Source organism: Pagrus major, chromosome 19, assembly GCF_040436345.1.
Source record: "Pagrus major chromosome 19, Pma_NU_1.0".
Lineage (NCBI taxonomy): Eukaryota > Metazoa > Chordata > Actinopteri > Spariformes > Sparidae > Pagrus > Pagrus major.
The window spans coordinates 20329764-20401852 of record NC_133233.1 but is presented as its reverse complement, the minus strand read 5'-3'; the positions used below and the strand labels follow the sequence as shown (position 1 = coordinate 20401852).

At 43.6% G+C, this 72089-nt stretch overlaps 3 protein-coding genes across 4 annotated transcripts; 1 reads left to right on the top strand and 2 right to left on the bottom strand.

The window, feature by feature from the left end:
• Positions 1 to 6653: 6653 nt before the first annotated feature.
• LOC141014699 (uncharacterized) lies at positions 6654 to 8679 on the bottom strand. The gene has a single exon (XM_073488591.1). It carries the CDS (start codon positions 8515 to 8517, stop codon positions 7126 to 7128), a length of 1392 nt encoding a protein of 463 aa, XP_073344692.1. The 5' UTR covers positions 8518 to 8679; the 3' UTR covers positions 6654 to 7125.
• Positions 8680 to 12592: 3913 nt separating this feature from the next.
• On the top strand, positions 12593 to 17317 carry tgif1 (TGFB-induced factor homeobox 1). Its single transcript, XM_073488729.1, has 3 exons — positions 12593 to 12908; positions 14687 to 14916; positions 15681 to 17317. The coding sequence occupies exons 1-3, from the start codon at positions 12893 to 12895 to the stop codon at positions 16329 to 16331; spliced, it is 897 nt and encodes a 298-aa protein (XP_073344830.1). The 5' UTR covers positions 12593 to 12892; the 3' UTR covers positions 16332 to 17317.
• A 3493-nt stretch (positions 17318 to 20810) lies between these two features.
• LOC141014567 (disks large-associated protein 1-like) lies at positions 20811 to 65352 on the bottom strand. Of its 2 annotated transcripts, XM_073488413.1 has the most exons (11): positions 64282 to 65346; positions 62133 to 62347; positions 56766 to 56943; positions 53591 to 53850; positions 50089 to 50117; positions 29249 to 29634; positions 29087 to 29166; positions 24532 to 24947; positions 23243 to 23334; positions 22365 to 22517; positions 20811 to 21813 (listed from the first exon to the last, which is right to left on the bottom strand). In XM_073488413.1, the coding sequence occupies exons 1-11, from the start codon at positions 65344 to 65346 to the stop codon at positions 21598 to 21600; spliced, it is 3090 nt and encodes a 1029-aa protein (XP_073344514.1). In that variant the 3' UTR covers positions 20811 to 21597. The 2 variants fall into 2 exon arrangements, with proteins under 2 accessions (XP_073344514.1, XP_073344515.1); XM_073488414.1 differs by lacking the exon at positions 50089 to 50117 and having other exon boundaries at positions 53595 to 53850; positions 64282 to 65352.
• Between the last annotated feature and the right edge of the window lie 6737 nt (positions 65353 to 72089).

Genomic DNA, 72089 nt, shown 5'->3' with positions numbered 1-72089 from the left:
CACCTCTTTATAGTCAGCACATAATCACATACAAAAGAAACGTGTCTGTATAAAGGACAGAGTGACGTTCCACAGCGATATGACAGTCGAGAAGCAGATGGCTCTCGTGCCGTGCAACGGTAGAAAATTTGGACAAACAACAAGTCTGTGTGATTAAACTGGCTCATGGACAAAGAGACACGACAGATTTGAATTAATGGAAAAAGACCTATGGAATGAACCACAGTAACAACAGCAGTTTTCAGAACTTCTTGGCAGAGAGCGAACTGTTGAGAGCTTTAAGCTGTTCCCTGTGAAGTTAGAGTGACTCAGCTGGATGTTAAAGGACTCCACCCTCTCTTCGTGATGAGAAAAGAGAAGGCAATATCTTCACTCAGCCCATCCAATCAAGACTGCATATCCCTCTCCAGAAACTCTTGATGAATTCTTCAAAATTTCACCGGAAACCTGAGATGGTGAACATCACGGCTCAGAGTGCAGCTGTCAGCATGTAAAGCAGCTCACTGAGAGACACATCACTGTTTTACTCGTTGAATGTGCAGCTCTACAGACAGCCCTTCTCAGAGTAAAAAATATATTCACCTCACTTTAAGAAGGATTAATCGCATTTTTTAAAACTAAAGGACACTTTAGAGGAATGACGATGGCAGCAAGTTCCACAACATCAGCGGTGAGAAAATTGTGAGAGCTGGCTCTTTGCAGGGAAAACATGACTCTGAGAGTCCCACAACAGCTGAGGGTGAAATGGAGAATGGGGGCATGGTGGAACAGATTATGAACAAAGAGGAAACAACTCTTCTTCACGTAACCCAGTCAGATGAGTCAATGAATCTCTGAGGAGGAAACTAAGCTGGCCATGTCTTTAAAAACAAAACAAATCTTTTGCTTTTGTGTCTCTTAGTCTTCAATCCACACTAAGGCAGCTGAACACTGTGTTTCTGAACACTATAAATGGAGATTTTCCAAAGCGATCTCCAGTTTGGCCATTTGAAAGTACTGACACACAGTACTGTTGAAAAGTTTGGTATTAACTGTTATGATGATGTTTTCCTTCTTTCCTTCAAAAATGGCCTTGTGTTTTCACCCCCCACGTCCGTATGTTGGTTTGTTACCAGGATAACACAAAAACTACTTAACAGATTTCCATGAAACTTGAATGGAGGATGAGTCTCGGCCAAGAATAGACCCAATTTTCTTTTGGTGTGGATCCGGATAAAGAGGCGGATCCAGGATTAACATTGTGGGATGGCGTTTTTCAACTTTTTAGTTAATTTCTCAAGGAATAATGCATGGATCTTGATGATAAAAATCTGCCGTATTAAGGTGGTTGGTATCTATGAGTAAGTGCAAAAGGGGATAGTTGGGGATTGGTGGAGGTATGCACTCTATGATTGCCCCAAAAAGTTTACGCCCCTAAAGAACAATAATTAAATGACTAAAACTTGAATTGAGTTAACGTTCCCACAGTGTTGGAGAATACTGTTGTAACCTTTACTTTCTCTAACTTTTTCTGTGTTGAATTTGTTTTCCAGTCCACAAAAGCAAAAGTGACCCTCGATCATTACTGAACCACAATGGTGCAGCTGTACTCTGAATAACTTGTTTTTCTTTGGGGCCTGTACAGTCAACTCTGTGGTTAGATTGAACAGGTTTAAACGGATTTGTCAGTCCATGTTCAGCTGATATTCCTTGATCCAAATCCAACAATGCTAACCCGAGACTAACCTTCTATTTCTAGTTTGAAGTTTCAAGAACAGCTTTTTTCGAAAGCAACCTGCCTGTTAATTCAAGCTTGTTAGACATTACTGTCTTGATTTCTGACATTTTTATTTAACTTTGCTCAGAGGTATCTCTCTGTCTCTTTCTCCTCTCTCAGCCGTCAGTCTTGCTGAACCATTGTACTAGAGTCGTAGTGCTTACTTTTGTTCTCCACCCTTCAAATGAAATAACATGTATCACTAAAGAGAGCTCTCTACAACGTAAAAGCATGAATGATCATTCAAAAATATATTTTGATTGCACTGAATCAAGCCTTCTGAAGAGTACTTTACAAACGTCACTCTTTCACAGGCATGTTAATACTTCATGTAGCAATAACTATGAGAATATGTGTGATTAAACACACTATTTCACACACAATCCCTCTGTAACTCAGCAATAAAAGTTTTTAATGCAGACTAAGGGGGGAACGGTTAAAGTAATAGTCTGTCACACATTTTTATCTAACTCTTACAGCACAACATCAGGCATAGGCTCTGACCTGTTTATGAATGCCTATTTGTTTAACAAAGGCTTTCTTGGGAAATGTCCCGCAGGAATGAGCTTGTTTTTCAATGCAACCAGGCGCAACAGCGAGGACTAGTTGGAAGTTAGCGTGAGCAGCGAAAGCCACCGTGGCTACGTAGACTGAAAAGAGTATCATGGCTCAAAATTCAAACTCAAAACTGAGTAGCTAGCTGTTATAGCAGCCTGAGAATGAATGGAGCGATGGATGAGCCACTGCTCTGTTGCTGCCGAGTGCTATTTGTATTTCATGTGTCTAATATTAAACGTATTAAAACTTGGCAATCTATCCCTGGCCTTGAACCAGGTGAGAGGTTGTGAGTGTGTTGGGAGATCGGAGGGAGAGAAAAAGAAGAGAGTGAAACTTGACCCCACTGTCACTTGCATCTGGACAGCGGGAGAACAGGATGGGCTGAGTCAGAAAGTGTGGTTTGCTGCTGAAGCTGCGCGTCCTGCATACAACCTGAGCCCGAGCTGCACGCATCAGCCCTTTTCACCCTGCTGCCCGCATGCATGCCACTGACTGACTGTGACAAAACACACATCAAACTGCCAGAACAGCTGCCATCATAGATACAAATATATCACACGCTCGCACATGCGCCGTCATGGAACCAGACTGCACTGTAGATGCACCCCTCTGGAGGGCTTTGCAGCAAACTGGCACTTTTCCATTGCGTGCTGCCTCACGTGTCCTGTCACTCAACCTGTCACCATGGAGATGAGCTCAGCTTCCCTGTGTCTCGTGCTTTAGTGCATACACTGCAGCACACAGCAGGCGAGGCAGGCAACTGTCGCACCTCTCATGCGATGGGAGGCACTTTACTTGTGCAGCCAAAGCACAAAAAACTCTGAACGTGTGACACTTTTAAAAGACTGTGGGATGCTGGGAAGTGGTCGCTAAATGCATCTAAAAGGTGAGCGTCACTTTAATTAGACAGAACATGGATGACAGAAAGTTAGCAGCAGCAGCAACAGCAGCACGTAAAGGGCAACTGCCACTTCAGATAAGTGTATTAAGTGGGGAGTGGATGGGATCACACCACTGATACACATGCAGGGTGCATCTCAAGCGAAGAGTCACCGCAGCAGATGACAGCAAATGACTAAAGTGTTGCCTGGAAATGGGAAGACATGAAAAAAAAAAAACAATTTTAAAAACTTACCTTAGATCAGCTGGGACTTTTCAGCTTTGTTGTATTTTACTGACAAACATTTAGGCATGTAGAGAAGTTTAATAAAGTCGAGATTTATGGAGTACAGCTGCTCGACTTAAAGGAGCACTAAGTAGTTTTGGAGATGAAGAGAAAGATCTTCACTGACTGATTTTTTTTTTTTTTTATGCCTAAACAAACTAAATAAACAAACCATAAAGGACAACACAATCTCATACTGTTTTATATTGTCTATATGTGGCAGACCCTGCCACCTTTCTAGCTGCAAACAGTATTTTCCTCTGAGAACACAGTTTATTCAGTAAGTTTGTATCATTACCTCATCAGTATTGTGAATATCAAAATTCCCTACACAGTGCCCCTTTAAGACAGCTGCGCATTTACAGTAAAGTGTGGAGTGTCATTACTCATAGTCTGGATAATAAATGAAAGAAAAACACACTCCAATGGGGATTTCTATGTGAAATTGCCTTTAACTCCTTTCTGAATCACTATAAAATTCCTGACAGCTCAAGAGCGGAAGTCTAACCCTTAACATGAGCCAGAAAACTTCACGAGTTTACCGGCGAGATGAAGGTTAGCAGAGATTACAGTTCAATAATTTTCCCTTACTGTGAAATTTAGGACTTCCTTTGTGCTCACTCGGAGGAAGGTCCGCGAACTGCACCCGGTGTCCCGACATGTCCGAACCACCGGTGTGACTGCGTCCTCGGGGTCCGCTGTTTCAAAGTATCCGGTAACTTCGAGGCAGGTGAGCGGCGTGCCCGGTGCGCTCTGGAGCGTGGGAGTCCTTCACACACAGAGACGCGCTACACGCCGGCTGGGGAGCGTCTGTCATTGACTTTCTCTCCTCTCTGCTCCCTCTGTCTGTGTGTGTGTGTGTGTGTGTGTGTGCTGACTGTGTGCCAGTACTGCGGGTGAAACAGCAGCAGCAGCAGCCCGCTCGGTCCACTCTCACCTGCCCTCTGCTCCTCTGTAGCCTTTATGGTGCGTACGAGACGCACCGGAGCGGGGAGAGGCGCTGTCTCTCCTCCCGCATTAAAAAAAGAGATATATATATAAAAAAACTTTTTTCTCACTCAGTAATGTCCACATGACCGCAGGGTTACGTCATCACTGTAAATGTTTCAGGGAAAAACGATCCATAATAACCCCATGATGATGAAGTCAGAGGTAAATAAACTGATGTCTCATGAATACGGGGGCTCATATCTTTCACTTGAATCAGGAAGCTGAGACAAAATTGGCAATGATTATCAAAAGGAGCTAATTTTTAAACAGTTTTCCCCAAATGTTCCCCATCATTCATATGACTCATCCAGAAACAGAGAGGAAACAGTTTTGCTTCAATGCAGTAGGTCCCATAATCCAGAGCTGAAGTCACTTTAAAAAGAAACACAAAATTCCTCTAATATTACAGTAACTTTGTCAGAGTTTATAAAGGGGGCTACAGTGCCACCTAATGGAAGAAAGGTGTAACGAGTCAAACTTTATAATAAGGGTACCTGAGTAGTGCTTAGCTCCTGCATACTGATGATTTAATGCATGAATGAATGCAGGATGTGGCTATCTTCAATTCATGTTGCTCACCATTAACAAATGATCAAGTCACTGTGACGTCATGTGATTAGTTCAAAACTTAAAGGGGCACTGGAGCACTTTTAATATTTACAATATTAATGAGGTAATAATTTAAATTCAGACATATTTATTTTTTCCATTACTGAATAAACAAGCTGTTCCCAGAGGAAAACACTGTTTGAAGCTGACCCACAATACAATGCCTTAATACTGTGACTTTACTGGTGGACAGCATCCTTTGGGAATGTACATATATTGACATGTATGTATATACTTTCTAAGCCCATGACAGATGTCAAACATGACAACTTTTTAATTGCTTTTATGATTTTTTTACATTACAAACTATTTTCTGAAAGGTTAAAAAAAAAACAGAGAAAGAAGTAAATAGCTAAAAAAATGAAAACATTGTCAATATTACAACATAAATAACAACAAAAAGGACATTTCTCTAAATATTTTCTAACTTAAAGAGTAAGTCCACCCAAAAACTGTCATTATCTATGCACCCTCATGCTGATGGAGAAGTTTTGTAGTCCACAAAACATTTCCGGAGCTTCACAGCAAAACAGTGTTGCAGCATCCTCTTAAAACAACTGAAGTAGATGGGGACTTGTTTTGAAATAATAAAAAACTGAAGAAAAAGAACATAAAATGGCTCCGTACAGTTCGTCCTGCATAATCCAAGTCTCCAGAATCCAACATTGATTTGAAATGAACAGGCTAATTATTTTTAGCTTAGTAGCTACAGTGACGATTTCAGCTTTTATTTAAGAAAAGAGCATAAATAATGATTTTGTCCAAATCAGATTGGCATGTCAGGGCTTCCGTAGATTGAATTACACCAGACAGACTCTATGGAGCCATTTTAAGTTTTGTTTTTTTACATTTTTAAACAAGTCCCCATTTACTTCAGTTAAGGCAGAATGCTGTTTTGTGGACTACAAAACTTCCCCTGACTTTCCATCGGTACGGGGATGAGAATGTAGAAACAGTGTTACAACATGAAAGGTGTTGCTCAGAGCGTTGAAGCTACAAGGAATCCACAACTCCCCCACAGAGCTTTGTAGCTCATTGTTGAGCTGTCTAGCCCATAACTTAACTGTTTTTGGTTCACTGTCTCCAAACTCTAAAAACCCCCACTGAACACTACCTGCTCAGCATCAAACTACAGACAGGCACAGATAGAGACTATTTAGCAGCTAAAGAATCAGATATTCCACCCAAGATGGAGCAAAAACAAGAGAGAATAATGGACTCAGAGGGCCCTCGTGATCTGTGTACCGAGACCACAATCACTTAATTTCTGCAGCGTGACCTGAAATAGAGGTTAAAGGCTCCAGTCATTGAATGTTATACACTCCTAACATCACTTTTCACTTTAGGACAGCAGGAGATGGAGGATGAGCATTGCACACATCATTTCTGCAGCCTGCTGAGCTGCAATGTCATCGAAAAAACATATCATTCTGATGGAAAAGGACACAAGAAGCAACTCATCGTGCAAATTCAACATGAAATCACTGCAAATCAGGTTTCTTCTGAACTTTATTTTGAAATGTTTTCTCAAAAAGCCAAGAAAAGAACTGGAATAATGGAAAAAGAACCCTTGAATTGTTCTCACAGACGCAAATCAAACTCTCTGGACTTGTCTGATAGGACTTCTGTGCAAAAGAGAGCAGCTATACAGATATCAAACCATGAAAAATGGCAACCCAAGTTTCTCTGTAATTGGCAACAGCCTACAAAGCACAGGAAATATAGAAAAAAAATAACTGGTCTGACAATAAAAGGCAAATAAATACTGTATATTCGAAAGCACTGCCATGTACAGTAAGTTAAAAGAGTTTAAATCATGTCAACATAACCCAAACTACCCCGAGGAACAGGCTCACACACTTTCAAACACTCTCAGAGGCCACTGCCACTAATTTGGCATCGCTGGCGTATACAAAAACCAAAGTACGTGCACTGCACTTCCTTTCTCTCACAATAGAAATCTTATAAAAAATAATTTCAAGCATGTAGAAACCGAGCAGAATCAGTGCTTCTGCGTTCAACTGTAATCAGCGTGACAGTTTTTCTTTCACGCGCATCCGTTTTGCTCAATGTACATCTTGGACAAGGAGGCCGCCATCGACTTCGCCAGCTCCTCGTCCCTTTTCCTCTGCATCTGGGAGTGTCTGCACCAGTCCTCGTACTCCGGGTTGGGGAGGCACTTGTCCAAAAGGACGTCGTAGTGACCGTTGCTGAGCCAACTCAGCCAGATGGCCGGTTTGGAGGCGTCCTCCTCGCCGAGGTAGTGCACCATGGTGGACACGGTGGGGCTCTCCAGGCTCCCTCCTGTTGTCAGGTGGATGATGACGTTCAGCATCTGGCTCATGGCGAGGAGCTCGGGGTATCCTGCCCAGGCACCGTCCTGCGCTGCGTTGATGAGGAACTCCCCCACATCCCCTTCGATGATGGGGTTGAACTCGTCCAGGTGGTCTGCGATGTGGTGCACCGTCTGCTCCCTCAGCTCCCCGTGCCTGGCCTGGTCCCCGTACGTGGCTTTGCACACGGCTCTGTACAGACAGTTCCCGTCTGGAATGATGTGGTACCTGTATTTGTGGCTCTCCTGGAGGTACTTGTTCTGCTTCTCCACTTCAGCCAGGTACCGGGTGACCTTATCGTTGACGTCCTCTCTCTGTTGGCATCTCTGTGGGGCGGACTCCTGCAGGACGCTGAGCTCAAAGGCCCGTCTCTCGTCTGATGCTGCGCTTCGACTCGGATCACTCAAATCTTCCTTGATGAGGACTTCAGGCTGAGCCGCCCTGGAGGGAACCGACTCCTCTTCATGTGACGAGGCCCATCCGTTGCATCTGAAGGGGGGATTAGTCACTGAAACTTCATCATCCTCACTCGAACGTCCAGCCATCCTCTTGTTTTCTTCTATTCTGGGTCTGCAGATGTTGTTGCTGCTGAAAAGGTGATTTCCAACCAGCTCCGAACAGTCAGGGAAAAGCTCATCCCTCCCATTTCTTAGATGATCTATCAGGTCAATCACATCTGAGTCACTACAGAGGAAACTCTCAGCATGGTGGGAGTCAGGGGAGGGAGGTTTGGTCTTGTTTTCCCTCATGATGTGGACGGGGACGGACCTCTCCACCCCATCAGGTCTGCGGATCAATATCTCAGCGGTCGATGTGAAGTAAATCGGCCTCATGGATGAAGCTTCGTAGCATGAAAACTCGTGGTTGGCAGGCATGTTTGCGGAAGAAGAAGAAGAACAAGCAGCAGCAGCAGCAGCAGCAGCCTCTCGCTCCTGATCCCCGTTGGTCGTTGAAGAAGTTGTGGTTGGGTGTGCGGATCCCGCTTTATCGGCCTCAGAGGAGCTCGCTGTCGTCCCGTTCACGCGCTCCGATCCGGTCAATAAAGTTACTGTAACTTTGCGGGACGACCTCGGGTAGTGTGTCAGCGCACTGTTGTACAGCTGCATTTTGAAAGAGTCCTTTATACTGAGCGCCGCGGCCGGGCTGTTACGGAGAGATGACAACAAGGTCTAAAAATACCCTCCATGTCAGCAACAACAGAGAAGTTGTAGGGAACGTTTCCATGGTCCTGAGCGCTGTCACCATTGACAAGAGGAGACGAGTAGACGGGCCACTTTAGACTTCTTGCGTCATTTGCTGTTGGGGTGCCTCCCTAATTTTAGACTTCAAACTGCTACAGGACACTGTTCTGCTTTAACAGCGTCACGCACACAACGAACCAGACACGGCTTCCGCTTACACGCTTTCAAAATAAAATCCGTGACGACGAAGATTACATTACAGTTAAAGGGAGGTGACAGAAGTAATCTTACTCTTGCTTTTTTTTTTTTTTTTAATTAAGTAAAGTATTAAAACCACTCTAAAATGACTATGCAAAAGTTTACTTAAAGGCTCGCTATGTAGCATTGGAGAAGACACTTCTGAAGACAAAGTTTCACTTTCTGATTATTATTTTTTTTTTATCCCTAAACAAACTAAATAAACAAACTCTCTTTGTTTTCATGGCTGGATAAATAAACTGACCTTAAAGGACAACACAATTTCAATCTGTTTTACTTTGTTTATATGTGGCGGACCCTGCCACCTTTCCAGCTTCAAACAGTATTTCCCTCCAGTTAATTCAGTTATGGAAAAGATCATTATTTCTGAGTTAGTATTATTACCTCATTCATATCATAAACATTAATATTCTGAGTTTTTTCTCCAAAACTACATAGTGTCTCTTTAAGAGAACTCAGTATATAAAGTGTGGAGTATAATTACTTATATTATGGCTATAACTGAAAGAAAAGCGATAGAAAAACACTCTCCAATAATAATTTCTATGGGAAAATTACCTTTAACTCTTTCCTAAGTCACTAGTTTTATTTTGAATGACATTGTATTTAACTTTTTTTTTAATGTTGATGTGTCTACTGGTATATTTATTTATATCACTATTATTGTTCTTGTTATATTGTTTCTTTTCTAGTAACAATAAAATAATACATATTGACAAATAATTTTCTTTTCTTTTTTTTCTTTTTATTTTTAAAAATGATTCGTAAACAGCAAAACAACCCGTGGTTATGTGCTGATAGCATCCTCGTAGGATAATTCTGGTCCCAGAACTAAGTGATAATTGCGTTAATTTTATTTTGAAGGCAACATAGCCTCATATCCGGTATCGTTCATGGTGGCTCTAGGCGGCTTCACACAGCTCTCAACTTTCATGTCCTGGCTGGAGGGTTGTGTTTGACCACAAGTCGAAAAATGTAAAGGATGTGATGCGTCACCGTTCAATCATGTCAGTAATAAGACGTAAAAATGAACCTTAAATAGTGAAAGATTGTTCTAATTTTGTCTTTAGGGGAAAAAAACATCTTTATCCACTAAAGTGTAGTGTCATTAAAGTTATTTACATAACAAACAGCCTTCAAAAAAGTCAAGTTGGACAAAGGCAGAGGTTCTTTTTAGGTTTAATAAGTATGAAAAGAACATTGGACATCACATAATAAACACAACACCTCTCTTTTATGGCCCTACCTCCTTATTACACTATAAAAAATGGGCCAAACAAACACAACAACACAACAAACACAAAAAAATGTTTATGTTTATCTGAAGTTCAGTTGTTATTTTGAATTTGGTGAAATGGTTAATCAAATACACTATTTACAACCAGTATTTCTATTGACATTTTCCAGTATGAAGCACTATTTGTGATACACAGCGCATAATGACAGAACTGGCTGATACTGAATTACTGGCAACAGCAAGCTGCTGCATGCCTAACCTGCTCGCATCTCTATTTATAACGCAATGACTGTTTCAGCCAGCAGACTCACACTAGTGGTGTTTAGTGAGAATGTGAGCGCTTAATATAGACATTACCTCTGAGGAGTCAGCTGCAACTGCAGCTGTAAAAGTACAATTATCATTAACTTTGACTGTCGATGGTGGGTTTTTTAATTTAAAGAGCATTTAGCACTTTATTAAAGTTGCGTTATGTAGTTTGGGGGAAGAGATTTTAATCAGAAGAGAAAAAGATCTTTACTGAAGTCTAAACAGACTCATTAAAACAACTCTCTTCGTTTTCATGTCTGGATAAACTGAATAAACAATCTGAACGTTAAGGGCAACACAATTTCAGACTGTTTTACTTTGTTTATATGTGGCGGACCCTGCCACCTTTCTAGCTTCAAACAGTGTTCTGGACCTTATTTTCCTCTGAGAACAGCTTGTTAAAAAACAATAATTATTTCTGAGCTTGTCTTATTACATCATTAATAATGTAAATATTCAAATTCTGAGGTTGAGTTCTTCTCCAAAACTTCATAGTGCCCCTTTAAACCCTCTCGAGGAAATTAAACTTTTGAATTTGATTTTCAAATGACTTTGTCACACATGTACTTATCTACGGAAGCCCTAAAGGGCCATGCATTCATACATTTTATTTCCTCCGTTTTCCCGTGATTACGAGTTAATTTCATTTGTTTTCTCGAGATCTTGAGTTATTATCTCGAAATAACAACTGTTTAACTACATAGCTGGTCAGCTATGTAGTTAATGAGGAGAGCCGATATAGCTGAAGCCTTGCTAACCATCTTTTTAGATTATGCACACTAATGTGTATATTATCTGTAATAGCAAGGCATAATGCTATTTCAGCCTGTGTCAGGCCTTGATTGAAAACATGTGACGTGGTGATCGATATGCTCCTGCTCCTCTGACATTGCTACACTGAATGATGTTTCCTGCAATGATTTAATATACTACACTATCGTTTCGTTATCTCGAGATCTCGAGAAAATTATCCCGTTATCTCGGGAAACCGGCAGTTGTTATTTCGAGATAATAACTCGAGATCTCGAGAAAACAAATGAAATTAACTCGTTATCACGGGAAAACGGAGGAAATAAAATGTATGAATGCATGGCCCTTTAGGGCTTCCGTATTTATCACCTATAGCCCTTTAAAATATCATAAAATGTTTCGTGATGGTGATGTTTGTAGACAATTTACCAATCATTCCTCATTCAACCACCAGAGGGCGTCCGAGAACCTTGTGTGTTTGCCTTGCGGCGCTGCGTTCAAGTGCAGCACCGCAGCTGCGCACACGGGGGCGACATTTAGCTTCTCTCGGTGGAGACATGAACGCCTGTCTGGAACAAATGCATGCAAAGAGACGATGCTACAGCAGCTGTCGCAAGGTTGTGCACCGCATACAAATGAGGCCATTGATCGTTTCCTTCGCTGTACTGTTTTGTCTTCAGTAACCTGGAAATGGTGCACTAACCTCCAAGCTGGACGAACATGCATCCAAATACACCTAAATATATACTGTAATCTACACACGTCCTGAATCCAGCGAGGAATACACAACAACAAAATGATATCTGTAGCGACGATAGTGAAAGTGCTGTAGAATAAAACACACTTAAACACAACATGGGTCACTTAGAGGATAATGTGGTGATTCGATGTGACTTTTAAAAAAAAAGCTAATTTTATTTGGAGGCATTTAAACATTTAAACGCCACAAACAATCCTGCAGGACGTGTTGTACAAAATACTAAACGGAGATTTAAAAAAAAACACAAAGTGAGATAAGGTACCTAAATTGATTACTGAACGACCTCAAACGCACCGCGACGCGATAATAAACGTACAAACCGTGGATTTATTGGGGTTATTATTTATGTAAGATGTAACCACGAGGTCCGCAGTGCTGTCGAGCAGCCTGTTGTTGTTGTTGTCATTCTGATCGCCCGCCTAAATCATCGCCTCCCCTGCGTGGCTTCATTTAATGTTAATATACACTGTTTTTGTTGTTGTTGTTGTTGGTTTGCTTGTCTTTGTTGACGAGGGTCTGCAGCGGTTAACGCTTAAAAGCGAGACTGTATCCATGTCAGTGGAACAAGGCATGCTGATGTCAGAGATTTTTCCTCTGCCCTCCACAGTGGGAGGATCTCTGTGCGTTGAGTCACGCAGCTGTCAAAGATAGCTGTCACCCAGTTTCAGGATCAAACACACACAGGCAATGAGAAAAAGGGCTTTGAGCCGAAGGGACGCGAGAGATCTCAGGTAAAAAAAAAATAAAAAAAAAACAGAAAAAAGAAAACCTTAACTATCCCCAAAAACCAGGACGACCAGAGGAGGAGGGAAACACATCAACAAAAAGCGAGGGGGGCAAAAGAAGCGAGTTTTGATGAATAAGGATTTTTTCGGATATACGGATACACACTGTGGATATCTGGAGGAAAGAAGAAGAACAGAAAACACAAAGGCAATTTTTCTTCTGCGCTCCGACGAGGAGAAAGTGGGCATTTACGCACGGATATGAAGACGAAAAAGGGTAAGGTCTGATGGGTTTTTAAAAAAAAAAAAAGTCGAGAAACGACTAACAGAGCTGATTTCCCTCATATGCAAACCACGCAGTCTATTGTTTCCTTTCCAGACATGACAGGGGGCTTTTCTTTCTGCCATGTGCTGGCGCGGTGTCAAAAGTCGATATAGCTAGCTTTGAGCATTATTTCTGCTTTTTTTTGTGTGTGTGCTGTGTTTTATTTACGTTTTGACGGCTGTGTGGACGTGTGTGTTGTTTTTTTTGTTCCTTGCCACGGTTTTTTTTAATTCGGCTAACTTTAAAGCTCACACAAACACGTCAAAACTGAATTAAACTGGGGCTCCGGCTTTAAGACGAGCTAATTCAACCCGGAGCTACATTTGTGTCGAAGTTTGAGGAAAAAAGCGAAGATACGAAGTTTGAAGTTTGGCGACTATTGCGAGTTGGAGAGTTTCAAGTGTTGCGTTTTTTTTTTTTACAACACACTCTTCAAAAAAAATAATACGTTGTGTCTTCTAACGTCGGAAACACCTCCAGCTCTTTTTAAATTGGATTTAAACCTCCATATGTAGGCTAATGTTCATCCTGACCTCATTGTGGGAAGTTGTCTGCCTTGTTACATTCACGGACCTCGTGGTGCAGCGCGCACACACACTCACACACACACAATAGAAAAACCCTCGTACAAGTTGTTTTAAACTCACAAAATAAGCGTCTTCCTGGCTTTTTAAACGTATTTTCTGTCCACTCTGTCAAACTGTGATATCTTGGAGGGAGTTGGGTTTGGGACGAACTCGCTGTTTGCGTGTAGAAACTTTTGAATCGCATACAAAGAAGCACGCAGCGCTGGATTCTTTTGTTTAGTCTGGAGACGCTGATTTGCAACAGGTCTCCCCTCCCCCTTCCCCTCTTTCTCCAGCCTACGTAATTACCTCATCCTGTTGGCCGCTCAGACTTGGGAACTTTCTTATTGCCTTCCCTCGCTAGTTCTGCCCCAGAGCAAGCTGCACGAAAAGAGCTTTCTAAAATTCAGGATTTTCTTAATGGAGTCTGGTCTGCCCCTGCACAGCAAGCTGCACAGGCGTCATATGAGCAACTACCAAAATAAAAGTGCTTCCTTGTGTTACTTTAAGAAAGAAAAAAAAAAAGGGACATATTGTGAAAACTAGATTAAACACAGTTTAATCAGATTTTTGATCAAACTGTGTTTTACCAACAGGTTTATTTCCCCCCCGGCTCACATGTAAAGTAACTCAAAGGCCAGAATCCTGTTTGATCATGATTGACTTTGATTAGACATGCCTAAATTTAAAAAAAGAAAAAAGAAAGCCGCTCTCTAATCTTTGCAAACACACAGTTGCCGTTCATCAAAACAAAATCTCCCTTTGTAGAGTGATTGTTGCTGTGGTCAGCCCCAGTGTACTTTACTTATCCAAGCATGCAAGGTGTGCTCGCAGTCTGTATTTGTCGAGGCAGGTTTTATAACTGCCACAGCATCAGACCAGCCTTTGTGACGTCCCCCCCCTCCCCTCCTCTCCTCTCCTCTCCCTCCCTCACCGACTCCCTCCTCTCCTCCTCCTCCTCACACCCTCCCTTGCTCCTTATATGAATCACATGGCTGAACTTGACAGCTTGCTTCTGACACATCAGCTGCCTCCCAGACAGCTTGCGTTTGGTAAACGGCTGCGGCAGAGCGGCTGGCAGACCCACAACAGGGTGTCTGACATAAGAGGATACATATTCATCTTTGTCCTTTTTCTCCTCGCTGGGCCCGCTCGCTCGTGCAGGTTTGATGATGCTGTCAGGGAGCGAGACGGACGACGAGGACAGCGTGGACGCCCCTCTGGATCTGTCGTCCAGCGGCGGGAGTAGCGGGAAGAGGAAGCGGCGGGGGAATCTGCCCAAGGAGTCGGTCCAGATCCTCCGGGACTGGCTGTACGAGCACCGTTACAACGCTTACCCCTCCGAACAGGAGAAAGCCCTCCTGTCCAAGCAGACTCAGCTCTCCACACTACAGGTACGACCACAGATGTGACAGATAAGATTACCAGCAAAACCTCTAAGAGTGTAAACAGACCACTGTAAAAGTCAAGGGGAAGCAAGTGTCAGCTCGACTGAGTCACTTCCTGTCTGGATGGCAAACAAAACATGACACATGAGCAGTGAATTGAAGGTCATCCAAACCAGCTTGATGTTGCAACATTAAAGCCTGAGACACCGTGAGTAAACTGTGTGTGCTGTGGGCTTGGCTGAGGCACTTGGACAGGAATTTCCCTCCCTCCAGCCCCTTTCCATCCCAGCTGTCTGGGAACAATGCAGAGTCATTTACATGGTTAGAGCTGCAAGTCTCCCTGAGCCAGTTACGACTAGCCTGGAGGAGTGAGGAAAAGAGAAGAGAGATGACCGTGTGATTACTGCTATGACAAAGGAGATTACTTTGCATTGAAAACCAGTTTAAGTACAGGATTAATTACTTTTTTTTGTTGAAAGTTAATGTTTACATTCTCATAGTGTGAGTTTGAGTTCTGTTTTTCTATGTCTCCGGTGGTGAAATGATATACAGGAAATGGTAATGGTGTGAAATGTACAGCCTGTAGTGCGATGGGTGTTGTTTACCCTTTCAGTTTGATTTCTCTATTGAAATCACAGGTGCAGTCTGCACCTGGGGTGATAAACATACCAGCAGATTTTCTTTTAAATTGCAAGGCAGAACGTAAGTAAGCCATGTGATGCGGCTCTCTCACAGCATTGATTTATTTTTATTTTTTTTGTCTTTTCCAGGTGTGCAACTGGTTCATTAACGCACGGCGGCGGCTTCTTCCAGAGATGCTGAGGAAAGACGGAAAAGATCCCAACCAGTTCACCATATCCAGGAAAGGCAGCAAAGCTGGCGACAGCTTCTCCGACAGCTCCCAGTCCCCCAAGCACAGCAGTCCCTCAGCAGGTACGGAGGAGAGCTACGACAAACGCATCCTCCACCCCTCCAGCTTCGAGCCCGCCATGCCCAGCGTGCTGAGGAAGGCGGTATCTCCCTCTGCATCCTCTCCAACATCCATGTCCCCCTCTCCCCCTCTAATGCCCACCCGCCCTTCTGTCATCTGTCACACCACTGTCACCGCAGCGATGCAGGCCAGCCCGACAGCCTCCCAACCCTCTGTGCCAGGAATGAACTGTGACAGGGCGGCCGAGCTGTTCCAGTCTGCGCAGGCGCTGCTCAGGTGCCGGGATGAAGGGCCGCTCCCCACCACTACCACCATCCTCAGCGGCACCGGCATGGAGGGCAACCTGAGCCCCCGCAGCGGGCTCTTCAACACCCCTCCCCCCACCCCTCCAGACCTCACACAAGACTTCAGCGGCTTCCAGCTCCTGGTGGACGTGGCCCTCAAACGAGCCGCAGAGATGGAGCTGCAAGCTAAACAGCTGGTCTCCTAAAGGGAGAAAGTGACAGCAGAAGAAGAAGAGGAGGGAACAAGGACTGACTTTGTGTCTCGACTGTGGAACTCCTCAGAGTTCATTGACTTGTCTGCACGCAACAGAGAACAAATCCACATGAAAGCCTGATCATTTCTATTTTTGGTATACCAATCAAATTGATGAGGATGTTTTTTTATGGAAAACTGTATCGAGGTGCCTTGGCTGTAAGTTGTTTATTCATTTCACATACATGCGTATGTATCTACATGTGTATCTTATTTGCACACAGGGACCAAAAAATGTTATCAGAGAAATGCTGCCTGTCTTATGTCTTTTTCCATTATACTGTATATCGTTTTAGAGAAGAATCAGCCCTCCTTCACGGACCAATCGGACGCATTGGTCACATCCACACATGTTTACTGTTATACATTTCATAGATCAGTTCCTGATTGGTCTGCCTCGTTTGTTTGCACACTAAAGGCAGAGGAAGGTCATCTCAGTGTCTTAAACATACTTTGCTCTTGGCATCTATGACAAACTTATTCACTACTGTAGTAATGTTATGTGTTTTCATGAGTATAAGTATAGTTTTGATTTTGTAATTTTCTTTTACTTTTAGCTATTTTAAAAGAAAAAAACCTCTATGCTTTTTTTTTTTTTTACTCCTTTTTTTTTTTCCCACCAAGGGATATTTCAGATGACCAATGTAGCAGGTTCATAGTCTGAGCCTTCATCCCATCACTCAGCGAAAAAAACAAAAAAACGACGGCCAGTGGACTGGAAAATTAAACACTACAGATGTCTGCATTTGCTGTTTTTATACAAACCTGACAAAGACAGCATTTTTTTGAAATCACCAAAAACGCATTTTCATGTATAATAGGACCATGTGTATAGTTAATGTGACATGATGCCCAATGATGTGATTTCTTTTCATACTGTGCAATGTTTGTGGCAAATAGGGGTCACATGGGATTCAAATAAAGTTTTGTTTTTCTACATCTCAGAATTGATCATTTGGTATTTTCCCTCTTAAACCTAACACGCGCCGTTCAGGCTGTGTTCTTGTAAATCCAGCAGAACTTTATGAAGATTACTGATTCATCCCTCAAGGTTAAAGGGAGTGTATTGAGTCAGAATGCTCAGTAAATAAAAGGAGGGGGTACGGAGGGGGACAGAAATAGTATATAGTGCTCATGTCTTTCCACAGGCTACCGTTAGGCATTCTGAGACATTCCTGTGTGTGAAAGGTTCACAACAGCTCCTGCCAATTAGCATAATCCTGCATAAATTAACACGAGCATACAGCAGACGTCAACAGTTTCTTGCCAGCGGGGCTTTATGTGTGGCTGTGTCTCAATAGAGTCAATGTAAGGCAGCTTACAACTGAGTGCGCTGGCTCGTTGAAGGCAAGGACAGCTGTTCCCTTCTGGGTCCAGCTAAAGCTTGTCTATTGGCCTCAATAGGATTTGTTGTCTATATTAGCCGAGACAGCCACCCTTTCATTTAATACATGTTTTGCTCTGAAGCTCGACACCGATCTGTTTTTCTGATTTGAAAGGAGTGAAAACCTTCTGCTGAGCTCGTCTTTTGTTTCATTGGAAAGACCCCAGGAATCAGCTAGTTATATGTGGTTGGTCGATCAAAGCAGGCTAATCACGTCCCTGCTGGTCATCAATAAATCCTCACAATGTGTTTTGTGATTTAACAGTGGTGTAAAAAGTGCTTTGATCCTTGACTTAAAGGTGCAATATGTAATAATTTTAATTGATAAAACATTAAAAAAATTAACGACAACTATCAACAGAATGTGAAGAAATACGTTTCTACATTATGACATCTATGTAGGCTGTTGTGTTGCAGAGATACCTAATGGAGTTAGCATGCTAACCAGCTAAAGCTAAGCTGCTGTGCTAGTTGTGTAAACACCAACGCTCTTCTGTTGCTCCGAGCTCCCAGTCCAGACCACTAGATGCATGGCTAACCAAGCTAACTAACTCCTCTGAGAACAGCTCGTTTATTCAGTTATGGGAAAGATAAATGTTTCCGAGTTTGTATCATTACCTCATTAATATTGTAAATATTAAAGTTCTGAGTTTTAATTTCTTCTCCAAAACTACATAGTGCCCCTTGAATAGTTTATTTAGCTTAAGAAGTGGGAGAAGAGGAACTTTTCACTGGACACAAAGAGTATTAAAAGTGGAGTAAAAGTACAATACTTGCCTCTGAGATGTAAAGTATAAAAGTAAACTTAAGAACAGTAGTGGAATAAATATACTTAGTTACATTCCACCACTGGAGTTTTCAGCTTTGTTGCCTGTCTACAGTGACAGCTCTTGTGGTGGAGGCTGGGTTTAAACTTAGGGATGTAATCACTAATAAGGGTTTAAACAGACCTCCAGGCACACAGCGGGCCGTTGTAGCCCACCATGGTGGGCCATCTGAAAGGCAGACAAACCTAGGGCCCAGGCTTTATACAAATGACACCCACTTCCGCAACCCCCTCTTTCACCCCCACCCCTCCACTCCTGAACTCTGGCCACTGAGGTCAGCGTGCCTCCCCTCAGCATGACTGATGTGTGAGTGACGAATCACCAGAAGCTGCATGTACAAGAGTGACGGGGCTGAGCCAAGGCCAAAAGTGCTGTATAATTATGGGGACCCGCCCCTGCGGAAGGAAAATGCCCTAAAAGCACACACCATGCTGGCCTTGTAATCTGTTTAATTATATTCCAATTGAAAACACATGTGGAGACAGGGAAAGAAATCAACACAACAAAATTATGGCAATGATATTTTTTTTTAATGCTAATAAGAGCTCATACACGTGCCATAACATCAACAGTGTAATAACATTAATTACAAAATGTATATCTGCTTAATATGTTATTTGATTGGGTTTTATTTTATTTTACATTTACATTTAGGGAAACATTCATTTATGTACAAATGTTTATTTGAATGTTCTTCTCTTAATATAACTACATCACAAGCTTCAGAATCGCCAGGGTTTGCTGGAGTGTCTTTTTGAGTTTAGCAATTAACCACAATCCAACGTTATGGTTTCTAACTCCCCGCTATATCAGGAGTGTTATATTGATATGTTAATATAATAAACATAAATAAGAAGTCAATCATTTGACAGACAATTCAATTCAAATACAAGTTTCCAAAGTAAAAAATACTAAAATGAGCTTCATCTACATAAAATGGCATTAAGTTTGAACTACTTTTCACTTTTTATGCATCCTCTATAAACTTCATTTCGACCGACTAAAGGAAATACAAATCATACTGTACGGTTACTTTCTTCACAAACTTCAGGTAGCCGTTCGAAAGGGACAAATAGCAGGAAATATATCCTGAACTATAGTTATTCAATGGCACAAAACTTTGTCAGATCAATTACAGAGAATCGGACACCGAAGTCCTGCTGTTCTGTTATCAAAACAATTAAGTGATGGCTAAACCGGCTCAGGATTGTCTCCACATTCAAGCAGCTGACAGAAATACCTTGTTAATATTGAAGCAATTAGGGCTGAGATGTTTGAATAGGAATATCATTCAAAAAAGATGGCATGGACACTATTCCTTTGTTTAACATCATGGCCTATCCTTGTGGCTGGGGTTATATACAGTAAGAGACAAAGCCATGGGTCACATACAGTCAATCACTCTCTCTCTCTCTCTCTCTCTCTCACACACACACACACATGCACACACACTTCTTCCCCTGAGACTGCTGTTGTGCTCGACTATCATATTAGAAATTAAGGCTGATCACTGAAACAGAAAAAAGACAAAAAAAAAAAAGGTGCCTGTCATGCAAAACATAAATAAAACATAAACACAGTATAAGGGCCTTGTTGTCAGTGCATAATAATAATCACAATGTCAAGAAACAGTCATTGTTCTCCTAATCAATAAATTAAACATGAATACAAAATATTACAAATCGGATTTTCTTCTTGTATGACCTTCAAATAATTGCTTCATTTGGAGGCAGAGATAGTGCACACACAGTGAGGAGAAAATAGTCCCTTTATCAGTCCGTTTAGTCTCAATACTGTCAATAAACCTCTCTTGTCTAAAAATGACATAATAAAATAGAGTACAACTACCTGTATTGTACCAAATATCAGTATTTTTAGCGTCGTCTGTTAACACCGAAGAGTTTGAACGCAACATGAGAAAGGATTAAATCGTTTAGAAAAAGACAAAAATATCAGTTACCTTGTGTCAGCATGCATGTCATGTCATTATACCGGATGTTCTTTGTACAAACATGGTTTGCTCAGTTTTAAAATGAGACGAGATGGGCGGTTCGTTTACAGTTTTGCTGATACTGCTACCTTTATCTTCGATTACAACTAGGACCCTTTAGACCTAGAAAAATAGGAAGCACTTTTGAAATTAAACATCTGAATCATAACACAAACACACACACACACTCTTTCTCTTACTCTCACACGCACAGATTAGGTTTGTGGCATTTTTCAAAACAGTGACTCTTTCAGTGAATTGCACTCTTTGCAGAGCTTTAAGATCTGCTCCTGCCTCACCTGGGGGAGCAAAATCAGACCTCTTGACCTTTCCTACAGGGCCGGCCTCCTGCTGCTGGAGAGACCTTTTTTTCAGACAGAGGGCTAATTGTGTCAATGACTGACACTATGGTTTCCTTGTCTGGTCTTTTCGCCATTATTTTCCAATGTTTGAGCTCATTATACGAATCAAGAACTCCCTATATAAAAATAACATTGAAAGTGAGTCAATAGGTCTGGTCTCTCTCCTCTGATCATATAAAATACATCACTCGTGTGTGTTTGCATGTATATACACATGTATATGCATACACATACTCCACATTGACATGCATGCTCCCTCCCTGTTTTCCTCTGCTTCTCAGACACCTGAAACACATTAACGTGAAACTTCACTGCTGTGCTACACCTGGCTTACTTTGTAATATTAGGCCACTTTAAAAAAAAGGGATTACGTCTTTGAGAGTGAGGGGCGGCTGGAGTTACAGGGAGAGGAGGGACTGCTACATCAAAGCTGGGAGGGAGAGCGGAATGAGGGGAGGGTGGGTCGATAAATAAATAAATAAATACTGCAAATGTACATTTCTTGTTCAAACAACTTCCATCGTGACTGACCCCCACAGTGATCTGGGAAGTCTGCGAAAAAATGTGACTATGTTATGTTAGCACCCAAGGCTTACCATTCAGTGCTATTGTGTTGATGGGACAGTGTTTTGGGCATGTGTGTAGGTACATGTGTCTCATAGTCTGGTCTGAGCCTCAGGGATATAGATCTCGATACTGTCTGCGCTCTCGGTAGCAGAGCTCTGCCGAACCGACGCGGCACGTTTGGCAGCTAGCAGGCGTTTGCGAGCCTCCAGACGCTGGCGCTCAGAGCTCTCCAGCGAGCGATCCCTAGCCAGGGGAGGGTGGCCCTTCAGGGGCTTCTTTGGCACAGGAGGGGGCATCCTTCTCTCCTGGACAGGAATGACAAATAGTCTTAATGACAGACCACTGAGTCCTCATGGCAAGCTGCAGCTAAAACACAATAAGGAGCAACAAAACTGCAGCCAGCTTCACAAGGGTTAGAGAGAGCGGCGTGGCTGTTGTCGGCATAATGTCAGAGCATGCAATTTTTCAATGAGGTTATGGTTCACATTGGCAGCCATTTGTGTGGGGTAAGAGAGCACGGTGGTGGCCTTTTGCATGAGGTAAAAGTGACCATTGGAGGTGGAGAGGCCCCAACGGTGCATGGCAGGTTGAGTAGCTTCTCAAAAGCAGCTCACTGTCAACAACAAGACAGAACAAAACACACAAATACAAGTGGTGACGTCAGGCAGGCAACATGACAGTACACAACACATTATGTGCATGCTACAACAAAGCTTTAACTGTGAATCATTAGGACTTCAGATTTCATCTTATGAGGTAATGACAGCGAGTAGCATGCAGGTTAGTAAAGCATTCCCAAACAAAATTTTAAAATGTAAAAACGGGGGTTGAAATGAATTGCCATGTGTGTCTGCACCTGAATTTCTGGTGGGGTCAGAGGTTTCCAGTTGTTGGCTTTGAGTTGGTGGAGTTCATCAAACTTCAGGCTAATGTTCTCGATAGACAGCTGGAGCATGTCCCAGAAACCTGCCAGGTCCTGGGAGATGGGCCGTGGGTGTGCATTTGGGTTCTGATACACAAAAATTGCATACATACACACATGTGCACATGAACAAACACATAATGTTAATACGCTTACAACACATTTTTGGAAATATGCTATTGCTACCTGATGATTCAGTCCCAGAGCTATTTGGGTGAATCACAGAACTGGCTTTCAAGTGAGTCAAACATACTGCGGCATTAGTTAAATACTGTGGCCAATTCTTACATATTGCACCTTTTACAATAAATATCAGTTCGTCAATCTGTCTGTCAAGTCATTGGCTCATTTTTCATTCAACATAAGTAGTAGACAGCTTAACTAACACTATATTTCTACATTTTTTCCAGTTAATTAATCATTTTTTAGGCATTTACGAGGGTTTCCAAATGACAGGATCTTGTATTTATACAATGGGTAAATTATGTAACACAGGTATTTATAATATTCAGACACGCAAATGGAAAAGTAAAAGTGAATATGTGCATTAAAAAGCTGCTTCTGTACAGAAATATGTACGTATATTGATATCAGGATTCAAAATCCCTGTTTGTCAGGCTCTAGTTTTCACACAGCAGGTTCTCTGTTTTGTATGTGAAAGACAGTAAGGGTGTGCAGATGCACACTCTACACTAGATGCATAGTAAATGAGCGCTGGCCCTGCCTGTCAGGATGATTTGTGCAGGATGATGTCAGTGTCGGGAGGAGGGGGTGGGGCCGGGGGAGCATGCAGAGGATGAGGTGACACATACCAGATTCTCCTCACACAGCTCCCGGAACTGCTGGAACTTCTGGGACATCAGCAGCTGGGCACTCCCCACTGCACTGCGGATCTTCCCCAGGACTGCAGAAAGACACAGACGCACATGCATGCACACGCACGCACACACACACCACGCACAATTCACAATGCAATTACTCACAGAGCCGCATACTGCAGGCATGTTGCAGCGCTAACAGGGAGGCTGCGTTTGTAATGCAACAGAAAGGGATGCGCTAGAGTCCTCTTTTATCTCTGCCTCGGAGACACATCAGACATTCAGGGAAGGCAAATTCATACTGAAATGTGCTGAAATTCTAAATCTAAAGAAATGCCCTCCAAAAATAGAAACCCTATATGAGCCTCCAGCACATAATAAATGATTTAGTTGTTTATCAAAATGAAAACCTTTAAAATCAAGCACATGCTACTAAAGGAACAAACTGTTTTGTTTCTCTCACAATGCCTGTTTGGCAGACTGATATACGAGATAAACAAGGTTGTGCTGCATAACCTGACTCCCATGATTGGTCCTATTGACTCACATATCCCTATGGAGAAGATCTGTCATTGAATACATTAGTCTACATGAAAATGGGATCAGAAACCTAGAGGGGGAGTAATGAATATGTACTACAGACACAATGTCTTCAATATGTGTGTGTACATGTGTGTGTGTGTGCACATGTTAGCGTGGGATCTGGGAAAACGTAACCTTGAGACGGCCTCCCTGTTCTGCACGTTCTGTGAGAAAATCTCTTGCCTGGAACCAAAACAGCACGCTGGCTGCATAAGCAATGACATTTTTTCGGTAAGACATGAAGTCAGCTGAGGAGCAAAGACAGGTATAACTACAGCGCCTGCTGCCGGAGGCCTGTTTGCTCAGTCTGGTATGTGCATGTGAGTGTATAAAACATATTCAGATGTGTGTTTACAGACATGCACTGCAGCTTGTGTACGTGTGTTACGTCGATATCAAATAGTTGCCTTGGAGGAGCGCTGAGACAAACCTCTTCCCTGTGTTTGGGTGAGAGATCATTATACAGTGTGTCTAAAGGACAGATGTGTGGCTGGAGCCAGCAGCGGCCTATTGATAAGTATGCTCGGTATGTCTGTGGAGGCCAGAGGGCCTGAGACAGGAACAAGCAGCTATTGTGGTCTGATACCATGAATACCAGCACACTCCAAATCAGAGAGGAGAGGAGAGGAGAGCTAATATCATTGTATAACAGACTTTCTTGTCTTCACATCTTGGCATTAAGGCTCTCTGACTCAACTCACTCTCATCGGGCAGCTCATTCTCCATCTCATCGTGCTCCATCTGTCGACACCAGCCCTCCATACGCTCTGTCTCGGCCTGCAGCAGCTTGAGGAACCAGCGGCCGTCACGGGGACACACAGACCGTCCGACAGCCTCCTGATCCGCCACCTCTGGCTCAGGCACGCTGTCCATCCAGGGGTCCGGAGGGGGCAGGATGGAAGGGTCGAAGCCCACCTCCCCGTAGTCGTCGGCGGCACAAGCGTGGTAGTGGTTCCCCGAGCCCTGGATGCTGACGGTAGAAGTGGCAGCGTCGCGGGAGTGCTGGCGTGGCATGGTGGCGAAGTGACGCGGAGGCAGCTCCGGGGCGTCTGTGGGGCCGTCGAGGTCAGCCTGCACGGCCGTGGTGACACTGTTGGAGCGTGTCATCCTGCGGTAACTGGGAAAGGAAGCAGAGAATTGATTACTCATATTATGTAGTAAAACCACATTAGTGTCTTCCTCTTAGCAGTTAATTATGATAATATTGTTTACTCACAGGTCTTGGAGGAACTCCAGGTATGAGAAGATTGAACTGATCACAGCAATCTCATCACTGATAGTGATGAATAGCTTTTGTTGTGTGGAACGTCTTTTGTGTGTGTGTGTGTTTTGTCACCTGGCTCATTCAGGAGCAACAGAGTGTACAATCGTCTGTCACATCACAAGCCCTGCTCTGGGGCTGATGCACATACACAAACAGTGCATGCACACAAACACACACACACCTGGGACTCTTCGCTACAGCTGGGTGTGCCATGTCGTATTTGGCTCAGAGGCTTTGTGCCGCTGTCGGGCAGCCTTTGCCAAGTCCCTCCACACTATGTGCAGCAGCCGACACACACACCCTCATGTGCAAAGATTCAATCAAAACACACACTCACATTTGGCTACGTTCTATAAAGCAGCTCACCACCCCAGTAATGAATGGGACGCCAGAGGGACGCGGGTGTTTTCGGGGGGGGAAACACTGGCCAGCTAAATTCTCAGTTATTGGAGGAGCTGGGAGTTTAATCACTGCAAGATTACAACTCAAAGTGGTACACGACTCAGAGCACATCTTTTATTAACACAGACAAAACTGGACCAGAGCGCTGCTCAGTGAGCCACTTAACGAGGAAGCAGAGCCAGCACAAACAGGGGAAACAAAGAGGGAATAAAGCAGAAAAGTACAAATTTTAACTTTTACGTATGCCCACATGCAAACTTTTAAATCCTGACATACCCAAGCACGCCTTATCCTACAGTTAGACATGAGTAGTTTTACATTTTTGTCTATTTTTGCTGTCACAAATTAGTAAGAAGGAATAACTTTGCCAAGCCAGAAAAAAGAGACCGTCTGATTGGTCCAAACATGCCCCCAGCCCTCTCACAAATGAAACCTCGGCTTGACCTGCCTGCAGCACGGCACACACAAACGATCACAGCTCCATCACGTCTGCCTCGACCCATCTCCGGACGCACACTCCTCCTCGACGCTAACCATTCATCTCTCTACCTCCCCCTTTTTCTCATTCATCTCTCCTCTTCCGTGAAGACCAAAAAAAAAAAAAAAAAAGACAGAGCAAGAACAAGGGAGTGGCTTCGGGTCAGATCAAACACAGCTTGTATGTGCTTTATGTGTGCGTACCAGCAACCCCGCGAGTGCGAGTGTGTGTGAAGAGCAGTTAAAGAGTAACTCCTCCGAGCAGGTGTTCAGTTCTAATGACCTCAGCCTGCTTTCTATCAGCCTGCTAACAACTTCCTGCAGGGGCAGAGACAGGCAAGGCCAAACACAACCCAGACAGAGAGAGAGAGAGGGATCAGACAGGAGGCAAGAGAACAAGGAAGAGAATTTCAAGAGAAACTAAACATGAGGCTATTAAACATGAGGAAGGTATGCAGGGCAAAAAAATGCAGAAAGTCCATGTTCTTATTAGATTCATGTGGTGAACACGACAGAAAGTTGTAAATCACAACAGAGGTGGAGTGTTGCATTCCACATGCTGCTCCTTTCTCAAGAACTCTAGGTGTGTTTGTTATAAATCTTAATAATTTCCTCACATCTGCAGAGAACATGGTTACAACTGTAAACATGAGGAAATACTGACGCATCTACAAACAAAAATCCGCCTGATGTCTTATTTGGATATAGAAAGAAGCGCCAGGACACAAGGATGCGCCACAAATTGACATTCAAATGTTCCACATGCACCTGAGGACTCCTGTTTGTTTGTCTTGTGCCAGTAATGACAAACCTTCAGACAGTTAGGACAAAAACAAAAAGACAGGGAGGTCTAGCTGTCCCTTACTTTTCAAGATGGTTGTGCGTGTGGTTTAGTCACTACGACCATGAGCAATGCTCCACTTCCTCTTGTGACTGCAAAGCCATCTGCTGACCACCAACCCCAGACCCTAAACTGGCAAATCAAATCATCATCAAATTTATCTCATTTGCATATCATAGTTTACTCTTTGCACTATTCTTTTACTTTTTTTTTAAATGTATCATTATTTTTCTATTTTGTTTAATCAACGTTTTAAAAGGTGCCGTATGATTTGGCCACCTATTAAATTAATTCTCCCAACAAATAGGGGCAGCCTGTCACTGCGAGGGCAGCCTTGTAACTGCTAACTGCTGCTAACTGTATTTTAAATATACATCCTTGACTGTAGCTATTGTTAGCTTCTTAGCTCAGTTAGCCATGCAGCTAGCCGGACTACTGGGGGAGTGTTGGTGTTTACACCGCAGGCATAGGAGCTTTGGACCGCTGGGAGAAAGGCGTAAAGGCCCGGGGCTAGCTGGTTAGCATGCCAACTTCAGCAGATATCGCTAAGACAATCTTTGACTTAACTCTTGATAATTGTGTTCATTTTTGAATGTTTAAAGGGGCAGTAGGGGGGGCGGCATATCGCCAGATTAACCTCTAGCTGCTGCTAACTGTAGCTGCCATTTGTCAGTTAGCTTAGTTAGCCGTGCAGCTAGAAGTCCGGACTGTAGAGCATTTTGAACTGCTTTGAACTGGGCCTGTTTTAAAGTTGCTATAAAAAAAGTTTAATTGAATGACTGATTAATGGATGTGTATGATCAGATACTTGCAGTTTACAAAATCTTACAAATGCACAATCATATAGAAAAGGGTTTGTAACAACGAGCATAATTTAATTCAAATGCTCAAAAAGTTGACTTCTATAAACCTTTGAGGGATAAAATATGATACGTGACTCAAAGAAAATCTGCATTAAGTCCCACACTTCAGTACAGAGAGAAGTCCGTGTACAGGCACGCATGTTGTTTGTTGTGTTCATCTCTTTTCCAGCTCTCTCCCACTCCCTCTCAGCTAATCCCAGTTCAAACAGCAAGGTGAGGTTATGACCTGCGACTGCTGCACATAAACACACAGACTCTCTCTCTCTCTCTCACACACACACAGACACAAATAAGGGAGTTTGAGCAGTGGAGCGAGGCCGGAGGAGTTTGGCACTCTCACTGTCTGGGAATCTAATGTAGGGGGCAGCATGCCCAGACCTCCCAGGTCCACACACACACACACACACACACATGCATGAACCAACACACACAGATGCATGCCAACAGGTAAACAATCAAACGCACCAACAAAAATCCCCCCAACCCCCCCCACCTACTCTAAACATTAACCAGAGAAATGCACGGAGCTGCGCTGCCTAACATCCAAGACTCAGCAGACTAGAAGGTGTCTGGATGAGTTAATATTTGGCTTGGCAACCCGGGAAACTCAGAGCCTGGTCAGTCAGCTGAGACCTCCCCTTTCAGAAAGCCCCTCACATTCCCTGACACTGTGGAAGTGTGCTGGACCCAGACCTCACTGTGACCTTTGATTAAAGGTGATGTCTCCTTGAATTCCTGATACATGCCTTGGCTACAGCAAGAAACCAGCACCGTGGCCACATTTGTCAACTTCTCTCACCAAGCAGAAGGTCACTGTTCTGAGAGGGTGAACGAAAGCAGACAAAGAAACCATAAATGCCTGCGTGTCCCACCAGAGGCCTCGATGAGTCGCTGTGATGTGAGCTAATGAAACAGCATGCACACTAGGCTGCTTCTCCTCAAACTGGGAACATGTTGCAGAATGAGAGGCTGTGGCTGACAGCACAGCAGTCTCTCAGTGCGCTCAGAACTAAACAAACCCAATAAAACTCCCTCCCCTTTTCTCCCTCCCTCCCTCCCTCCCTCCCTCCCACACACACAAACACAGCCTCAAAGTAGCCTGAATCACAATGACTGGAGCAACAGATGGCTGTCAACTCACCCCCTCCACCTTCCCAGCTCCCTGCACCACATCCTCTGGCCCAGCTGTCACTTGGGGCCCCTGGCTGAGGGGGCTCTGACGCCAACCTCCCCTGAACTGGGGACAGCTGCTGCGGGGAAGCCAGCGCAGGGGGGCAAAAGCTTGCGCTGCACACTACAAACCTCCCTCTGTTTCAACAAGTCCTCTTCCTGTTCATGCTATCGCTGCCTCGTCCCTCCCATCAGACTTATATAGTGTCACTTCCTCTCCACAACCTCCTTCTACTCACCATCGCTCATCCTCCACCTGAATTCCTATCGACTGGAATTTGGACTGCTCCTCTGTCGGCCCTCCTTCCTCTGGGTCCACCTAAGAGGAGGAGTACAAACTGTCAAACTGCTTGCCAGAGGTTTATTTTAGAACTTCACCATCCGGTGGGTCCTCCACCAACCTGGATCCCTATGGAGAGGCACTTGCGGAGCGCTTCCCTCTGCGCCTTGCTGTCCGCGGAGACGTGCGCGACGGCAGAGGTGGTGGCGGTGGCAGTGATGGTGATGGTGCTGTTGGTGACGTGCTGGCTGGCGGGGCCGTGCACCTGAGCGTTAGCCGCCTCTATGGCTGCCGTCAGGGCCTTCATGCTGTCGATGCTCTCTGTGGAGTTGGACAGGCCCGGCTGGGAGCTGATGCCCGTCCGCGGGCCGTTGCCGCCGTCCATGTAGGCATCCTGGGCGGACTCGGTGCTGCTCTGGGCCGTGATGGATATGAAGGGTTTGGACGGGGTGGTCCGTGGTGGGACGGGGGGAGGTGTCTTCTTGTAGGTGGTGATGCATGATGACACTGCAGGGAGGAGACAGAGAGGCAATAAATGATGACACATGCAGGCATGAATTTTTTAAGAAAAGCTATTAATCATTCAGAACAGATACACTGAAACTTTAAAGGAGCAGTCCACCAATTTTACATATTCAGTTCAGCTCACTGGTCACAAGGAGCACTATCGAGCATGTGAAAGCATTTGTCTATTTTTTTTGTATTTTCTTCTGTGGCTCTTTGAAATCATGAGCTGGTAACCCAGGTGATTTCATAGTGATGTCATCAAGGTTATTTAATCTTGCAAATGTATGACATAAACCCTATTACTAACCGGAGGTGTGGGGATTGAGAGACCTGGGCATTTAGGAGGCTTGGTCGTGTTGCATTATGAGAAATGTATGATAAAGTGCTTTTGAAATTAGATCCATACTCGAGACTGGAAGTCAGGATATCTCTGCCTCTGTGTTACTAATAACATTCAGCCACTAAATGTGGCGTTCCACCTCCCTCTATCATTCAATCACGTCACAACACCGTTGTTCAAATCATCTGCCGCCTCAAGTAGTCGCCAGTTTGTCGTAGTTATCATTGCCAATGCTAGCTAGCTAACGCAAATGCCGCTAACGCTAATGTCTGCATTCCGTAATTAGAATACAAATAAGGTAACTGTATTTCCTTAAAGTTACAGAAAAAAAAGATGTAATCAGATTACAGATATATTTAGTTAAGTAAGAGATTAGTAACAGGATTACAATTTAAAAAAAGAATGATTACTAGTCTGTAAACATGCAAATGTGCACACATGACACGCAGTCTCACACAGTCTGGTCTTGATATTCATTTTCTCTTGTCTTGAGGTAAACCAAAAGTAATCAAGTCACATTACTTTAATAGTGTGACACGTGGATTAAGTTACTGATGACATGTTTTAACAGGTAATTAGTAACTGTATTGGAATACATTTTAAGAAACCCTGACTACATAGATGTTACTACTAGATACTGAACATACAATATCAAGCAATACCAGCACTGCAGTGGATATTTGTGAATGACAAAGTGAAAATCCAGCATGCATGCATGTTATGCAACATAGATTAAACGTTGATGACGAGAGTGGATTGAAATATTGTAATCAAAAAGCATAACTAATACAGAAAGAATATAAAATCTACATCAGAGCGGGAAAAGGACTTCGGTGACAGCTGACACCCTGACAGTTTACCCAGAGGTCTTAGGTCCCTGCGTTGGAGTCAAAATGGACAGTAGATTAGGGCCAACTTTAACAAATCAGGGCCTCGTCTAGTAATAGGATTAACGTGTCAGCCACTTGACCCACTGATCTAGATGCTTAAGCTCTTCACGCACTTACTGTACACATCCAGGACAATTTGATGGTGCCGAATATAGCCCTGCGTGCTCGTGTGCCTTGTTGTTGTTTGCACACATAATTGCACGGAAGTTAAATTATATTTATGATAATGCACAGAAGCTAAATTATACTGCAGATATAAGACAGAGAGCTCATTACACTCCAAAGGCTTTATATTAAATCCAAGCAAATAGATAATAAAAAGCATCATAGTACTGCTTAGTAACAGTCGCCTGCTTTCTCGCAGTGTGCTCTCTCCCTCTCGGGTTACAGCTACAGGTTCTGCACAGACAATGGAGCCGCTCACACACACTGACTCAGACTGTATAGAAAACACGCCAACAGACCGCAAAGCATAGCCTGTCCGAAGAAAGACAAGAACAGCCACCACCTAACTACATTATGCCTTGGAATCTCCTTCCTGGCCTGGTGCTATCATCAAAACTAGGTCGCTCTCTCTCCCTGCTCTGCAGCAAAACTAGGACAGTGGGTTTCCTGGATCCCTTTAATCCCTACAAAAGACAAACATACTACCACAGAGAGATCGCTGCTCTGTGTGCGGCAGACAACTGTTGCCAGCCACACCCAGCACGAGCAGCCATGTCTAAAACTATTAGGGCCGGATGTTGTTTGCTTTGTGTCTTGCCATCTCACTGACAGCCGCAGAAGAGGCTTTAACATACTGGAGGTGAACAGAGGGCTGACTTCATCCTTTTGGTTTGTCAGAGTCATCAGCCACACTCCACCCAACCCTTCCCTCCTGCCTCGCCAGCAGTGATTGGATGATCCCAGACGAGATTTCAGTCAGGTTTTGACAAGCTGGAAAGTCCTCAGACGTGATGAATGCTGCTTTGAGATTAGATCACGGCTGCTAATACGAGTGTCTTTGATGGTGGGGTTACAAACCACAACAAAGACAAAAGAAGATGACTTACTGTATTTCCTTCTACGGCTGAATGTCATGCAGATTTCTTTTTAGAGAAGACACTGTACATTCAAGAATGACTGATTACAAAGTCACCTCAGGTTGAATCGTCTGAGCGTGCCACGATATGCAGCGCTGTCTCGACTTTTCACAGATGTCTGGGGAATATGATCGACATCCAGGGCTAATCTTCGGAAAAAGGTCACCGAGTACAGACCCACAAGAGAACAAAAAAAATGAACAGTGAACACACACATGCACTCACACAGAGGGAGAGGGTGAGGTCCTGCCCCTATCAGTCGTGGAGGTTCAAAGGATAGAATGTCAGCCCCTTTCAGAGCTTCTATCCCCTGAAGTCATCTAAAAGTCATGTTGGATGACTGTATATGTGTGTGTGTGCGCGCCCCTCTCAGGCCCAGAGAAGGGTTAAAGAACAGAGGGTTTTCATCCACTCAATAACGCGCTGTATGAAACAGGAGACGACGTGCCGTGTCCCACCTAGCTGTCACTGCGAGAGCCAGACGCGCAGGAGAGAATGACAGGGGGTTTTGAATGCCGAGACAGGTTAAGTAAACACACTCAGGAGTCGGAGCGAGCCCACGCACACAGGCACACGCAGGCACAGAGGCACACAAATAACACTGACGTGACCCAGCTTCAAGTTTCAGCCTCTCCACATCAAGGGAGACCGCAGACTTCCTGCCACTGATATGCTCTCCGTCCACAGCGACCCGGCCCAAGCCATCCATGTGACCAGGTCGCAAGTGCGTGTAAAGATGTGTCATCACACATGTAAAAGGTGGAATATGTAAGTATGTCTAATCCATACTCAAAACACATAGGGGCCTGCATATGTGAAAACATTCAAAAATTTGACAAAATTATCCACAGAATGTGAAGAAATAACAGTTTTGACATTGTGATCTGTATGTATTGTGTTGCAGAGATATCTACTGAAGTTAGCATGCTAACCAGCTAGCCAGGCATATCCAGGCCCAAAGCTCCTAGCGAGCAGTGGAAGCACCGACGCTCACTCAGTGCTCCGAGCTCACGGTCCGGACTGCTAGCTGCACAGCTAACTGAGCTAACTAGCGAACAGCAGCGACAGCTAGCAGTAATTAGCTGTTATCCGGTGATATGCTGGCACCTATGTAGTTCGAGTATGGATTTGACAGGTGGCCAATTCTTACAAACTGCACCTTTAAATGTTTGATAGCACATCTTTAAAGATGTGTGGGTGCCTCCAACGCTAAACTGGGAACTTTGGACCAGGATATGCTGGGCTAGCTGGTTAGCATGCTAACTTCAATAGATACCTCTTTTTGAATGTTTCCAGCTAAAAATCTTACATATTGCACTCTTAAAATAAATTGATTTGTGTTCCTATGTTCAAATACTTTTACAGAAATTATTTCCTGTCTGATAATAGTGAGGAGAAAGCTGAAACATATGTCCTGATAAGACGGAGGCCAAGTTTCCAGTTTCCACAGAAATTGATAAGAAGGCTCGATCCTCCGGCAGCCATGAAAGCATTAGACAGCTACACTACCCTGGACCTCCCACGCACACCGACAGTCAAGGACAGGGTGAAGTAGGAATGTGACGCAGGATTCCATCAGACCCTTAAGGAAGAATGTGGAAAGCTCTTTCCAAGAGATAAACACTGACGAGCACACAGAAAAGTTTTTCTGTCACTTCGTGATATCAGGTCGGCGGAGCTTTGATGACATAAAAGACAGACATCAATCAAGTTCTCTCAGGAAGAACTTGCTCACTTAATGGAAGTGCAACTGTGGAATTTCATCTCCTCTCCCTCACAGAGGTAGGTACAGCCCGCTGCGAGCATTGTCAACCCAAAGAGAAGAGTTTGTGAATGACAAAACTCTAGTGGCCCTCTGCCAAATCCCTCTTTTGACAAATGCTTCAAAAGTCCCATGCCGACAAGTTGGTGTGAATAGCAGTTCTTCTTGGCGGAGCACTCCCCCCACCTCTGGGCTTGATAATATCAAAGAAAGGCCTCTTCCCTCCCCTGAGACAAAGCAAAGTCTCCATTCATTTCTGCAGCCTCCAGAACAAAAAACAGACTTGCTCGCCACCTCTTTTTTTTGGCTCTGCTGATCACTGTCCCATTTGTGTGTCTGCATAGGTGTATGCCGTTTCCTTTATTTAATCATCGTGTTCATGTTACCGGACAGATTGAAGGCAGGCAGCTGCCTTGTAATCTCCAATCTGTGTATCTGTGATAGGCCACTTCAAAGAGCAGACGGTTTGGTTTAAGAGGGCTAGCTAACAGGAACGGGCTCCCCCGCGCGGGGGCCAAGGGCAAATCCACCACCCAACCAAACAAATACAAAGGCCCGGAAAGGGGGCGGTCAGTATGGGGGAACATTGACAGCTGAGCCCAGCTGCACTGTGTTTGGGATGAGGGTCTGCCAGAGGGGAGAGGGCAGAGAATAGTGAACAGGGAAGAGGAGCAAGAACAAGACTGAGGAGGAGAGGGAGGAGGGTAAATCAGAGAGTTACTGCCTGGCTCCGTCTGCTCGCTCTCTGTCCATTTGTCCGTCTCTCTCTCTCTCTCTCTCTCTCTCTCTGCCATACACACACACACACACACACACACACAGAACCAGCTGGAGTCCTTTGTGATAGCGTCACCATGGCCACGCAGAGCAACATGAAATTTGCCGGGAGGCTTGGCGTTTCACCAGCAACAAGCAGAGGGGAGCTTCTGTTGGCCGTTTGTTTACCTTGACAGGGTACGCTGCAGCTGCACTGACACTCACCTCGACGCCAGCCAACGAGAAAACAAAAGCAGGCACGGCGGCGAGCGTAACGTCAAAAGCAAACAAACAAGAGGATAGCAGCGTAGGGGAGAGCAACTGGGTGCCACCGTGTTGCAAATGAATATCTAATAATGTTCCTAGCCCTGCAGCGTCGGCTTTGTGCAGCTGAACACTGAACTCCACCAACCAGTTTGTCAGAAAAGCTTGTCACTGGGTCATGAGATGACAATAACCTGAGAGGTTCACACCATGTGAAGTTACACTGCTGCTCAGAACAACAATGCAGTAATACAAGGCACATCCTGAATGACTCAACCTCCAGTCGGCTACTGTAAACAAATGAGAAAGGAGACAACAAGCAGCGAGTTATTACGTGTTATGATGTGTTTGTTGCTCACCACTTATCGCTGCTAATCAGCTAATACTGCAGAGACGCAACAAAGCCAGCACACAGAGTATACACAATGGTTCTCTAAAGTCCTCTGACTCACCTGAAAGCCTTCCAGAGACCCTCATGTCAGTCTACAACTCTCAGCCACCAGAGGTCAGAGGTCACCGGAGAGGGTTTCTGCTCTCCAGATGCCTGAACTCTCTCAGACACAATAGCTCACTGTGTTTGCCTGTGTGTGAGTGCCTTTTATAAGAAGTTTATTTAGCATGTGTGAGTGCTTGTCGTGGACGGACTTTTCAGTGCAAACCGTACCAGATTTTGTAAACATCCTGCGCCAACTGCTGCAGCATTAAAATTGTTTTTTACTTGAGTCAAACATAAGCACGCATATCAGCGCCGAACATTTGTTAAATATGCCTCCGGTGTCCCCGGACCAACAGTGCTATCAACAAAGCCGTGTGCTCAGTGTGCCCCTTTTTGACAGAAACCCGTGTCAACAGTGGGTAGCTGCTCTGGCAGGCCTGTGTCTGCTGAATGACTAGATAAGAGTGTGTTTACAACTGTCAGCCACGGCTAAATCTGGCAGGCAGCTGCTGCCTGTTAGGGAATAGATTCACTTCACTTAACCCACTTTCCTGTGCTTCAAGTTCAAATAGAGAGCCTGGTTACCTGCCTGCATACCTCTTTTATGGCCTGACACTCTCCTCGCCCTGTCAATCAGTGACAGGCAGGGAGAGACATGCTGAGAAACGGACATGGGGCGGGGAGATAAATAATCGAGAGCTCATTTTCACAAACAGTGATCGCATTCGTTTTAATTTTTTATTCAAGATGTCTACTGCCGCTGTTTTTAAGTTCACCTATGTCTTAAAATATGCAACCGATTGTTTCATATCCCTCTGAAATCTCCAAAATAACTAACATTTACTCTGACAGCAGTGTAATTGTCAGCATCAAGACTGTAAATAGCAGCTGGATGACATTTGCTGCGCTGTCGGGTATAATCATCCAGGATTTGGTGTAAATATGTAATCTCAAAGTTCCTCTCTGTACAGTACTGAAGCATGTGAGCTAATCTCCTGAAGACTTTTCTTACATGAAGGGGGTTTTCTTATTAGACCTGCCCTGTGACGGCTCCAGGCCGTTTCCATTGTTCTAAGCTGCTCCTTGGCGAGAGCTTTTTTACCCTGACTAGTCCGCAACCACATGAAGAGGCACATCAGTCTTTTGTTTCTGTCCAAAAGACCTGCCTGCAGGGGGTTGAAAGAGAGAGCACAGTCAGTGAACAAATAGAGGGAGAGAGATAAAGAAAGGATAATAGGAAGAAGTCAGAAAAGGGAGGAGAGGAGAGGGGGATGAGTTTGCCACGCTGTTTCCTTCAGTTCCTGTACATTCCAGCTGCTTCGCGGGGCATAAACCTGGAGCATTAGCGCTAACGCTAAAGCTAACACACCCACACATCTCACGCATGCTTTCACCGCACTCATTTCCCACCGCGTTGCTCACCGACTCACTACTGAGAGTTTAAGAGTAGACCGGCTCGCTGTGTGTGTGTGTGTGTGTGTGAGAGCAGTGACACATCGCATGTGCCGGCAATGACAGCATGGGCAACTTTGACAAGTCATGGCATACCCAAAAACAGAATCACATAGCCGCAGGAGATCAGTTAGTCATCATATGAAACTGGTGACTGGGTCTACATAAATTTCAAAAAAGGCAAGCAAACAGAGATAAAGATAGATTAAAAGAAGAAGAGAGGACGGTGGCATTTTGTGTTGCTAAGTGGATAATTCACTCCACTTAGGCCAGCGTCTGCTCAGCTAAAAATACCCCACAACAACACAACAATGTTGCCACCACACAGTCTCCGAGTGCTGAACACAGCTTCCTGATAAAACATGACAGACTGTCCACAAGAACTGAAAGTGTATTAGAGGAAAACATAACCGCAAGCCTGGGGAGTACTGGACACACAGCGAGACAGACAAAAAAACAAGAGCCACACACACACACACACACAAAAACACAGGAACCAGCCTTAACTGAGAGGGCTGAAACACAATGCCGATGTCATGTCATTACATGAAGGATCACTGCTTGCTGCAGCTGCTATTTACATATAAATGCGGCAGAATGTGGTCAAAAGTTCACTTCTTCTTCTTTCCCCTGCTTTGCGTGCAACAAGCACTCAACTCCCAAAACAGTCACGACCTGATTCATAAAATGACTGGGCACGAAAAGTAAAAGGGAAAACTTTTTTACAAGAGTTTACTCTTCCAGGAATGCCGTGAAACATCAGCGTCTGCTGTTGTTTCACAGTGCTGGAGTTTTTCTTTTTTTTAAGCTTTCCTCGCATTCCTTCCCCCCTGTTTGACGTTCTTTGTCCTGACCACTTGCACATGGAGGCGAAAGGAGACACTGGCGGCTTAATCCACCGCCAGAGGCATGCTAAAGCCATCTGGGCCCAAAACCAAACGTAGGGCCCTTCCGCGTCTCCTATATGAGAGGAGGAGGAACAGGGGGGAGACGGAAAGTTAGAGAGAGGAAAAAAAAAAAAAAGAGGGGGAGACAGAAAGGTAGGAGGTACAAGAGGGGCTTAGGGGAGGGGGGTTTGGAACAAGAACCAGGCTACTGACGCATACTGTCTTTTGTGGTTTCCAGTCCTGACCCTCTGACCCTATACATCCTGTTGAAGGGGTGGAGGGGGCGGAGGGAAAGACGAGATGGCAGCTATAGGCACTGGCTTGCATGTATGTGCATCTGTGTGTGTCCAGAGTAGCAGTGCACGCGGCATGCATGGGAGTCAGATATGAACATCTGGGCAGATGCTCCAGTCTTGTCTCTCAGGTGTGACTTTTCACACCCCTCTTCCTTCACTTCGTTTACATCCACTCCCTGCACAATCTCGCGGAGGGGGGAGGAAACAATGGTCTCTCCAACATTCCCACTCTCCTGCCGAGAGCTCTCGTTTGTCTCCTGCATTCCTTTCCCCATTCATCTCTTTCTCTCTCTCCCCTCCTGGACAGAAAAAAAACTACTCTTTAACACGGGGGAGGGGTATGAGTGTGCGTCTTAAAAAACCTCTGAGTGCGATCAGTTGCCCCCCTCCTTGAACGCAACCTCCTCCCCTTTTCCTCCCCGTTTTACTTGGTTAGTGAAGCAGCAAAGCTCAAAGAAAGGGAGGAGAAAGAGGAGATGCATTCTTTCTCTCCCTCTCGCTGTCTCTCAGTGTGTACCGGGGCTGAGTTGTGGCTTATTTTTAATGACTGGTTAAAAAAAAAAATAAAAGAGGGAGGGCTGGGTCTCTCTTTCCCCCGCCGGCCGCTTGCACACAGGCTCAGTCACACACACACACATATTACTGTAGCCGAGTCTGGGACTTTCACAGAGAAGTCTTTAATTTGCACTGGGGCCTGGCCTCCCACACTGCACAGCCCAAACCACCCACTTACAGCCATGCACCATTCCTCAGAGTCGCTCCAACATACTCCCTCCCCTCCTGAACAGTGAAAGCAACATGAACTCTCCACCACACAATTTAGCTGTCAAGTAAAGTCTCAAAACTTTCAATATTCTCTCAAGAGAGGAGAGCAAAAAAGTTTGTTTTTCCATCTTTTAAAGGAGGAGATTTAACTCCTCCGGTGTTTTTCATTCACCCGGGGCTTTGGGTTTGCGGGCCCTGCCTTGCCCAGCTTTAGCATGCAGGAGCCATGAGGATCATCCACAGTCAACACTGAGGAAATCCTTTCGGGGCTTTGCTTTTCCTTTGCTCCCTCTGATGCCAAAACACAGACAGGAAGAGCAAGAAGGGAGGAGTGGGACAGCCCCTACCTGACAGAGCAGCCCCCCTGGCCACTCGATCAGACACGCCAAATGTGCTGTTTACATCTCCACATTTGGGAAAGTAATCCTCAAAGTAAATTACATTCCTTTTTAGCAGTAAACTGGTGTTCTGGCTGCAGAGTGGGGGACCAGCAGGGGTCCGCTGCCGCAGCCATTCTTTGTGTTTGCCGTAGCCCTGTCAGCTCCTCCCTGCGCCCCTCTCTTCTTCTCCTGTTCTTGTTTCAGGAGGGAGAGGAATGAATGACATTCTCGTGCTTGGACTTCCTGTGTCAAAAGAAATCCAAACGCCACTCTTCCTCCCTGAATGGCTATAATCAAAGCATTCCAGGCCATCACAAACTGGGCCCAATTAAGTCGTAAGCAAACCTAAACACCTAACAGCCACTGAGGAAAAAAGCTTCAAGTCCTGCAGATGCACATTTATCCAATTGGCTTTTATTCTGCTTTGGTTTAAAGCATGTCCAGGCAGGAAATCAGTCTTGATTCAGGTCACGGATATGCACAACAATTACGTATGATTGATACTATCATATAGCAATTTCTGCAGAAATATTCAGCAAGTGCCTACAGGTGCGATTCATCTGCATAGGTTACCGAGGCTCATGTTGCATCAGAGTCGTGTTGCATGTTATTTGGGCCATATTCAACACCCACAGGTCGGACCAGAATGCACAAATCCGAGTGCTTCAAAGCAGCTGAGGCTATGATGACATCTAGTGAAAGATTTCAGATTGCAAGCCAAGAATTTGCTCCCTTCCTGAACATGTTTTGCATCAAATCAAATCTGACATCGGACATGCAAGAATTAGATTTCCAGTGGAGGATTCTCGAAGCATGTCCTGATAAATTAAACTGTTCAAGCTGGAATAACAGGTAGTTAAAAAAAAAATTGCGCAGATGCGAAGCTTTTGAACTAAATTCAATTTCTCAGCATCTGCTCGTCTGCTGACTAACACCCTTAAAGCTGACACTGAGCCGTATGAAAGAGATGCTGAGTGTTTTTTCCACTTCGTGTCAGTGAAAGAGCGACAGTGCAAGTTCCCACTGGCTCGCATTCTCAGACAGTCGTGACAGGATGAAGTAATTACTGAGTGGTTGACACACCAGCATGGCGAGGATTTATCTCCTCCAGGAAGAGAGATAGCCAAATCACAGTTTACCCACATCTAGCTCCCAGTTCGGGCTTGATCCGGCAGCTGCAAACGGGGAAGCCACACACAGACACTCTGACACCGTACAGTCCCGTACATGCGAACACACCCACATCCACAAAAAGCAACTTCACCGCTCTATTCCGTGTGTGTGTGTGTGCGTGCGCGCTGGTGTGTCACCACATGCCTCGACCGAGCCCTCGCTTCCTGTCAAACACACCTACCTGCACCATCAAAGCGTGTGGAATGACAGCATTGTGCAGGTGTGTGTGAGACGGAGAGCAACAGAGAGAATCGGAGAGACAGATGACACCAGAGTGCTGTTTAATTTACATCCCCCCCTTTGAATAATAATTCCACCTTAGAGGAGAGCAGCCTTGATCTGCTGACACACAGGTGGATTTCACATGCATTGGCATACGTTGCTAAGGCAGGGCTTTATCTGTCCCTGTAATTAATGCTGAAGCAGGAAACAGAACTATCCATGGGTGTGTGTTTGAGTGTGCGTGTGTGTGTCTGAGGAACTGACATGGCAGGAGGGATTGACGGAGCTCAAAGGAGCATTCCTGCGCAACGTCCTCATCGTTTGATCTCCGTGTCTCTCAGGCACATATACATCAAGCAAAGCAAGAGTGTCATGGGGCAAAGTATCTCACACACTCATCACTCATTTCCCCTCTCTTTTTCCTCTTTATCTGTCTTTTTATGCCCTTCAGACAAACACAGAAACACGCTGGGAGTGTTGATAAGACACGAGGTGCCTAAAAATAATGTCTGACGGCGAAACCACAAGATAAAACTTGTGCGTTGCCCCAAATACTGAGACCCACTGCTGTGGAGAGACATCAGAAGGCAAGCTGGATTTATTCTAGAAGTGGGGGTGGAGCTCCCTCTAGTGGTGACACGTCAGATTTGAAAAAAATCAAAAATGAATTATGTATCTGACTGCAAATATTCAAGAGAAAAACAACAGCACAGTATTCTTTTTTGTTTTACGATTTAATGATGTTATACTTTAACTAAAGATGTTAAACCTAAAACACTCCCAATTCTTTGTTTAATGTCTTACATTATCTCTTTTTACTTTATGTCCGACTGTACATAACCACTTCAGGTTTCAATTATATCTAACTGAGGAAATTCTCTCTTACTATTTGGTTTTCTACTGTGGTCATGTGTTTCGATGATACCCACTTGCCTTCGTTTCTTACAACTACTTTACTGATATAATTGATTAACTGGGAACACTTCAAACTGTTTATCATAGTTAAAAACGTGCAGCATGAATTGGTAGACAGGAGTTGTTGAGGAGCTGCTGGGTAAGTGCTGACAGCCTCCTCTCTGGGGCTCCGTTGTGCTTAATAGCTTAGCACCCAACAGTTTTAATTAACAACCATATTTTCACCTGACCTCTTTATCTTTGTTCTTCTGTCTTTGTTCTGCTTTTTATGTGGATTACTATAAATCTGGAATTAACTTTCCCCACAGCACAGAGGAATTAAGAGGCTGATGAAAGAGGCGAGTTGAAAGAAGAGAAGTGAAGAAAGAAAAAGTCAGTAAGTGAGAGACGGGTTTTGAACAAGTTGATGTTTACTTTTAATTGACTTATTTGAATTCCCTGAAGTTCAATTTCAGCCACCGAACAGACAGAAGTCCGACCTGAGGAGGAAATACTGTCGCTGTTTAACATCTGACCCCCGTCGTTGTTACGCTGTTATGTTTTCAGCACCCCTGAGCAGGGAGTCTGTGTTTATGAGCTGCCTGTCATCATACTGGTCTCCAAAGTTACTGTACATGTGAACACCTTCACTAGACAACTGAAGTAAGAGCGTTTCCCTTGGCAAGTTTAGTTTTAACACGATAATTGCTTCTTAAAAAGACACAGTGAGAGGCAGAAGAGGTCAGCTGAAGTTTTAGCGCCTGTTAAAAGTGAGCGCTGCAGTGAAAACATGACCGGATAATTGACAGTGCATGATTGAGAGGGAGGGGAAAAGACGGAGGGGGAGAGACTCATGGGAGTGTGCTTTGGCAATTCTGTCTTACTTCAATAAAGCCTGAACTGAGACAAAGAGACAGAGGGAATAAAAGTCACAGAGAGGGTGGGGAATACTGCAGGCTATGGCTGCTTCTGTTAGTCCCAATAGTCACACAGGGAACAACAAACCTGAGACGACTGGATTGACTTTACAAAGTGTTATCTACTGCACCAAACAACGACAGCGCTACCTCAGCCTAGAGTGTATAGCTTGTTTCAATATACATTTTAAATCCATCAATTAAAGTAAAAAGCCTTCCCCAAACATACATTATGGCTCACTGTATAGTACATATTGTATATTTGACAGATTTAAAAGAGCACTGGCAACATATCTTGATTAATGGTAATGCAACCGTTGAGGCAGCTGTTTTATTCCTGCTGCCTTAGAAGCAGCTCTCTCACTATTCAGATGGACCAACTGAAAGCAACGCAGCATACTATTTAGGTCTGCAACCAGGTAATATAAAGGAAATTGTTGATTTTTGACTTATTTCAATGCTAATATTCATAAAAGATGGAATGGTTGTTAGTTTGAGCCTCAAAGGAATAAATCAACCCAGCCGTCAGAATAAAATGTTGACATTTCTACAAACCACGGACATGTTACTGTCTTTGTTATTGCACTTTGTTTTTTTGTACCAATTAAACAACGAGCTCATGTGTTAATTAGTTCACTTCAGAGGTGCTGAGACGCTAAGCTAACCCTCACCAGCTTGATATGTACCAATCAGATGTGATAATGTTATTGATCTTCTTATGTAACTCTTTGCAAAGAGTTTTCCTAAAATGTTCCTTTAAACTTGTATCCATTTAAGCTTTGTCCACATTTGAAACAAAAATCAACGCCTGCTTTCGGTTGAAGAATGGTAAAGTGCTTTTCAAAGACTTCCTGTTTGTACTGCTTCAATCAAATTACTATCAAGAAAGGATTTTGCTGTTGAAGTTGGCCTTGCCAGCTGGAAACAGTCTTGTCCCAAACCTTTCACTGCACTATCAGTTTAATTTACCAATACATTTAAACAGCTGGCATGTCAAAACATGGTTGTGTAACTGCACCCTGGAGAAAACATTTTTCAGGCTGAATTTTGAGCCTGTGCTGATGGCTTGGAACAATTTGTGAATGAAACTGAGGCAAACTAATGGTCCCGCAGGGTGAAGTCGGTACAGCAAGAAGAGGAATGGGATCCAGCTGGAAATTTAAATGACGACTGTACAGTATGAGCACAAAAACAGCCAAAAATAGAATAAAAATGGGAAGCAAAGAAATCAGATGCATAGTGTGTAAACAAGTTTATCACATTTTAAGTTGCTTAATGACCGAAACTGTGACAGTAAGCCGTTACATACAGATATTACTGGTAAATGAAGCTTAAATTTAAGTAACATGAGTTAAAAAAAAACTGTTTTATTAACTAACTAACTTACTTACTAACTAATTTTTTTTTTTACAGCTTGATCATTTTGCCTTCCTGGATCAATGTGTCAACGACCAAGCCTTCCTGTACAGATATTCTTTACATGATACTAACATAATCCCATGTGACTGTGGCCTACTTGGATCACCAGAGATATGTGTGCACAGTATGTGTGCGCGTCCGTGGCACAGAGGGTGGAGGGTCTTCCGAGAATAGAAAGCGGGAAGCTGGTAGGTGAGCGGGCAGGCGACGTAGCTGGCATCAGTGGCGAACATGAACTGAAGTGTGTGCATGAGTCACTGAAGCACAGATGGTCGGTTGGAGACGTGGGGCCACAGACTTGCGCGTCTGCCACACAGTGGGGTCTTCAGGGCCCTCCAACTACACGAGCAGGCCTGGAACTGGTAAGTGGCACCAGTGATTTCTTTCTCCATGAGGCCTGTGGGGCTCAGCATCTCTCCGTTTCCCACTGGATGCTCACTTTAACAAGCGCAGTAGTCTGCAATGAACCTCTGAACTCCAATCCCAGAGGGGCCCCGACTCTGACCTAAATAACTGGACCCTGCAGAGACGTGTGTTGTGATGCTGTGCCAGGCAGTGCTCAGTGTGATGCAGGCCACACCTGTCGTCCTCCCATCAGAGATATGAAACCAAAATAGACCGGGGGGCTGGAGGGTGGTGACCATTTCCCGGCAAGCAGCATGTACTTTAGGTTAATCTCAGTGCGCTCACATGGTGTCAAGTTTGGAGGGAAAATAAGTTGAAGGGGGCCTGGGAGATTAGCTAAAACTTTATTTAATAGCAGTGGTAAGAGCTTGTCAGGCAAAGAAAATACTTTTTAAAAATCTAGACTAGTTTGATTTTAAGAAATGGCATTAGATTATATTGATAAAACAAAAAAAAAATCAAGCGGTTTAGAATTAATGTAGAAATAAACTGGAAGATAGTTTTGTATTCACACTGGCAACAATAAATAATTACATTTATTATTATTATAATTAATTACACGCTTTAATATCATTGTTTGTATTTACATTCTTGTTTAATATTAATTTAAAACACACTAAGTCCATTTTCATGTGAAGCATGAATAAGCAGAAAGCATGGGATGGGCGCTGTTTGTTTCACTGTCAAGCAACGCACAGTAAACACACAACTTCCGGTAGCGACTTTCAAAGTAAAAGGCATGTGACGCATGATAAATGTCACTATTATAGCCTATTATTTTTGCTGACCTTACTTCGAGCACTTTACCTGCATAGTGGACACCGTTGTTAGCCTATGAGTATCTTTTACACGAATCCAACAGGAGTTGCTACGACTCCAATGTGTCCGTTGTTATTTTATATTTTGGCATCTCGCCACTTCCCCACCCCGCACCATTCCGACACAAATCCGACTTTTATTTTGAAAGCCACGCCGCCTGACTTCCGGCCCGTGGCTCTCCTGATGCGGGCAGCTAACCATCCCTCATCATGCCTCGCTCACAGAGCAACACAACAGCGGCTTGTACTCACAAAGGCGGATCCAGTAGTCACACATGCCGAGCAGCGCGCTGTACAGGCTGTGGAGTATCGTCATGAAAGCTGGAGGTCCCGCAACACTGAGCCGAGCCGAGCTGACCGGACGAGTCCTCTCTCTTTTCCTTCCCCTCTCTGACGATATTGGATCTTATGTCAGGATGTGGACGCGCCTTGATCGCACCCCCCACCCCCTCCTGCTGCTGCTGCCCCGCACAAACACTTGATAGCTCATTCAGCACAGGGTGGGACAGTCCCGCTCACAGTCCAGTCAGCTGGAAAACTTTACTGTGATGTCTCCAAACTTTATTCATGTACTCTCCCATCATTTTAAAAATCATTCACTGAATGGGTTTTTTACTTTGTATTAGTTGTTTATTTAATTACAGGGCCACACAGCCAGGAATACTGAGGTCACTAGTCCAGATCCCCCCAGCAAAACACCAACATTAAAGACAATGACATTTACTCAGTTCATTTAAATGCTCTATTATATTTCCATCTCATTAATAACGGTCTTACTGTTGTTGAAAACCTTTTTCCAAATCTCTTTATTTACTTTTTTTAGGTAAATTGTCCAATTCTTAGATAAAACATCGAGCCTTTACAACCCAAATCTTTGCCCCCTGGCCTCGGTACGCCAGGGGGCAAAGATTTAGTGCAGGGTTACTTCTTATTATTGAGATCATCATCTTCTTTTGGAGTTTTTTGTGGATTTACATAAAACATCTTTATAGACATTAATTAAAATTTCAAATCATTTTTATGTTGTGTTATAAAAAAATCAACACCAGGGAGATTATATATAGCAACATGCAGTAATACCTTGACTGCACCTTGATTGTTTACCTTCCCGACCTTGCTCTTAACTCATCACTCCGTTAACAGACACAACAGGCCACAGTAACTCACTGCAGCCGTGAAGAAGCACCGCTCAGGTCGGTTTTCTGCCACGGGGGCCTTTCACCTGTAGTCTTCCTCAAACCCACCTTGAGAGGGGACCTTCTCAAAACACATGATGACACACAGGATGCCCCGGAGCTGCACTTTTCTTTGCTTTTATTTCACACGAGTCCTCCTGACATATGAAAAACAAATTTCAGCCTCGCTCTTGGAAATTTGCGTGGGCTGGTAAAGGTGTGAGGGGATCTCCGGACGAATGCTCGGCTTGATCCTGATTCGACCAGACGTGAGTGGTCTGTATCCCTGCCACGTATATTTAGCACACTGGGAAATCCGAAGATATTTATTCTCACACTCCCTCTCTCAGAAAAGAACTCTTGGAAAAGTGCCAGGGATGGCAGTGATTGTTGTTAATTGGGTCAAGCTGTCTGGTAGTTTTTCATCCACCCACTCACACAGCTACTGCAGAAAGAGAGGGCAGAGGTGCAGTGCTGTGCTACACTGAGCCCCTGGGGGCAGTGTTGTACAGGCTTTATTTTAGCCTCTGGTACTGTGCTGTAGATGGAGCTGGGAATATACACAGGAACCTCATGTGATCTCACTACAGTAAAGCTTGAAAACATTGCAGGGAATTTGGTTTAATGAGGGTACTGTTCCAGACTGAAAAGACCAAGTTTTACTAACCCAAAACACTAAATTTAGGAAACTGCTTCTGTCTGCTGGATAGCTTTAAGAGGCTGTTTATACCTGATTTACTGAGCGCTCCGATCTCAAGTGGACAGCTATAAATCCGTCAGTTTACACCTGGAATTATGTATCCCGAATGACCACTTGTCATTAGATCTAACTTCCCTGCTTGATAAGCAAATAAACACACACACTGCATCACAATGTACGGAGACAAATGGACAATGTTTTTAAACAAAAAAGAATTCACTTGATGAATAGCATTTGCCGAATTTACAAGAAGGCCCAAAGAATTCAGAATTTATCATAGAGAGGGTTTCACAACATTTATAAAGTTTCTCCTAACTCAACTACTCATTAAATTGAGCGCTTTTCTAAGGGAGTCTGGGGACTTCTCCAAGGGCGACAAAGTAGCACACTATATTAGTTACTTTTTTGGTGCAGACATGTTTCAAAATGATGACTTCTTTCACATATTTATTATAAATGGTGAAATTGGTTCAAACTGCGGCTAAATGTGGCCGGGTAAGATGCACTTCAGACACAGAAGCAGACAGGCTATGCTGCGACAAACTGACAGGAAAGAAACAACCTAATGTAGTAGATTTAATTCAGAATATACAAGAAGGCACACATTATTTAAAATTAGTCATAGCTGTTTCACAAAGCCAAGAGTTGATGAGAAGATTGATGCCACTCTCATGTCAGTAAGCTAAGTAAGAAGCTACCATCAGCAGTTGGCTATTAGCTTAGCACAAAGACTGGAAACTGGGGGAAACAGCTAGTATGACTCTATCAATATGTGAAGAATTTGCCACCAGCTCCAAGGATCACTAATTAACACGATATATGTCTTGTTTCTTTAATCTGTGCAAAAAACAAAGAGTAACAATAGCAATTTATGCTAAAACAACCGTCTTTGTGCTAAGCTAAGGTAACTTGCTGCTGGCGGTAGCTTCATACTTCACTTACTGACACGAGAGCTGCATCAATCTTCTCAGCAAGCTCTCAGCAGGAAAACAAAATCAGTTTTGCCCATGTAATAAGCATTACACCAGGACATATGAAACTTTACTTTAGGTTTGGGATCATACTTGGATATGAAACATAAAGTTTTGTTGTAGTCACTGAATCCCTGTGACGTCGCGCTAGCAACAACATTCACTTCTGGGTAGACAACTGTTGGTTGATTTGCATCGCAGACATGTGAAATCGGCAAACATGTTTATTTCTTTTGTCTTTTCAGCCTCACAGTGGTCTGACAAATCCTACGTTTCTGCTGTGCTTATTTCATGGATTGTGTTGCTTTGATTAACCAAAACCAACCACCGCTGTTCGGACGAAAGGTAAACTCAATCTTTCATTTTATTCAGTGAGGCGAGAGGTAAATTAGGTCTCCAACCTGACGTTAAAGTGTTGTTATTATATGAAAGCATCAATGAAACGCAGGGGTTTTCTACCCAGGTTATTATTTTGAATGAACACCGTGATTGGTTCTATTGTTATGAACTTGGCTTTCTTAGATGGATTAACTGTTTCATGCCACCTCTTCCTGTTACTCATGCTGGTTTTAAAGTGAAATAAAAGCTTGACACTGCAACAATGTCCTACTTTGGGGTAACTTTATTTTCACGTTTTAAATATTAGTTGATTTCCTGGTTTATAGATGGATAAACAAGTTGTTTCCTGGATGCTCGAGGAAGGTTGCCTGCTGAGGCTTGAATGACAGAGAGTGAAAGCTTCTTTGATCTTCATGCATGATATTATTCATATTATGCTGCATTAGAAACAACATCTTCATCTGTATTTATATATGCAAATTGGCCTCTTCAATTGCTGTTTATTTACATCACATTTACTCATTAATTATCTTTAAGAAGAGGGCATGCTCACCTAATCTATAGTGGTTATGTAAGTTTTGGTTTTATTTCGGATAGTACAGTGAGCACAGATAGGAGAGTGTTCCCAGAGCTGCGTCAGAAAACGAAATGAAGAGGTGGTATTCCCACTGAGTGTTTGACAAGACCATCAGCAAAAATGGGCCACAAGCATGCTTCAAACACTTACTTAAGGAATGCTTTATCGAGCGCAACGTCTCTATTCGGAAATTCACAGCCATTAAATTAAACATTGTCCTGTTGCCTATTACAGTAGCAATGGGAGGAAAGCCACCCTTTTCAGCCAATCCCTCGGCAACTCTGAAAAATAGATGCTGGGAAATTGAGGCTTGATAATTGACAGCAGGTCAGTGAGCCAAGGAAACCGAGGGTGAGAGGAAGAGAAACAGAAACTGTTGCACATTTCCCAGACTTAAGATCTGTGTGTATTCTCCTTCTAATTGAAGGTCAATTTGTCTTCTTAGAGAAACAACAGGTTGATTTACTCACCCTCCTAACTGCTGTTGTGAAAAGGCAGGGGATCTAGCTGTTGTGTAAGAGACCAAGGAGGGGGAAAGACAAAGCAGAGTGAAGAGGTGATGAATATGTTAACTGGAGACGATGCGGGGTGGAGGAGCCAGAGCTTAGAGGCAGTAAAATCCTCACATTAACCGATTGCTATGGATTTTCCCAAGCTTTAGAAAGAGGATCTGCTCCAGATTTTGTTAAACCGATCCAAAGGAGCTGATGTCTAGGCCAACATGTCTGTCCGATGCAGTCGTAAAATGTGTGTGTGAGGGATTGCATGGGTTAGCACGCCTGTGTGTGTGTGTGTGAAGGTGCCAGTTTGAGTGCACAGAGAGGCAGGCAATAGCAGCCGCAGCCACTTGACGTTCAAAGAGAGGAGATCAAAGGACAGCCCCTCACTTCGGTCTCCTTCCTCAGGATTAAAAAGATCATCAATAATAATGGGCTGGAGCAGCGCAGTGGGCAAACTAGAGAGCGGAAACTGATAGGTCTCTCACCTGTGTGTGTGTGTGTGTGTGTGTGTGATATTTTGGTGGTTTGCCGCGGGGACAAGTGGGAGCAGAAACCATAAGCACTGGCTGTTTTTCTGGAACTGCTGCCTGAACCGTCCCTCTGAAACATCATGCAATATTTACCACAACAGCGTCTTCACTTCTCACTTTGGGCTCCCAGCTGATTTCCTGTGAAATGTATGAACGTGTGCACATGTGTGTACGTGTCTGTGCGTGTGAGCGCCTGCATGCGTGCCTCTCCTGTGTAGTGGAATAACAGAGAAAAAAGCTGCGATTGTTTACTTGGCAGGATGTCACGAAACCATCAGTTATGTGAAGTCTATATGTGCGAGAGAAAAGAGACAGACCAAACCATTATATAATGTGTACCGTTCATGTATAAGAGCCTGTTTTTTTCTGTGGGTACTGTGCGTCTGTGAGCGTTGCACATCTCGGGCGTACAATGATGTTACAGCACATCTCCATTATGTGTCCATGTTATGCTGCATTGACGTCAAGTGGGATGGGAGGTAATGCTTCACATCATCATGCAACTCAAGATGGCAGCTGACAGTCTGACTGTCCTTCTATTGGTTTATTCTGATCCCAGTACAGACTCATATTAGAATCAATACCCAGTTACAAAATAGAAAGAGAAACTCTTTGATGAATATCAAAAGACATATTAACTAGATTACAAAACGCTATTTGTGGCTATTTATTGTAGGTGTAAATTGAAGTGACATCACGTCAGATATTTAACAGCTGTCATAAAAATTGCACTGCAAGTTCTGTACTACTTCTTTCTCTCTCATAAGGACATGTCTGAAATCCATTAATAAATCATTTCTAATCATATGTGAGGGCAGCATCACTTTATGTCCATGTTAGCAGTTGCAGCATGAGCAAAGGATGCATTAGCTTCCTCAGTCAGTCACATTTCCTGTGCTGCTACTCACCTTTAAGCTAAAAGCTAAACTAATTAGCTTAATCTTTGAAACCCCTCAGAATTGAGATTTTCAGATTTTCAAGGAGCATTTATAAGAGTTAGGGGGGTTAATTAAAGGATCCGGACCACTTGTGATCAGTGTATTTCACACGGTGTGTGACGTGTGTAAAACGGTAATTACTCTCTCATGACGTCAACAGGGTGGTAGTACATGTGTTGGAAATGAGGCGATTGAGAGAGCAAAAAGATCTTTTCCCATTCTCCTGCCAGTCTCCCTCTCTTCGTCTCCTCCTCAATCACGGCGTTTTCCCCCAAGAGGAGAAGAAGGAGAGCAAGCTAATTAATTACAGTGACTGACGACTCAGTTGTGAAGATCTAAGGAGGTGATGAATTGTGTAGTCGTACAACTATGACAGTAATCTGAAGCAATCCTCTACCTTCACTACCAACCACGGTGAACTGCTCTCTACAATGCCTCATGATATATCACTCGAGTGTGCTCTCCCTTCCTCTCCTGCTTGAACCTTAGCTGCAGCTGATTCCCAGATACAATAAGGTCGGCAGCAAATGAGGGTCAAGGGTCGCATGAAGTCGACAGCCGATCACGTAGAGTTAGAAAGGATTGTCCTCAATTGGAAGCAGCAGCATAATATTGGATCATCAGCGACCACACAGCACTGATATCTCTTCTCTGTACCTCCACACCGTCCATTCATCATGTGACAAACTCAGGTGCCAAAAAAGGATGTTCATTAAAATGCCAACAGCTGCAAGGCTACTGCCGCAGACATGTGTGCTACAGACCACACGCATGCACACACAGACATCTCTGCTTTAACACTTTTTTACCTGAGAGGGTTTTCTAGGCATTATCTTTACTTTACCGGCAACAGATCAAGACAGTTGCATCTACAAAGAAGTGTGTGTGAACAGACTGTAACACTACAGCTGTCTGGCTTGAAAACCAGAGTTAATCTCTACAACACTTCACCTGATAGATGGTATTCATTATCTCTTCCCTCCTCAGGCGAAAAGGAGCTCCGAATGTCCCTCTCTTGATCTTTTCAGTCTTCTTTTATAGATCAATAACTACCACCACACAACAGAACAATCAACTGAATCCTCTACTGCCCTTAATTGTGCTGTTACCCTGAATTGTCAATCGATGTTAAATGATAAAAATACAAGAACGCAACTCTATATTTCGAATGCTTCATTAACTGGAGAAGGGGAATGATAGTTTTGGAGGAAGTCAGCTGAAGCAAATATGAAACGTTGTTATATAAATGTTTACTCAGAGTTAATTTTAAGCCCTTTGAATTGATTGAACTAGTTTTGCCAATTTGCAGTAAATGTGTTTAATTATCTGACTGTAACCTTGACGGCGAGGTTTGGGGAAATGCTGTCTTTTAATTGGCACAGCTCAAAAGGAACGGAGGAGAAAGCCAGAGTGCGTCAGGCGACGGTGACTCAACCTGCACAATGTAAGGGAATGACGTTTGGATTTGCATTGGGAAACATAGAAGCACCCAGTGCTGGATGCCAGCACCACTCAGCATCAATACTGCATGCATGCAGTAATGCTGGAAAGCCAAGCGCTCCAGACCATGAGGCACACAAGAGGGCTAAAATAAGACCTAGCAGCCACTGAGCTTTACAGCTCGAATAAGCTCTTATGTGGGAAAAAAACAGTTCTGCATTCATCATATTGTATCTGAGAGGAAAACTGGGTCAGATGGATAATAATGCAGAGGGTTTGAGTCTACAAAGTGAAACTATTCCCTGATCAACTATCCAAACAACAATTTCCTTCAGGAAAAATACTGACCACAGCCCAGTCGCAAGAATAAAATGACGGCATTTTAAGTTTCTGCAAACAATGGGTGTGTTCAGATGTATATGTGTCATGTATTCCATTTCTACAATATGTGTCATATCATGTTGACATTACAAATATATGAGCTGACTTTGTTGTCGGGAGGTGGAGGGGATGGTGGCGGCGTTGGGACGTTGTGACATGTCCAGCTTTGTTTGTGGCCAAAACCAGGTAGTTTAAAGGATAAGTTCCCCCAAAAATGAAAATTCAGTCATTTTCTACTCGACCTCACGCCGATTGAAAGATGGGTGAAGTTTTGTAGTCCACAAAACATTTTTGGAGATTCACAGCAAAACAGTGTTGCAGCATTCTCACTGAACTAGATGGGGACTTGTGACGAAACATAAAAAACAACAAAAAACATTAATAGAACATAAAATGGCTCCATACAGTTTATCCAGCGTAATCCAAGTCTGTGGAAGCCTAAATGATTTGAAAAGACGTTATTTACACCCTCCATGTGCACTCTAATGCTTTTAGCTTAGCAGCTACAATGAAGTAAATAACATCTTTTCATATGACTTTGGGCTCCCTGGGTATTCTGAAGACTTGGATTATGTCAGAAGTGAATGTATGGAGCCATTTTATGTTTTTAAGTTTTAAAAGTCCCCACCTACTTCAATTGTTCAGGAGAACATGCTCCTGAACATAAACGCAGTTTTGCTGTGAAGCTCCAGAAATGTTTTGTGGACCAGGAAACTTCACCAGACTTTCCATCAGCATTGGGGATGAGTAGATAATGACTGAATTCTTATTTTTGGGTGAATTTTACCTTTAAGCCAAAACATGATTTTCCAAACCCTATCTGAGATGTATTGTGTTTTGGGAAATTTAACCTCAAGAAACATCAAGTTGCAACATAAGGAAATGTAAAGTGTTGAAATATCGATGTATATATATATATATATATATATATATATATATATATATATATATATATATATATATATACACATACATATATATATGTATATATAATATATTTATTCTGAAGCGTGGGTTGTTGATCCTTTATACAACAATCTCACTCTGCCATAACTGCAGCATTAATTCATTTATTTATTTATTAGTGTGTATAGTGTGTGACACTATATACATACTGCATAAGTTAGAGGACACATCTATAATACATACCTTCTAGGCACACAGATAAATTCATAATGCGCCGTGAATTATGCATGTTCACACATGTTCGTAAGTACATGAGCTTGTGTGTGTTCCCATGTTCCCACCTACCTGTGCTGCTCTGGATGGTCCTGACAGTGGTGGTGTTGCGCGGGGGTGAATTGGTCCTCCTGTTGCCCACCGCGACGCCTCCCTCCTCCTCTTCCTGCGAGCAGCCTTTCTCGATGGCACGCACGTAGCTGTGGCTCCGCATGCGGAAGCAGCCGGGCATGGGCAGGTCCAGGGCATCCACCGCCTGCGACTCCATCTCGCTGAACACTGACTCACACACCGCCTCGATCTGCCCGTTCACCTCCACCTCGCTCACCTGCGGAGGAGGGGGACACAGGCAGACATACAGTACGTGCAAACAAAGAACAAGACGAAAAAACATACACAGGAGGGCACGCACCCAGGCACAGTGAAAAATGTAAATATAAAAATGCACAGGCACACACCAGCAAAGTCCAAGACTAAGGAGAGGGACAGTATATTACAGAAGGCCATCTCTTTGTGCTGCAAGAATTAATGTTGTAGAGCTATTCCACTGATTAAAGCTTCACTAGGCAGATGTTTTACGTTCAAAAACACTTAAATCACAAAACGGTTGCTGCAACTAGACACAGTGCTCCAGTGTTCCCAGAATTTGAAGCAGGAGGAATCACAACACTTGCCAAAAATACATTCTGTTGTTTGATATGGACACTTCTCTGCTTACAGAGACACAACAAATAACTTTGAAGTGTCATTTAAACAAGAGCTCTTACTGACAAAAGTTATTTTTTACTCAAATCAATTCAGAACAAGCAATCAAAATATGAAATTGCAGGAAGAACAATGGTGTAATTTAGTTTTTAATTTCTAGTCACGTTTAGTGTCTTCAGTTTCAGGTCTCATTCAGACCAAATCTGGCATTCTGGTAAAAATGCCAATCCTCCCATTTCTTTTTTTGGGTGTGGGTATTGCTGTCTGGGTTTGGGTTTGATTATTTCCTGTTTTATTTTGTAGTTCTCTCCTCGTGTGCTATGTGTTGCCTTGCACCTCCTCTCTTTGTCCTTTCCCACCTTTGTCCTGTTCACTTGTGTTTCATTTGTTAAGTGTTAATTGTATTTTATTTAGCTCATGTTTTCCCCTGTCTCTTTGTCAGTTTGTCTGTTTTCGTCCTGTGTCTCCTGCATTCCTGTGTCTGTCCCTCGTTCCTTCTCTGTGCTCTGGATTTGGTCCCCACGGCTTTATGGTTTGTCCTCCGTTTTCATGTAACTGTTCAGTTTACTGGATTGTAGTTGTTGCCTGCCTTCTTCGGATTTTAGATCGCTGGTTTGTGTTTTCAGGTTTGTTATTAAAGCTCGCCTTTTGTTATTTTACCTGCCCGCCTCTGAGGGTCTTTTTTAAAGACTCTAAACAAGTGCGTTTCGGCTACTGCGCTGTGGACCGCAGGGGTTGTGGGAAAAAAACAGCCTGTGGTGAAAAGTTGAAAGATAATCAGTCTTTGAGAAACACAACCCGATGTCAGGTTGTTGTGGACAACCACATAAGCCAGCAATCAGACCAGCTGGTCAACAGTAATGTTGCTCAAGCCATTTTTACACTAAAATTATAAAAATGATCCTATAAATATAGCCTACTAATAGTACTTATGATCAAAGGTTTTTATGTTTTCTTATGTTTTGGTTGAAATTACACATTGGCTGTCAGGGTGAAACAGATACTCTCTTAAAGGCCAAAAACATTAGAGGTTTTTATGTTGCTTGCTCAAATTGGTCAAATGTCCACCTCCCCGCTGCCATGTGAAGCTTTAAGCCATAGATAGAAACTTCTGTATACTTTAAAAAAAAAGAAGAAATATATTCAAGAAAAATAAAAGAAAGTCCAGTGAGTGATAAGGGGGAGGAATCACTGTAAGATGTAACTTCAAAAGGGCCACACAACAGAGTGAAGTACTACAAGTGCCGCAGGTGAGAATTAGGAAGTGACAGAGCTACGACTACTGGGAGTTGAGATGTGACTTGAGGAAATCTTACTACACCTGCATCATTAGCCGATGCAGTCTGGGTTTCAGAACAGGGACTAAAGACAAAAACAACTCTTGCTGCAGACTTGTGAGTTGGGTGTGTGCTGCGTGAGGGCAGATAACACAGAGCTCCATTCCATTCCTTGAAGTCGCTCTTGTTCAGCTCTTAACGAAGGAAAAGTTTGCAAGATGTCTGCACAAGAGGACATGTAGGAATGGGATGTGGCTAGGGACTAACTACTGCATTCAGTTTTGGGTGTTTGTCAGTGACGAGAGCGTGCAGTCAGAAGAGTGAGAGTCTGTACTGTAGAGCTTGGAGTCAGAAAGGTTCGTGTGCCTCGAATCAGTCCGCTGATGTTGAGCTTCTTTTTATGCACATACAAATATGAGAGTGAGTGAGTGAGACAGAGAGCCTAGCAGCACCTCTTTAATTCTGTGGCATTTCTGTAGATGCCAGGTCCGGTGTGTCATTCTCCTCTGGCCCTGATCTGTGCCAGGACCTGAAGGGGTGTCTCAAAGGTCCATCAATCAGTCGGCGAGGGAAACTGTTGCTCCTGGGCTTTGGAGGGGGAGTACATATGCCTATTACCCCGGGCAAAAAGGTAGGCTAAGCTCCCCTGTCACTCTAAATGATGTGGAGTCGAAGCCGTGCCCAAAATCCAACATTACGAACATCATATTTTGCAGCAGTCGTGGCAATAACAGACCTCCACTGTTGAGTGTTTCCTGTCAGCTCTCAATATGTTCAATAACTATCAAATCAAGGCAAATGCCCATCATCACTTGGAGCCAATCCTAATTTGAATTATTCATAACATTCATATGGCTGCATTTTAATTCTTGTTTTTCATCTCTTATATAACAGATGCCAAATTGAAGAGAGTATTTTTAGCCCGTCATTTTGCTTTACAAAGTATGCCGAAGCAGAAGGAGCATATTAGGGTAAGGGGGGGGGTTTCTGTATGCCCTCCTGTTTAATTAGCCAATCTGAATGCGTCTGTAATCATCTGAGCTCCAGAAAACAGCATGCAGACATATACACTAATTGGGAGATTGGGGGTTTTGGTACTTTTCATATTTTGCCGGATGGTGACCTGATTGTTAACTCACACCTAAAGACGGTTGTGATGGGATCTCCTCCCCCCTGCACAACCTTGTTGGACATAGCAGTTGAGGTACAGGGGGCATAAGGGCCGACGGCAGAGAGGCACGGGCCCCTGGGTGCCACTAACCTGGCTGATGGTGCTCATGGCTCTCATGTAGCTCTCGTTTCGCGAGCGGAATTTAGGCGAGGCCAGAAGCCCTGCCGGGTCCAAGCTGTCCAGACTCCTATTGATGGAAACCTCACTCACCGCCCGCAGATAGCTGTGACTCCGGATCTGTAGCTTGGGCGAGTGCTCCGTGGAAATCCTGCCATACGAAGAAAAAGTCAAAGCAGAGGAAAAAGGAGCTTGGTTAAAAATGTAGAAACAAAGCAAGATGGAGGCGGACAAGGAGCAGAGGAAACAGAAGGCGAGATAAAGCAATGAAAAGACAGCGAGAGAAGGTATTTGCAAAGTACCTGGCAGCGCGTATTAACCCACAGATACGGATCAATCTGCAATTGCTTCAGGAGACACCCTTATCTAATCAACAAGCACAGTAGTATTGAGAAACACTCGCAGTAGCTTAGGTTGTCTGTCCTTGAAGCACCTTGTAAGCACTTTCTAAAACACTTAACGTAGAGAACACTCGCATAGATATGTCAGAAGAGAGAAGAGGAACTGTGTGTGAGAGTGTGTGTGTGTGTGTGTCTATGTTTAATCTAAAAACAGATACGTAATCAACACAAAAACACACACACACCCATCTCCAAGGAAGATGAATAGGTGTCTCATTAGCTCTCACCTGCCTCCAATCCCATCGCTCAGCATGCTTCGCGCCTGCGAGTCTGTGTGTGTGTGTTTGGGTACATGTGAGGAAAGTGTGTGTGTGTAGGTTACGCAGCAGTTGGATGCCAGCTAAACAATTCATTAATCAGGGGAAATAAAACCTAAAAAGGCTGACTCGCTTTCCTCTTGATGAACATGGTGGCCTACTAAACCAACTTCCAGAGAACAAAGTGCACAGAGAAACGAATACATCAATCTTAGATTATTCACAGTCTATGAGTACATAAAAACATTGACACACACACACACACACACACACACACAGGCACATACTGTACACACACACAACCCCTTTGCCTCCGGGTCAGGTCTGCTTTAATTATGTATTTCCTCCTCAAAATAGAGCGTGGTTACCACAGCAAAGCAAACTAGATTACTCATTCTTGGATGGAAGGATGGAGGGTAGAGGACAGCAGAGAGTAATCGGGCTAACGAAAGGACAGATGAGCTATTGAGATGGGAACAAAAAGGTAATGATTTTCCAAGAACAGTTGCTAATTTTAAAATATGCTGTCCTCTGAGCTTTTATATGAAAGCTCTCAATGGTTACTCATGCTTGCCAGTTCGTTTTTATCAACAAGCTTCATTCTTTTTTAATCAGAGGTTTCCCGTCGAGGTGTTCTGTAGTAGCACTGTGCTTTTAATGCATATTTAAAGCAGTCTTTCCCTGTCTGTGGGGTTGTCAGGCGAAAGAGGGAGGTGATTTGTTGTCACGATTCAGAGACGGTGTACAACTTTGTTACACAAATGCTGTTTTTAGATGCCAGTCTGTTCTGATGTGGTTCCAAAACATTATCCTCTTTGATATGGAGCCCCAGAAGTGACACAAAATTGCAATAAGTTGTTCGACAAATCATAAGTACAGCTGAAACAAATAATAAATTGACTGAGAAGTCAATTGACGGAAGTTTTATCTGCAACAATTTCGTTTAGTTTTGTAATTGTTTTGGTAAAAAATTCCAAACATAAGCTGGATACACCTTCTTAAATTTGAATCTTTCTGGGTTTATTCTTTCTTTTTTTGTGTTCCATAATAACAGACTGTTAGGTCAGGACAAAGATTGTATTGTGCTGCAAAGATAAACAAACAAACTGAGCTTAAAGGACAACACAATTTCATACTGCTTTACTTTGTTTACATTTGGCAGACCCTGCCACCTTTCTAGTTTCAAACAGTGTTCTGGAGACCTTATTTTCCTCTGAGAACATCTTGTTTATTGAGTTATGGAAAAGATAAATATTTCTGAGTTTGTATTATTACCTCATTAATATTGTAAATATTGAATTTTTGAGGTTGAATTTCTTCTTCAAAACTACATAGCGCCCCTTTAACTCACTCATTTCATTCTTTAAGTCCTCTGTTTTCCCTCCTTTCCTATGCAACATTTCCCATTCATCTTAAAATATGGACCAGTGGATTATAGAAAATAGAAGCTGCATTATTATACATAAAAAAGAAAATCTAAATGCACATCCCAAACTTCAGAGATTGGTATGAATCTTCCCTATGAGCTGCCTGGAGACTGTGGATGATGCACAGAGGAATCAAGTCAAAAAAGAATCAATCTACCAACACCATTATCCTTATCCACGTCTGCGCTTGATTTCCCTGTAGGGCTGATTATAGCCTGAACCAATGATGTCTTTGTGGCAACTTGAATGGCAGACCCTGCCTGTAATCAGACCACCTAAGGGGGGGAAGTTCAGCCTGACACAGGGTGTCCCTCTATGGAACAAGTGACATTAATGAACACACGTTCCCCTTTGACATTCAGGAATCAGCGCTTGCTAAAGCTGTCTGTTGATTACTACTGCATAACTCCCCCTTTCTTTTCAGCACCTTGTCTCTCCCTGTCAGTCGACTCCCTGCTTCCTCATTTGAGAGGTTTTTCTCCCTCCAACTGGCCCATCCTCCATTTGCTTTTACCTTCTCCTCTTCCCCCTCCTCTTGGTAACTGTCTGAATATGAGTCTTCAGAGTGCTGACTGTGGTAGGAGGACTACAGTGACTGAAAGACAAAGATGTGATCACTGCAACCTATTATTCAAGATGTCTGTTTTGGCTGAGAAATAAAAAAATAAACACGATAAAATCTAGGCCAAGAATGAATGAATTTGCGGCAAAAAGAAAGACGACTGAAGAAGAAAGGATGTCATTTTCTCCTGAGCTTGGAATAATCTCAGCCATTTAAAATACAAGCTTTATTTGTGCGCTGTGTTTTATTAAGGAGGAAGGTTATCATTTGGTGCGAGTAAACAAACACAACAACTTCTCAAGAGCAATTCATCACCATTCAAGGACACAGTGGTCACAGGATGGGCTCTGAGACATATGGAAGAACAAAGCTGATTATTTAATCATTGCCGAGTGTGACACAGACTTTTGCCAGCTCCCAAAAGCACAGTGTGAAAACAAGACGTCAGCTGCTCCCGCCTTATTCTCTATCTCCAACGAGCAGCAGTGCAGCTTGGTTTGTTCCACTGGGTTCCATCAGATGATGATGGCGCTCCCCGAGCCAAATTCAAGTCATTAGTGGGCCCCAAGCTGCGCCACTTGCACTTACATAAGGATGTGTGTTTGTGTTTGTTTGTGTTTGCGCAACCAGTACCAGTGACTGAGCACCCACTGGTGTTCTTCTCATATGTGTGTGTTACACAGCTAATCAGTCACAGCCCGGTGCTGCTATAGGACTTGTGTATTCAAGTCTTTCACTGTGTCACTATGATGGAAAATATTGTCATCAGGTATGAGTTAATTTTATATCAAGACAGTTGTTCAGTAATGAAATTGGCGGAGGGACTAAAATGATACATTTTCACGTCATGAATGTGCCAGAAACAGTTGTAACAGAGGAGAAAACATAGTCCCATTGTGAAAGAAAACGGTGGATACATTATTTTGAGTGTCACAACCCCCGCGAAATGACTCCTCTCACTATCATAATTTGAGCCATTCCGTTCAATAACATTTGGAAAGTCTAGAAGAGCTGCATGATTAAATTATTTTATCCCCCTTCAAGTTAGCTGGGCACTAAACCGGAGGTTAGCCGGCTCGGTTGGCGATCCAGGTATTTTCATAGCAGCGAAGTGTTTTTGGCTTCAAAACACCACTTAGCAGCTTTCATAGGAACGGGGCTCCACCTCCAACGCTGTGTTGCAACTTTTATCTTTTCATAGTTTTAACTATCAGTTCTCGGGATGAGATATTGATACTGCAATATATTGTATCACTTCCTCTTGCGATATGATTATCGATACACTGGTGCAAATTTGAAATATTTGAATTGCATGCAGCTGCGTCATTTTTTCGTTATGGCCTACTGTAGAAACATGGCAGACTCTGTGGAAGAGGATTCGCTTCCTCTGTAGATATAAAAGACTTTTATATCAGCTTACCTTTTATATCTACCCACAAGTTTCAGGTGATTACATGTATGATAATGAATGAAAACCATTATGAATATTATATTACATTTCCGAAAATAGATTGTCCTAAAGCTTTCACACTCGACCTTCTTAAGATTAACTCACGTCTGAACTGTAGACAGTGCTGTCAGCTGAACGTGTTTCAAGACTTTGCTCAGCCAGAAACCTTCACGATGGAGTCTAATATTGCTGAATACTTTATGAGCTCACACTGTGAGAAATATGCTGCTGAGCAGAGAATGCCTCGTGCATCAAGAAACAACTTCATCAGAGTCTTCAAATGATAAAGCTCAGCTTTTAACTTTAGATCTTGAATGAAAAGAACTGCTGTGGTGGAGAGAAAAATATCCCTTGCATGTTCTCGACCCACAATGAATTTCTCCTCAATGTGACATTTATTTTTTAACACACTTCAGTACATGGACAGGCATCGTGTATTTTCAGTGAAGGCTCAGTCTGTTCAATGTGTGTGACTGTGGTGCTACAGAGGCGAGTTATTAAGTTGTGCCAGCTGAGAGTCAGGGACTCGCACATGAGCCAGACTGCTCCCGGACAGATGCTGGAGTAACACTCATCTCCCTCTGTTTGCTGACTTCTCTCTCTCTCTCTCTCTTGCATTCGATTCATCTCTTATGTGAACACTTGAACATTATGTTCAGCATGTAAAATACACACTAAAACCAAGACGTCACCCATTGGTTTGTGAACTACCATTTTAAAGCCTGACATCTGGCATTATGGTGGTCGCCATCTTGGTCTTCTGTAGCCAGAAGTAACTACAATTTGACAAGAAGGTAGAGCTGGGGAGGATATCCTGATCGGATCTGACTGAGAGCCCAAGGACATGACATGGTAGAGACTTATCAATCCAAAGGTAACTACAATCGAAAGCATACCCTGCTCCATCGTCTTAGCCATTGAGACGATAAACTAATTAGGAAACTGTTCACTGAGATAATAAATCAAGAAAGAAGTAGGTTCATTTTCATATAAGTCTTTTTTAAACCAGTGGAGTCACCCCCTGCTGGCCATTAGAAAGAAATCCGGTCTAAGGCATTTCAGCATTGGCTTCACTTTTCAGACTAAAGACTAAAATGCTAAATTGTCACTGACTTGAGCTTCTCAAATGTGAGGATATGCTGTTTCATATAACTGTAAATGTAATATTTTGTGATTTTTGTCAACTGTTTGGAAAAAACAAATAACCTGAAGACCATTTCTGATGAATCAAATACAAACTTACTTGAGCGTGGTCATCTCTGTGAGGGATGGCTGTGTGGCCTTCAGGTAGCTGGCTCGTCGAGCCTGGACCTTGGGCGAGGGTTTGGGGCTGCAGTCCGAGTCCCCGCTGTCTTCTTCTGCCATGGCTTTGATGTAGCTGCCGCTGCGCATCCTCCGGCAAGGAATCTCGTCATCCTTTCCCAGCGGAGAGAACCCGCTCCAGTCATCCTGAGGCACCTGTAGAGAGGAAGTGAGGTGAGATAAGGTAAAGAGGGAGCGAACACATTACACCCCCAAGATATGAGAGCTCATACAGATGCACTTACACATGAACAAAGCGAGGCTCTACATTTTCTGCCCCGGCCTGATATAAATCCCTGTATCACACAGTGTACTTCATGCGCTAAAAGCCTAAGTAGTAACAGTATCAATGCAGGTCTGCCTCGATCATACCATGAGCTTGGGTAGTCTGTCCTGTGTTGCATGCGGCATATCAAATGCAGGGAATGACTTGTTTTGACAAAACGTTGCAGTACTCTGGCCCCTGTCTGCTCTCCTGACTTTTCACACACACTAATGAAGGTAAAATAAAAGGAGGTAAAGCTATCTCCCAGCCCTAATCTAAAAGAGAGAGAGTCAAAGACAGCAGACATAGAGAGAGAGGGAAAACAAAGGGGGTTTTGTTCAGCAGAACCACTGCAGTCCCAATGTGAGTGGCTGTTAGGGCACCAGCTCTGAAGTGAAAGAAATGAGATACAGAGCGAGAAAAAAGTGCACGAGAATCATTCAACAGACCGGTGGGTAGCTAGGAAACCAAGCTGACTTTGATGTCAGGGGGCAGCAGCAGACTGTGCTAACATCTTGGGAAAGACCGGGTCTGCGATGACGTCAGAAGAATTTATTGTTATAGAGAAAAAGCCATAAAAAATGAATGGAGTCATGCTTTTAATCCAATTAACCTCATAGTGATGTGCAGCATATTTCAAATGTTCTAACCTGTGAATTCAGCACAAGTGCATGAAAAGGTGAGGCGTTACTTTAAGTGTGCGAAGTGTGTGAACATGAGACAATGGATAACAGGACCCTATCCCAGTAGGTGAAGCAAACAGCACGTCAACGTCTTGTGTTAAGGATTCAAAAAACGTAGCTCAAACTAACTAGTGAGGCTGCTCTCCTTGAAGCCTGTTTTTTTCCCTTTCCGTCTTTCTTTCTAGAAAAAAGAGCCGGCTCTTTTAGGCTGGCAGAAATGTTGCCGTACTGCAGCGACAACATCCTCCCTTGATCTGCTCGCTCCGTTTCTCAGGCTGTTAAAATGCACGGCCACACAGAAGTTTCTCTCTGTCTTTAATGCTTCCTCACTCTCTCTTTCTGCCTTTTACTTTCTCATTCACGCCCTTCTCTGTCGCCCTTATTTGCACTCTTTGGGTCACACACACACACACACACACTCTCTCTCTCACACACACACACACTTCCTCCTCTATTCTCCCTGCCTTTTCTCTCCACTGTTCTCCTTTCTTATACTTGCAGCTCACCCTGACATGAGGAAATCTATGCAAACTGAAACATTTTTATCCTTTGTGAAACAGTGACTGAGCACCCACTGCCACCACCACTAAGCTAGAGAGTATTTTTTCTTTCATTTCTTTGCCTGCTCACCTCTGGCTCTCTCTGATCTCATAGTAGCACCCTGCTCTCGCTCCGTGAATACGATTTAAGATGCCTACACACACCAACACTGCTATGACCAAGACCAGTACACTCTCAGGTTTCGTGGTGATGGTACATGAGCCTGAACCTAAAATCAGCTTACAGCATTATCTCATGCTATGTGACTTTTGACATACTGTGCAGTACAAAAGTAAAAGCTTAAACATCCACATGCTCACATATGAATATTTCCATGCACAAAGGACACAAAGACAGAGGAGCAGATGCCATGTGAGGATTTTGCAAAATGTGTTTTGATGAAATCAGGGACAAAGTCAGCCTATAATTATTTGAGACACAGGGAATGAAAGGATGGGCTCTGGGTCACTGCCTCCCCAGTCATCCCTTCAGGCTCACACACAAACAAACACAGATGCATGCAGAAGCGTGGAGGAGCAGCTGGCACCGCAGGTTGCATGAAGTATGACATGCGAGAGGTGGGGCTGTTGTAACAGTCCTACCTGTAGGAAGTGGCAGGTGCGCCCCTGCTCGGCTTTCACTAGAGCTTTATCTAGGTTGACTGAAGCCTTCTGGTAGACCTCTCTCGCTCTGCTCACCGTCAGAGTGGAAGACCACGAGCTCTTCTTCAGCTGCACTTGGCCGTCCAGGGGGCCTACCAGCGGCATGGCCCCGCTGCTGCCCCCAGAGCACGTCGAGCACTTCACATCATTGTTGCTGCGTGACGTCTTGAGCGAGTGGGCGCTGATGGTGTTGTAAGACTCCATGAAGTACTGTGACTGGGATTTGTCCGGGTGACGCCCCATGGTCATGACCCCAGAAGGCAGGCCTCCACTGCTGCCCCCGTGGTGATGGTGGTAGAGGCACACCTCCCGGTCGAGCGTGTCGTCTGAGCTCCAGTAGCCTGAGATGGCGGTGCGCATCTTAGGCTCCGACTTGGAGCGGTCTTTGCTCTTACTGCGCTTACTGTGCTTCAGGGTGCCAGAGGAGGAGGGGGGGTCATCAGGACTGGATTTGCTGCCATTCATCCTCCCGCTCCCTCCTCCACCAGACCCTGAGGGCCCCTCCAGGGAGTGGGACTTGGTGAAAAGCTTCTGGACAGAATGAACGAGGTGGCGGATCCGACCAGGGCTGTCGCTACGTTGGTGTTCTACCGCAGTGCGCTTGTACTGCAAGGTGTGGTAGCCTTCACGCCGTACAGGTGCCTGGCGGTCGAACTGCTCCAGCAGGTTAGAAGGGATTCTGTTGTTGTTTCCACCACCTCCTCCACCTCCCTTACTGCTCCCTGTCGGCCCTGTATAAGGCACCACAGCACCACACTCCGTCTTCAGCTCATGGTGAGAGCTGTAATGTCTGCGAGGGAAGGTGCAGCTGGCCAGATCAGGATAGGCACTGCACTCGGACTGAAAGGAGCTGCGCTGTGTGTAGCAGGGGTGGTCAGCAGAATGAGCCTCCCCGGGGTTGAGGAAGTAGGACCGACGATCCGAGTGCCCAAGGGTCATGGAGTCATAAGAGGGGTCGCAGGTCACCGTGTGGTGGTGACTACGGCTACTGGACAGGCCTTTCATTGTCATCGTGGCCGGGTCGACGTGCACCTCCAACTGCTGCCACGGGAAGTTTGCACAGGCCCCAAAACTAGCTCTACAAAGAAACACACAGCCATGAGGTAGAACAGACAAACAAACAAACAAACAAGAAGAGAGAGACAGAAAAGAGAATTATAAATATCTCATATTTGCATACACTCAAAGCACAGTGTAATGTCTGCTGCATCTGCTTTAATTTGAAGAAGATGCTTCTTGGCACTCCTTCACGGACAAGAAAACTTGACGACGTTGACAGGACTTGGACCTGTTCTTTCATTTTTGTCCTTCAAAACTTCAGAAGGAGAATCTCTAAATATAGCAGCCACTTGGCATGTGGTCCCTGACATCCAGATCTGTCCTAAAGCTTCCTCTTGCTCCTCTCTGTTCACTCTGGTAGATTTCAGTGAGAAAGTGACAGGGGATCGAGGAAACAGAGACAAACAAAGGAAGACGAGGTATCAGGAAGAGTTCAAATCTATTTCCAGCTCAAGCGTGTGCTATATTTGTTCAAGGGTACTGTTAGAAATGAAGCATCAACAGAAAATGTAATGAGAAATTTGTGATGCGAATGCAATGGCAACCTCTGCAGAGAGCCCTAATCCCTCGTATAATTCAAAAGATGATGTGACAGATCAGCTAGTACTTAAAAAGTGCATTTATTCTTGCTTTACACTACACCTGCTCTATGTGCACGCAAGCACATCCCCCCACCCACAAACAACTAATGATCATAGCCCGATCCCACACTTTTCCTCTATGCCTCTAGTTCTCTTCTACGGGCAAACTAATTGGCCAGTAAAACCCAGCTGACAGCTTCTGGGCTGGTCGAGGCAAGCTGCAATAAACGACCTTTCCCTTACATGGCGACATGAAAACAATGGCATCCATCAGCGCCCTTAAACTGCCTTTCTTACGCATCTGGGGCTGTGGCTGGCTAACCGCTGAACCCACACTGTTTCCAATGGACTGGAGGTGAGGCTAACGAGACAATAATAAGAGCCCACGCACCCCGGTGTAGCCCTGTGACAGCAGTGTGGCCGAGAACTGCGCGGGGAATTCATTACTGCGATTTATAATGCACTACCAGAGGCCACTGTGGTAAATAAAAAAAGGGAAAAAATGAGGAGGAGGAGGGGGACAAAGGGAGGAAACATAACAAGAGAAAATGAGGGAGACAGAGTGGCGGAATGAAATATCATGTTAGTTCTTTACATAACTGGAGGACGCTGTGTAGGGCACATGCAGGATGTGTTTATGTGCATGAATATAGATTGAGTCAGATTTATTATTTTCTTTGACGTGGCTGTAAACCGGGTGCTGGATTAATTGAAAAATTGGGGGAAATTATTCATGGAATTTCCTCGTCTGTGCTAAACCAGGGACTCAAATCACTGTGGGAGAGAATTAAGCCGATATATTACTCTTGTATTGTTAGAGTGAAAATGAAAAAACACAGAGTGGTCAATCCCCACAGCCATCTGCAATATCCTCACAAGAGTGAACCCACACAAAGCGCGCACTACATACCACACAGACACGCACAGTGTCCGCTTCTTGCAGGGCACTTAAAAAGTGGGCTGTGTCCAACTAAAGGTATTCATTGCAGTTGACAGAGATCCCTTCTGTTGGCCGCTGAAGCACAGAATGTGACCTAAATAAAAGGCCCTCGCGGTGATCCACAGCAGCGTGTTTGTGGCACAGCTGTCTGCAGCACTGCACTAAAGCTGAAAAGCTGAAGTTGGGTCATGCTGGCTCTCTGCCTGCTAGCCACACATACACATACACAAACACAGACACACACACTGACATACAAATACATAGTGTATCTGACAGGCTGCATATCCATGCTGAATTCTGATGCTGCTCGCTTGTAAAGTACAGTTTATCAACAAGAGGAAGAGGATCTGCTGGTTCTGCCATGTCTGTCAGGTAGCTACGGCCAACAGTGACAAGAGGAAACCGCATAGACAGCTGCGGTTATGTATTATGCTATATGTCCATCATAGCTGACTGACCCAGTTGTGTCTTTACCTGTCTGGTCATAGCACACCTACAACTGGACAAGCTATTTTACAACTATGAAATAGTAAGAAATATGTTTGACAATTTCCTGATGTTGATTGGTGTTGATGATTATGTTTTTGGTTGTCTTTCCATACTTGTTGCTAGGAGCTAATGACTGTTTGCCAAGCCTGTCAAACACGCTACTGGGCTACATGATATCACGCCAAACGGCTGAAGCTAAAGCTACGTATCACAGGCAAAAAGTCAGGATAGGCTGCCAACTGGATGAAAATTTGCCTCTTGGCTCATCTGGCTACTATTGTTTGGTCATTTAGCGTCTGTTCTTGTTAGCATTTTCATTCAGAATGTTCACTTTTAATGTAACAAAACAAAAGGCTTTAAGAACAACAATTAGCAGGACGAAAGTGTCTCGCAAATGTAGCTTCTGCTATCTCTGGTAACATTGGTTGAAGTTGCTGGAGTGTGAGTTTCCCCAAATCAGATAAAGAGCAGGACAGAGCTACTCTTCTTAGTTAATTTTTGGCCTTTGTAATGTTTCATTTCGACAGTAGGTTGTAAGTTAGTTAGGATGGAGCAGCTTCTTGGAAAAGCAATGATCAGTTACAGCTGCTGAGCTATGATTGGACAATTGCTGTTTGTTGGAGGGATTTAGTGAACGGTCAACTTTCACCATGAGCCACAGCAGCAGTACAAGTCCGTGAACTGTGGTGCTTAAAAGCCCTTCCTTCACAACACAAAACCAACAAGGAAACAAATGAAAAACATCAAGAAGAACCCAAACAACTTGCCCCTTTTACTTTGTGTGAACAGGCTCCGAAAACCACTGAGACTTCATTACATTTAAAGTGATTGTGTGCTGAACAGCAAGGTGTGCAAACAAAATGCAGGAGTAGATAAAACAAGTCAGGCTATGAATGTTAATGCCCATTAGCACCTGCACTGCATCAGCACAGCAGGCTAAATTCTACTTAGATGCCATGCTTCTTTGGGCTCAGATGAGATAAATGGAAAATAGATTTTTCCTTCTCCATAATCTAACACAGTAGCCAGTCTTGGACGCATCCTCACAGCGGTCAAATCCATTCTTAATTTTCTTTATGTTAGCCTGAGCTTTCAGAGCTTTGATAAAATAAACAAAGGTGGTATGAGAATGCAAAGTAACATTGACTTACTGCATACCATCTTTGTAGGAAGCTATGAGATCAATATGCCTCAGTGTGAGAAGACTGCTGCAGCTTTTTTTGCTGGCCAAATAAAAGGCTGCTGTACAGATTGCAGTTGGTCTATCTCCCTCAGTCGACATCAAACACCAGTTGCAAGATGGAGCTCAGGGCTTACAGAGCATCTTTGAGGCCACATGGCTACAAAAGGTCTCTTCTTCTCTCTCCAACCTGGCAATGATTTTTCTCCAAAGGTCGAAAACATTACCAGTCTCCTCTCCACAGGGGGGCAAATCACCTCGGTGGATGTGGCTCATCATATGTGTGTGCGTGTCTTTATGTTTGTGTGGAAGAGGAAGAGAGAGTGCAGCACTTTACCTCTACTTTTCAGGTCAAGTGAAGTTTTGCCTTGGATTCTGCAAACGTTTGCAGTCCAAGGCCTCTGCATGAAATTACTGCACAGACTGGGTTCAGTATGTGTGAGATAGGAAGAGGATGGTAGAAGGCTTACAGCTTTGTCTACTGCATTGTGCCGGTCTTTAAATAAGGGGAAACAAAAAAAAAGTACTCCTGCATACTCATTTATTATTTCGAATCTAATACAAAAATGCTAAGTTCTCAACTTGCATGAAATGCAGAGTGTATTTCTTACATACCTGATTCATGTGACCTACTTTCTACTTTTAAAACATGCTGAATGCGAAAGGGTATAGTGCACACTGCGTTCTTGTATTTTTCATGAGCAAAAATCTCATTTTAGGAGTCGCTCTAGTTTTTCCCTCTTCCGGAGTCAATATGTGTGCACGCATGAACTGAGATGTCAACCTTGAAATTTGAAAAACAGGAGGATTTCAAAAATGTCATGGTCCTGTCCTTTTTGTTCATCGTATGTGTGTTTTCTGTGTTTTCCAGTTTTTGTGGCGTCTCGTCTTTGTCTTTTGCGTTTTCCCTCCACACCTGTCCTGTATCTGTTTAATTAGTCCAGCCCTGTTACCTGAGTCCAGCCCTGTTACTCTTCCTTCCTCCCTGTGTTTCTCCGCCTCACTCCACCTGCACCTAATCCCATTAGTTTAGGTTGTATTTAAGTCCAATCTTTTGTTCAGTCACTGTCGAGTCATCTGTTGAGTTTCCCTGATACTGCTGTTGGGTTTCCCTTGTGTGTTTGGGTCTACCTTCTCTGCTTCAATGTGACAGAAAGCAAAGTGGGGTTCTGGGAGTTCTACCGCCAAAAATGTGAGGTTCAAGGACTGTACTTCCATTCTGGTCACATTTAAAGAATGAAAATAGCAAAATAATAGGTAAAAGGTAACATCACTATTATGCCAGATAATTAAAATCTTAGTTGAAATTATTCATTTTATCATAGAAATGGGCTATGATAACTAACCGAAGGAAAAAGTGTGAAAATTGTCAGAAATCAGGACCCCGGAAAGTAACCTGGCGAGAGCAATGACAAACGTGAGTCTCTTGGGAAAATCAAGAGGGTTGGCAAGTATGCACAAAAGTACAATATTGGTGAAGAGAATTTTGTTAGTGGTACTCGATGCAAAAAGTTGGACAGTAATAAGCCTTTTTCAGAAATCATGTCCCAGTTACCATAATTGTGCACAGATCTTGCAGAGGCTCTAGTAAAAAAAACTAAATTCCACTGTCAAATAAAACTGTCTGCATGTCGAGATACCACCGACATGTTTCTATTTTTTGTTATTTGGGTGAAGTGACCCTTTAAAACTGAAGAGCAAAACGATAGCATGTTCTAGAGTAAACAAGATTAGCATTATGCTTGTTTGAGTGGAAGAAGTCAATATAGTGGAAAATTTTAAGAAGTGACATAAAAAAAACCTCTTGCTTTATACAGACACACACAAGGTATATTCAGTTATACTGTGGAGCCACTTTAAAAGACCCCTCAAAGCAACTTCAACAAAACTCCCCCGTATTTATAAATATTCAATTACATGAATATTTGACGGTTTAATATCTCAAAGTGAAACACACACACAGTAAAGCTGGAGCTGGCAGAGAAGCCGTAACAGAGACAGAGAGGATGTTCTCATTGTGGATGTGTGAACAGTGCCTTTAAGAACAAATCCCCCAGAGAATAATGTCGTGGAACATTTTAAAGACAGCCAGGGGCCAAAAAGCCGTTGAGGGAACTGGTAATTTTTTTGTGTTTCCGGATTATGTAAAAGTGGCTTTTAGGGATGTCAGGAGAGGCTGAGAAGCACTAACTTTAATGTCTCACTGTTAAAATGACTCTTAAATGATAGATGACTGTCTCCCTTGACTGTCCTGTCTCTCTGCAGAAAGGCAGCATTTTGAAGAAAAACAGCACATTATTGCTTTTGGTTTATATGATTTGCTTCATAAAATATTTGAATGTCTACAAAAGCAATATCGGACACGATAAAAGTCCTGTCAGTGTTGGAGAGTGAATGTTCCCCCCACATGAAATAAAATGGATTGCTGAGAGCACTTTATTTCTATCAGTATCATATGTTTATAGGTTTTGTCACTGGTCACACAGAGAAAGATAAGAGGCCAGAAAGTATATATTTACTGTCACAGCTTATGCAACATTTTCTCATTGTAATTTGCATGCAGGCTTTCTTCAAAACACCCAGGAATTAAATCACTTCGTGGCAACTGATCAAAAGATGCTAAATAACATGAAAAACAAGCACATATTTGCAGAACATCTTCAGAGTATTTCTTTTTAAACAAACAGATCATTATACCCTGTCGTATAGATGCAGTTTTCCCAGCGTGTAATAGGCATGTTTCTGCTCACTGTACAGGCTGCATTATGAAAACACATGCCTCCCTGGATGGATTGATGTTCCCGATTTCCACAAGACAGCTCCTTTGTCACAACCAAACTAATTAGGCTGACTGTCAGGGCTCTCTCTGACAAATGGAGTGACTGTGCTGAGTTATAGCTCAGGAACTGCCTAACACATCCAGGAGATAGATTCCTCTAGTGATGAGGTGTATTTGATCAAGGTAAACAAATTAACAAAGGCATTAAGTCGAGAGAAAGCCTGGTTTTGTTTATCCCAGGCAGAGCTGTCACTGAGGCGAACACTTCTTGTTTGCAGAACTCCAACGGAGGCAACCAAGCATGTGAAGTGAAGGTCATTTTGAAGTTAGGAGGTTTTAAGAGTGCATTTCTGTGTTCAGCTCAGGAAAAGCATGTCAAAATTACAATAATTTTACATGTCATATCTGATATGCTTATTTATCTTTAATTATCTCTGCCGAGGAGGACATGTTTTCACCATTGTCTTTTTGTTGGTTGGCTGGTTGGTTTGCAACACAATACAATGGTCGCATAACGTCACAACTGTTATTCACATTCTGTTGATAATTTTAGTTAATTTCTTAATGTTTTCAACTGAAATTCTTACATATTACACCTTTAATTTCCATTAAAGGCACTGATTCAAAAGATAAATACATTTAATTCTCTGGAATTTTACAGTACATGGTCATAATTTCAAGCAATAACTCAACCCCAAAGAAACTTCTCATATGATGGAT

Bases quoted from the DNA above. Each gene is read 5' to 3' on its own strand.
- LOC141014699 (XM_073488591.1), bottom strand. From the start codon at position 8,517: ATGCAGCTGTACAACAGTGCGCTGACACACTACCCGAGGTCGTCCCGC.
- tgif1 (XM_073488729.1), top strand. The intron at 14,917-15,680 runs GTACGACCACAG...TGTCTTTTCCAG, and splicing joins CTCAGCTCTCCACACTACAG to GTGTGCAACTGGTTCATTAA.
- LOC141014567 (XM_073488413.1), bottom strand. From the start codon at position 65,346: ATGAAAGGCCTGTCCAGTAGCCGTAGTCACCACCACACGGTGACCTGC. The intron at 29,635-50,088 runs GTTGCATGATGA...TCCTCCCTGCAG, and splicing joins ACTGTCAGCTGCCATCTTGA to TGTCATCATGCATCACCACC. The intron at 22,518-23,242 runs GTATGTGTCACC...TTTGTGTATCAG, and splicing joins AGCTGTGTGAGGAGAATCTG to AACCCAAATGCACACCCACG.